Source organism: Lithobates pipiens, unplaced genomic scaffold, assembly GCF_037356315.1.
Source record: "Lithobates pipiens isolate NorthernLeopardFrog02 unplaced genomic scaffold, aLitPip1_a1.2 Scaffold_25, whole genome shotgun sequence".
Classification (NCBI taxonomy): domain Eukaryota; kingdom Metazoa; phylum Chordata; class Amphibia; order Anura; family Ranidae; genus Lithobates; species Lithobates pipiens.
The window spans coordinates 231,926,030-231,989,417 of NW_027507787.1; the positions used below are offsets into that span (position 1 = coordinate 231,926,030).

The 63,388-nt window shown below is 43.6% G+C and overlaps 1 protein-coding gene across 3 annotated transcripts; it reads right to left on the reverse strand.

Moving 5' to 3' along the window:
* Positions 1 to 51,234: 51,234 nt before the first annotated feature.
* On the reverse strand, positions 51,235 to 59,286 carry LOC143930953 (homeobox protein zampogna-like). Of its 3 annotated transcripts, none has more exons than XR_013262858.1 (3): positions 59,067 to 59,286; positions 52,046 to 53,739; positions 51,235 to 51,777 (listed from the first exon to the last, which is right to left on the reverse strand). XR_013262858.1 is itself a non-coding variant. In XM_077455653.1 (2 exons), exons 1-2 carry the CDS (start codon positions 59,245 to 59,247, stop codon positions 53,330 to 53,332), a joined length of 591 nt encoding a protein of 196 aa, XP_077311779.1. In that variant the 5' UTR covers positions 59,248 to 59,286; the 3' UTR covers positions 51,235 to 53,329. The 3 variants fall into 3 exon arrangements, 1 of the variants encoding a protein (XP_077311779.1); XR_013262857.1 differs by having other exon boundaries at positions 51,235 to 51,886; XM_077455653.1 differs by having other exon boundaries at positions 51,235 to 53,739.
* Between the last annotated feature and the right edge of the window lie 4,102 nt (positions 59,287 to 63,388).

Below are 63,388 nucleotides of genomic sequence, written 5' to 3' on the forward strand. Positions count from 1 at the left end.
CTGCACTGCAATGTTCTGCACTGCGAAGTTCTGCACTGCGATGCTCTGCACTGCGATGTTCTGCACTGCGATGTTCTGGGATGGTCTACACTGCGATGTTCTGGGATGTTCTGCACTGCAATGTTCTGCACTGTTCTGCACTGCAATGTTCTGCACTGTTCTGCACTGCAATGTTCTGCACCGCAATGTTCTGCACCGCAATGTTCTGCACCGCAATGTTCTTGGATGTTCTGCACTGCAATGTTCTGCACTGTTCTGCACTGTGATGTTCTGGACTGCGAAGTTCTGCACTGCGATGCTCTGCACTGCGATGCTCTGGGATGTTCTGCACTGCAATGTTCTGCACTGCAATATTCTTCACTGCAATATTCTGCACTGCAATGTTCTGGGATGTTCTGCACTGCAATGTTCTGGGATGTTCTGCAATGTTCTTCACTGCAATGTTCTTCACTGCAATGTTCTGGGATGTTCTGCACTGCAATGTTCTGCACTGCAATGTTCTGCACTGCAATGTTCTGGGATGTTCTGCACTGCAATGTTCTGCACTGCAATGTTCTGGGATGTTCTGCGATGTTCTGCACTGCAATGTTCTGCACTGCAATGTTCTGCACTGCAATGTTCTGGGATGTTCTGCACTGCAATGTTCTGGGTTGTTCTGCACTGCGATGTTCTGCACTGCGATGTTCTGCACTGCAATGTTCTGCACTGCAATGTTCTGCACTGCGATGTTCTGCACTGCAATGTTCTGCATTGCAATGTTCTGTACTGCAATGTTCTGCACTGCAATGTTCTGCGATGTCCTGCACTGCGATGTTCTGCACTGCGATGTTCTGCACTGCGATGTTCTGGGATGTTCTGCACTGCAATGTTCTGCACTGCAATGTTCTGGGATGTTCTGCACTGCGATGTTCTGGGATGTTCTACACTGCAATGTTCTGCACTGCAATGTTCTGCACTGCAATGTTCTGGGATGTTCTGCACTGCAATGTTCTGGGATGTTCTGCACTGCAATGTTCTGGGATGTTCTAAACTGCAATGTTCTGCACTGCAATGTTCTGCGATGTTCTGCACTGCGATGTTCTGCACTGCGATGTTCTGCACTGCGATGTTCTGCACTGCGATGTTCTGGGATGTTCTGCACTGCAATGTTCTGCACTGCAATGTTCTGGGATGTTCTGCACTGCGATGTTCTGCACTGCGATGTTCTGCACTGCGATGTTCTGCACTGCGATGTTCTGGGATGTTCTACACTGCGATGTTCTGCACTGCAATGTTCTGCACTGCAATGTTCTGCACTGCAATGTTCTGCACTGCAATGTTCTGCACTGCAATGTTCTGGGATGTTCTAAACTGCAATGTTCTGCATTGCAATGTTCTGGGATGTTCTGCACTGCTATGTTCTGCACTGCGATGTTCTGCACTGCGATGTTCTGCACTGCGATGTTCTGCACTGCGATGTTCTGGGATGTTCTGCACTGCGATGTTCTGGGATGTTCTGCACTGCAATGTTCTGCACTGCAATGTTCTGGGATGTACAATGTAAGGAATATTCTTCTCACTGATCGCCAATGTAAGGAACATTCTTCCCACTGATCACCAATGTAAGGGACATTCTTCTCACTGATCACCAATGTAAGGAACATTCTTCCCACTGATCACCAATGTAAGGAACATTCTTCCCACTGATCACCAATGTAAGGAACATTCTTCCCACTGATCACCAATGTAAGGAACATTCTTCCCACTGATCACCAATGTAAGGAACATTCTTCTCACTGATCACCAATGTAAGGAACATTCTTCCCACTGATCACCAATGTAAGGAACATTCTTCCCACTGATCACCAATGTAAGGAACATTCTTCTCACTGATCACCAATGTAAGGAACATTCTTCCCACTGATCACCAATGTAAGGAACATTCTTCTCACTGATCACCAATGTAAGGAACATTCTTCTCACTGATCACCAATGTAAGGAACATTCTTCCCACTGATCACCAATGTAAGGAACATTCTTCCCACTGATCACCAATGTAAGGAACATTCTTCCCACTGATCACCAATGTAAGGAACATTCTTCCCACTGATCACCAATGTAAGGAACATTCTTCTCACTGATCACCAATGTAAGGAACATTCTTCCCACTGATCACCAATGTAAGGAACATTCTTCCCACTGATCACCAATGTAAGGAACATTCTTCCCACTGATCACCAATGTAAGGAACATTCTTCTCACTGATCACCAATGTTCTGGGATGGTTTGCACTGCGATGTTCTGGGATGTTCTGCACTGCAATGTTCTGCACTGCAATGTTCTGTGATGTTCTTCACTGCAATGTTCTGCACTGCAATGTTCTGAACTTCAATGTTCTGCACTGCAATGTTCTGGGATGTTCTGCACTGCAATGTTCTGGGATGTTCTGCACTGCAATGTTCTGCACTGCAATGTTCTGGGATGTTCTGCACTGCAATGTTCTGGGATGTTCTGCACTGCAATGTTCTGCACTGCAATGTTCTGCACTGCAATGTTCTGCAATGTTCTGCACTGCGAAGTTCTGCACTGCGATGCTCTGCACTGCGATGTTCTGGGATGGTCTACACTGCGATGTTCTGGGATGTTCTGCACTGCAATGTTCTGCACTGCAATGTTCTGCACTGTTCTGCACTGCAATGTTCTGCACCGCAATGTTCTGCACCGCAATGTTCTGGGATGTTCTGCACTGCAATGTTCTGCACTGTTCTGCACTGTGATGTTCTGGACTGCGAAGTTCTGCACTGCGATGCTCTGCACTGCGATGCTCTGCACTGCGATGCTCTGGGATGTTCTGCACTGCAATGTTCTGCACTGCAATATTCTTCACTGCGATGTTCTGCACTGCAATGTTCTGGGATGTTCTGCACTGCAATGTTCTGGGATGTTCTGCAATGTTCTTCACTGCAATGTTCTTCACTGCAATGTTCTGCACTGCAATGTTCTGCACTGCAATGTTCTGGGATGTTCTGCACTGCAATGTTCTGCACTGCAATGTTCTGGGATGTTCTGCGATGTTCTGCACTGCAATGTTCTGCACTGCAATGTTCTGGGATGTTCTGCACTGCAATGTTCTGGGATGTTCTGCACTGCGATGTTCTGCACTGCAATGTTCTGCACTGCAATGTTCTGCACGGCAATGTTCTGCACTGCAATGTTCTGCAATGTTCTTCACTGCGATGTTCTGCACTGCGATGTTCTGCACTGCGATGTTCTGCACTGCAATGTTCTGCACTGCAATGTTCTGCACTGCAATGTTCTGCACTGCAATGTTCTGCACTGCAATGTTCTGCACGGCAATGTTCTGTACTGCAATGTTCTGCACTGCAATGTTCTGCGATGTTCTGCACTGCGATGTTCTGCACTGCGATGTTCTGCACTGCAATGTTCTGCACTGCAATGTTCTGCACTGCAATGTTCTGCACTGCAATGTTCTGCACGGCAATGTTCTGCACTGCAATGTTCTGCAATGTTCTTCACTGCGATGTTCTGCACTGCGATGTTCTGCACTGCGATGTTCTGCACTGCAATGTTCTGCACTGCAATGTTCTGCACGGCAATGTTCTGTACTGCAATGTTCTGCACTGCAATGTTCTGCGATGTTCTGCACTGCGATGTTCTGCACTGCGATGTTCTGCACTGCGATGTTCTGCACTGCGATGTTCTGCACTGCGATGTTCTGCACTGCGATGTTCTGGGATGTTCTGCACTGCAATGTTCTGCACTGCAATGTTCTGCACTGCAATGTTCTGGGATGTTCTGCACTGCGATGTTCTGGGATGTTCTACACTGCAATGTTCTGCACTGCAATGTTCTGCACTGCAATGTTCTGCACTGCAATGTTCTGGGATGTTCTGCACTGCAATGTTCTGGGATGTTCTAAACTGCAATGTTCTGCACTGCAATGTTCTGGGATGTTCTGCACTGCGATGTTCTGCGATGTTCTGCACTGCGATGTTTTGCACTGCGTAGTTCTGCGATGTTCTGCACTGCAATGTTCTGGGATGTTCTGCACTGCAATGTTCTGGGATGTACAATGTAAGGAATATTCTTCTCACTGATCGCCAATGTAAGGAACATTCTTCCCACTGATCACCAATGTAAGGAACATTCTTCTCACTGATCACCAATGTAAGGAACATTCTTCTCACTGATCACCAATGTAAGGAACATTCTTCTCACTGACCACCAATGTAAGGGACATTCTTCTCACTGATCACCAATGTAAGGAACATTCTTCCCACTGATCACCAATGTAAGGAACATTCTTCTCACTGATCACCAATGTAAGGAACATTCTTCTCACTGATCACCAATGTAAGGAACATTCTTCTCACTGATCACCAATGTAAGGAACATTCTTCTCACTGATCACCAATGTAAGGAACATTCTTCTCACTGATCACCAATGTAAGGAACATTCTTCTCACTGACCACCAATGTAAGGGACATTCTTCTCACTGATCACCAATGTAAGGAACATTCTTCCCACTGATCACCAATGTAAGGAACATTCTTCCCACTGATCACCAATGTAAGGAACATTCTTCTCACTGATCACCAATGTAAGGAACATTCTTCCCACTGATCACCAATGTAAGGGACATTCTTCTCACTGATCACCAATGTAAGGAACATTCTTCCCACTGATCACCAATGTAAGGAACATTCTTCTCACTGATCACCAATGTAAGGAACATTCTTCCCACTGATCACCAATGTAAGGAACATTCTTCTCACTGATCACCAATGTAAGGAACATTCTTCCCACTGATCACCAATGTAAGGAACATTCTTCTCACTGATCACCAATGTAAGGAACATTCTTCCCACTGATCACCAATGTAAGGAACATTCTTCTCACTGATCACCAATGTAAGGAACATTCTTCCCACTGATTCTGCACTGCAATGTTCTGCACCGCAATGTTCTGCACCGCAATGTTCTGCACCGCAATGTTCTGGGATGTTCTGCACTGCAATGTTCTGCACTGTTCTGCACTGTGATGTTCTGGACTGCGAAGTTCTGCACAACGATGCTCTGCACTGCAATGTTCTGGGATGTTCTGCACTGCAATGTTCTGCACTGCAATATTCTTCACTGCGATGTTCTGCACTGCAATGTTCTGGGATGTTCTGCACTGCAATGTTCTGGGATGTTCTGCACTGCAATGTTCTGCACTGCAATGTTCTGGGATGTTCTGCACTGCAATGGTCTGGGATGTTCTGCACTGCAATGGTCTGCGATGTTCTGCACTGCAATGTTCTGGGATGTTCTGTACTGCAATGGTCTGCACTGCAATGGTCTGCACTGCAATGGTCTGCACTGCAATGGTCTGGGATGTTCTGCACCGCAATGTTCTGGGATGTTCTGCACTGCAATGTTCTGGGATGTTCTGCACTGCAATGGTCTGCACTGCAATGGTCTGCACTGCAATGGTCTGCACTGCAATGGTCTGGGATGTTCTGCACCGCAATGTTCTGGGATGTTCTGCACTGCAATGGTCTGCACTGCAATGTTCTGCACTGCAATGTTCTGCACTGCAATGGTCTGCACTGCAATGGTCTGCACTGCAATGGTCTGCACTGCAATGTTCTGGGATGTTCTGCACTGCAATGTTCTGGGATGTTCTGCACTGCGATGTTCTGCACTGGATGTTCTGGGATGTTCTACACTGCGATGTTCTGCACTGCGATGTTCTGCACTGCGATGTTCTGCACGGCGATGTTCTGCATGGCGATGTTTTGCACTGCAATGTTCTGGGATGTTCTGCACTGCGATGTTCTGCACTGGGATGTTCTGCACTGGGATGTTCTTCACTGGGATGTTCTGCACTGTAATGTTCTGGGATGTTCTGCACTGCAATGTTCTGGGATGTTCTGCACTGCAATGTTCTGGGATGTTCTGCACTGGGATGTTCTGCACTGCAATGTTCTACACTGCAATGTTCTGCACTGCAATGCTCTGCACTGGGATGTTCTGCACTGCAATGTTCTGGGATGTTCTGCACTGCAATGTTCTGCACTGCAATGTTCTGCACTGCAATGTTCTGGGATGTTTTGCACTGCAATGTTCTGCACTGCAATGTTCTGGGATGTTCTGCACTGCAATGTTCTGGGATGTTCTGCACTGCAATGTTCTGGGATGTTTTGCACTGCAATGTTCTGCACTGCAATGTTCTGGGATGTTCTGCACTGCGATGTTCTGGGATGTTCTGCACTGGGATGTTCTGCACTGGGATGTTCTGCACTGGGATGTTCTGCACTGGGATGTTCTACACTGCAATGTTCTACACTGCAATGTTCTGCACTGCAATGCTCTGCACTGGGATGTTCTGCACTGCAATGTTCTGGGATGTTCTGCACTGCAATGTTCTGCACTGCAATGTTCTGCGATGTTCTGCACTGCAATGTTCTGCACTGCAATGTTCTGCACTGCAATGTTCTGGGATGTTTTGCACTGCAATGTTCTGCACTGCAATGTTCTGGGATGTTCTGCACTGCAATGTTCTGGGATGTTCTGCACTGCAATGTTCTGGGATGTTTTGCACTGCAATGTTCTGCACTGCAATGTTCTGGGATGTTCTGCACTGCGATGTTCTGCACTGCGATGTTCTGCACTGCGATGTTCTGCACTGCAATGTTCTGCACTGCAATGTTCTGCACTGCAATGTTCTGCACTGCAATGTTCTGGGATGTTCTGCACTGCAATGTTCTGGGATGTTCTGCACTGCAATGTTCTGGGATGTTCTGCACTGCAATGTTCTGGGATGTTCTGCACTGCAATGTTCTGCACTGCAATGTTCTGGGATGTTCTAAACTGCAATGTTCTGCACTGCAATGTTCTGGGATGTTCTGCACTGCAATGTTCTGGGATGTTCTGCACTGCAATGTTCTGGGATGTTCTAAACTGCAATGTTCTGCACTGCAATGTTCTGGGATGTTCTGCACTGCGATGTTCTGGGATGTTCTGCACTGCGATGTTCTGCACTGTTATGTTCTGCACTGCGATGTTCTGGGATGTTCTGCACTGCAATGTTCTACACTGCAATGTTCTGGGATGTTCTGAACTGCAATGTTCTGGGATGTTCTGCACTGCAATGTTCTGGGGATGTTCTGCACTGCAATGTTCTGCACTGCAATGTTCTGGGATGTTCTGCACTGCAATCTTCTGCACTGCAATGTTCTGGGATGTTCTACACTGCAATGTTCTGCACTGCAATGTTCTGGGATGTACAATGTAAGGAATATTCTTCTCACTGATCACCAATGTAAGGAACATTCTTCTCACTGATCACCAATGTAAGGAACATTCTTCCCACTGATCACCAATGTAAGGAACATTCTTCCCACTGATCACCAATGTAAGGAGCATTCTTCCCACTGATCACCCATGTAAGGAGCATTCTTCTCACTGATCACCAATGTAAGGAGCATTCTTCTCACTGATCACCAATGTAAGGAGCATTCTTCTCACTGATCACCAATGTAAGGAACATTCTTCCCACTGATCACCAATGTAAGGAACATTCTTCCCACTGATCACCAATGTAAGGAACATTCTTCTCACTGATCACCAATGTAAGGAACATTCTTCTCACTGATCACCAATGTAAGGAGCATTCTTCTCACTGATCACCAATGTAAGGGACATTCTTCCCACTGATCACCAATGTAAGGAGCATTCTTCTCACTGATCACCAATGTAAGGAGCATTCTTCTCACTGATCACCAATGTAAGGAGCATTCTTCTCACTGATCACCAATGTAAGGAACATTCTTCCCACTGATCACCAATGTAAGGAACATTCTTCCCACTGATCACCAATGTAAGGAACATTCTTCTCACTGATCACCAATGTAAGGGACATTCTTCTCACTGATCACCAATGTAAGGAACATTCTTCCCACTGATCACCAATGTAAGGAACATTCTTCTCACTGATCACCAATGTAAGGGTCATTCTTCTCACTGATCACCAATGTAAGGGACATTCTTCTCACTGATCACCAATGTAAGGAACATTCTTCCCACTGATCATCAATGTAAGGATCATTCTTCTCACTGATCACCAATGTAAAGAACATTCCTCTCACTGATCACCAATGTAAGGAACATTCTTCCCACTGATCACCAATGTAAGGGACATTCTTCTCACTGATCACCAATGTAAGGAACATTCTTCCCACTGATCACCAATGTAAGGAACATTCTTCTCACTGATCACCAATGTAAGGGACATTCTTCTCACTGATCACCAATGTAAGGAACATTCTTCTCACTGATCACCAATGTAAGGAACATTCTTCTCACTGATCACCAATGTAAGGGACATTCTTCTCACTGATCACCAATGTAAGGGACATTCTTCTCACTGATCACCAATGTAAGGAACATTCTTCTCACTGATCACCAATGTAAGGAACATTCTTCTCACTGATCACCAATGTAAGGAACATTCTTCCCACTGATCATCAATGTAAGGATCATTCTTCTCACTGATCACCAATGTAAGGAACATTCTTCTCACTGATCACCAATGTAAGGAACATTCTTCCCACTGATCACCAATGTAAGGGACATTCTTCTCACTGATCACCAATGTAAGGAACATTCTTCCCACTGATCACCAATGTAAGGAACATTCTTCTAACTGATCACCAATGTAAGGGACATTCTTCTCACTGATCACCAATGTAAGGAACATTCTTCCCACTGATCAACAATGTAAGGAACATTCTTCTCACTGATCACCAATGTAAGGAACATTCTTCTCACTGATCACCAATGTAAGGAACATTCTTCCCACTGATCACCAATGTAAGGGACATTCTTCTCACTGATCACCAATGTAAGGAACATTCTTCCCACTGATCACCAATGTAAGGAACATTCTTCTCACTGATCACCAATGTAAGGGTCATTCTTCTCACTGATCACCAATGTAAGGGACATTCTTCTCACTGATCACCAATGTAAGGGACATTCTTCCCACTGATCACCAATGTAAGGGACATTCTTCCCACTGATCACCAATGTAAGGGACATTCTTCTCACTGATCACCAATGTAAGGAACATTCTTCCCACTGATCACCAATGTAAGGAACATTCTTCTCACTGATCACCAATGTAAGGGACATTCTTCTCACTGATCACCAATGTAAGGAACATTCTTCCCACTGATCACCAATGTAAGGAACATTCTTCCCACTAATCACCAATGTAAGGGACATTCTTCTCACTGATCACCAATGTAAGGAACATTCTTCTCACTGATCACCAATGTAAGGAACATTCTTCCCACTAATCACCAATGTAAGGGACATTCTTCTCACTGATCACCAATGTAAGGAACATTCTTCTCACTGATCACCAAAGTAAGGAACATTCGTCCCACTGATCACCAATGTAAGAGACATTCTTCTCACTGATCACCAATGTAAGGAACATTCTTCTCACTGATCACCAATGTAAGGAACATTCTTCCCACTGATCACCAATGTAAGGAACATTCTTCCCACTGATCACCAATGTAAGGAACATTCTTCTCACTGATCACCAATGTAAGGAACATTCTTCTCACTGATCACCAATGTAAGGAACATTCTTCTAACTGATCACCAATGTAAGGAACATTCTTCTCACTGATCACCAATGTAAGGAACATTCTTCCCACTGATCACCAATGTAAGGGACATTCTTCTCACTGATCACCAATGTAAGGGACATTCTTCTCACTGATCACCAATGTAAGGGACATTCTTCTCACTGATCACCAATGTAAGGAACATTCTTCTCACTGATCACCAATGTAAGGAACATTCTTCCCACTGATCACCAATGTAAGGAACATTCTTCCCACTGATCACCAATGTAAGGAACATTCTTCTCACTGATCACCAATGTAAGGGACATTCTTCTCACTGATCACCAATGTAAGGAACATTCTTCTCACTGATCACCAATGTAAGGGACATTCTTCTCACTGATCACCAATGTAAGGGACATTCTTCTCACTGATCACCAATGTAAGGGACATTCTTCTCACTGATCACCAATGTAAGGGACATTCTTCTCACTGATCACCAATGTAAGGAACATTCTTCCCACTGATCACCAATGTAAGGAACATTCTTCTCACTGATCACCAATGTAAGGAACATTCTTCTCACTGATCACCAATGTAAGGGACATTCTTCTCACTGATCACCAATGTAAGGGACATTCTTCTCACTGATCACCAATGTAAGGAACATTCTTCCCACTGATCACCAATGTAAGGAACATTCTTCTCACTGATCACCAATGTAAGGAACATTCTTCTCACTGATCACCAATGTTCTGGGATGGTCTGCACTGCGATGTTCTGGGATGTTCTGCACTGCAATGTTCTGCACTGCAATGTTCTGTGATGTTCTTCACTGCAATGTTCTTCACTGCAATGTTCTGCACTGCAATGTTCTGCACTGCAATGTTCTGGGATGTTCTGCACTGCAATGTTCTGTGATGTTCTTCACTGCAATGTTCTTCACTGCAATGTTCTTCACTGCAATGTTCTGCACTGCAATGTTCTGGGATGTTCTGCACTGCAATGTTCTGGGATGTTCTGCACTGCAATGTTCTGGGATGTTCTGCACTGCAATGTTCTGCACTGCAATGTTCTGGGATGTTCTGCACTGCAATGTTCTGGGATGTTCTGCACTGCAATGTTCTGCAATGTTCTGCACTGCAATGTTCTGCACTGCAATGTTCTGGGATGTTCTGCACTGCAATGTTCTGGGATGTTCTGCACTGCAATGTTCTGGGATGTTCTGCACTGCAATTTTCTGCACTGCAATGTTCTGCAATGTTCTGCACTGCAAAGTTCTGCACTGCAAAGTTCTGCACTGCGATGCTCTGCACTGCGATGTTCTGCACTGCGATGTTCTGGGATGGTCTACACTGCGATGTTCTGGGATGTTCTGCACTGCAATGTTCTGCACTGTTCTGCACTGCAATGTTCTGCACTGTTCTGCACTGCAATGTTCTGCACCGCAATGTTCTGCACCGCAATGTTCTGGGATGTTCTGCACTGCAATGTTCTGCACTGTTCTGCACTGTGATGTTCTGGACTGCGAAGTTCTGCACTGCGATGCTCTGCACTGCGATGTTCTGGGATGTTCTGCACTGCAATGTTCTGCACTGCAATATTCTTCACTGCGATGTTCTGCACTGCAATGTTCTGGGATGTTCTGCACTGCAATGTTCTGGGATGTTCTGCAATGTTCTTCACTGCAATGTTATGCACTGCAATGTTCTGCACTGCAATGTTCTGCGATGTTCTGCACTGCGATGTTCTGCACTGGGATGTTCTGCACTGGGATGTTCTGCACTGCAATGTTCTGCACTGCAATGTTCTGCGATGTTCTGCACTGCGATGTTCTGCACTGCGATGTTCTGGGATGTTCTGCACTGCAATGTTCTGCACTGCAATGTTCTGCGATGTTCTGCACTGCGATGTTCTGCACTGCGATGTTCTGCACTGGGATGTTCTGCACTGGGATGTTCTGCACTGCAATGTTCTGCACTGCAATGTTCTGCGATGTTCTGCACTGCGATGTTCTGGGATGTTCTGCACTGCAATGTTCTGCACTGCAATGTTCTGCACTGCAATGTTCTGGGATGTTCTGCACTGCGATGTTCTGCACTGCGATGTTCTGCACTGCGATGTTCTGGGATGTTCTACACTGCAATGTTCTGCACTGCAATGTTCTGCACTGCAATGTTCTGCACTGCAATGTTCTGGGATGTTCTGCACTGCAATGTTCTGGGATGTTCTAAACTGCAATGTTCTGCACTGCAATGTTCTGGGATGTTCTGCACTGCGATGTTCTGCACTGCGATGTTCTGCGATGTTCTGCACTGCGATGTTCTGCACTGCGATGTTCTGGGATGTTCTGCACTGCAATGTTCTGGGATGTACAATGTAAGGAATATTCTTCCCACTGATCATCAATGTAAGGAACATTCTTCCCACTGATCACCAATGTAAGGAACATTCTTCCCACTGATCACCAATGTAAGGAACATTCTTCCCACTGATCACCAATGTAAGGAACATTCTTCCCACTGATCACCAATGTAAGGAACATTCTTCTCACTGATCACCAATGTAAGGAACATTCTTCCCACTGATCACCAATGTAAGGAACATTCTTCTCACTGATCACCAATGTTCTGGGATGGTCTGCACTGCGATGTTCTGGGATGTTCTGCACTGCAATGTTCTGCACTGCAATGTTCTGTGATGTTCTTCACTGCAATGTTCTGCACTGCAATGTTCTGCACTTCAATGTTCTGCACTGCAATGTTCTGGGATGTTCTGCACTGCAATGTTCTGGGATGTTCTGCACTGCAATGTTCTGCACTGCAACGTTCTGGGATGTTCTGCACTGCAATGTTCTGGGATGTTCTGCACTGCAATGTTCTGCACTGCAATGTTCTGCACTGCAATGTTCTGCACTGCGAAGTTCTGCACTGCGATGCTCTGCACTGCGATGTTCTGCACTGCGATGTTCTGGGATGGTCTACACTGCGATGTTCTGGGATGTTCTGCACTGCAATGTTCTGCACTGTTCTGCACTGCAATGTTCTGCACTGTTCTGCACTGCAATGTTCTGCACCGCAATGTTCTGCACCGCAATGTTCTGCACCGCAATGTTCTTGGATGTTCTGCACTGCAATGTTCTGCACTGTTCTGCACTGTGATGTTCTGGACTGCGAAGTTCTGCACTGCGATGCTCTGGGATGTTCTGCACTGCAATGTTCTGCACTGCAATATTCTTCACTGCAATATTCTGCACTGCAATGTTCTGGGATGTTCTGCACTGCAATGTTCTGGGATGTTCTGCAATGTTCTTCACTGCAATGTTCTTCACTGCAATGTTCTGGGATGTTCTGCACTGCAATGTTCTGCACTGCAATGTTCTGCACTGCAATGTTCTGGGATGTTCTGCACTGCAATGTTCTGCACTGCAATGTTCTGGGATGTTCTGCGATGTCCTGCACTGCAATGTTCTGCACTGCAATGTTCTGGGTTGTTCTGCACTGCGATGTTCTGCACTGCGATGTTCTGCACTGCAATGTTCTGCACTGCGATGTTCTGCACTGCAATGTTCTGCATTGCAATGTTCTGTACTGCAATGTTCTGCACTGCAATGTTCTGCGATGTCCTGCACTGCGATGTTCTGCACTGCAATGTTCTGCACTGCGATGTTCTGGGATGTTCTGCACTGCAATGTTCTGCACTGCAATGTTCTGGGATGTTCTGCACTGCGATGTTCTGGGATGTTCTACACTGCAATGTTCTGCACTGCAATGTTCTGCACTGCAATGTTCTGGGATGTTCTGCACTGCAATGTTCTGGGATGTTCTGCACTGCAATGTTCTGGGATGTTCTAAACTGCAATGTTCTGCACTGCAATGTTCTGCGATGTTCTGCACTGCGATGTTCTGCACTGCGATGTTCTGCACTGCGATGTTCTGGGATGTTCTGCACTGCAATGTTCTGCACTGCAATGTTCTGGGATGTTCTGCACTGCGATGTTCTGCACTGCGATGTTCTGCACTGCGATGTTCTGCACTGCGATGTTCTGGGATGTTCTACACTGCGATGTTCTGCACTGCAATGTTCTGCACTGCAATGTTCTGCACTGCAATGTTCTGCACTGCAATGTTCTGCACTGCAATGTTCTGGGATGTTCTAAACTGCAATGTTCTGCATTGCAATGTTCTGGGATGTTCTGCACTGCGATGTTCTGCACTGCGATGTTCTGCACTGCGATGTTCTGCACTGCGATGTTCTGCACTGCGATGTTCTGGGATGTTCTGCACTGCGATGTTCTGGGATGTTCTGCACTGCAATGTTCTGCACTGCAATGTTCTGGGATGTACAATGTAAGGAATATTCTTCTCACTGATCGCCAATGTAAGGAACATTCTTCCCACTGATCACCAATGTAAGGGACATTCTTCTCACTGATCACCAATGTAAGGAACATTCTTCCCACTGATCACCAATGTAAGGAACATTCTTCCCACTGATCACCAATGTAAGGAACATTCTTCCCACTGATCACCAATGTAAGGAACATTCTTCCCACTGATCACCAATGTAAGGAACATTCTTCTCACTGATCACCAATGTAAGGAACATTCTTCCCACTGATCACCAATGTAAGGAACATTCTTCCCACTGATCACCAATGTAAGGAACATTCTTCTCACTGATCACCAATGTAAGGAACATTCTTCCCACTGATCACCAATGTAAGGAACATTCTTCTCACTGATCACCAATGTAAGGAACATTCTTCTCACTGATCACCAATGTAAGGAACATTCTTCCCACTGATCACCAATGTAAGGAACATTCTTCCCACTGATCACCAATGTAAGGAACATTCTTCCCACTGATCACCAATGTAAGGAACATTCTTCCCACTGATCACCAATGTAAGGAACATTCTTCTCACTGATCACCAATGTTCTGGGATGGTTTGCACTGCGATGTTCTGGGATGTTCTGCACTGCAATGTTCTGCACTGTAATGTTCTGTGATGTTCTTCACTGCAATGTTCTGCACTGCAATGTTCTGAACTTCAATGTTCTGCACTGCAATGTTCTGGGATGTTCTGCACTGCAATGTTCTGGGATGTTCTGCACTGCAATGGTCTGCACTGCAATGTTCTGGGATGTTCTGCACTGCAATGTTCTGGGATGTTCTGCACTGCAATGTTCTGCACTGCAATGTTCTGCACTGCAATGTTCTGCAATGTTCTGCACTGCGAAGTTCTGCACTGCGATGCTCTGCACTGCGATGTTCTGGGATGGTCTACACTGCGATGTTCTGGGATGTTCTGCACTGCAATGTTCTGCACTGCAATGTTCTGCACTGTTCTGCACTGCAATGTTCTGCACCGCAATGTTCTGCACCGCAATGTTCTGGGATGTTCTGCACTGCAATGTTCTGCACTGTTCTGCACTGTGATGTTCTGGACTGCGAAGTTCTGCACTGCGATGCTCTGCACTGCGATGCTCTGCACTGCGATGCTCTGGGATGTTCTGCACTGCAATGTTCTGCACTGCAATATTCTTCACTGCGATGTTCTGCACTGCAATGTTCTGGGATGTTCTGCACTGCAATGTTCTGGGATGTTCTGCAATGTTCTTCACTGCAATGTTCTTCACTGCAATGTTCTGCACTGCAATGTTCTGCACTGCAATGTTCTGGGATGTTCTGCACTGCAATGTTCTGCACTGCAATGTTCTGGGATGTTCTGCGATGTTCTGCACTGCAATGTTCTGCACTGCAATGTTCTGGGATGTTCTGCACTGCAATGTTCTGGGATGTTCTGCACTGCGATGTTCTGCACTGCAATGTTCTGCACTGCAATGTTCTGCACGGCAATGTTCTGCACTGCAATGTTCTGCAATGTTCTTCACTGCGATGTTCTGCACTGCGATGTTCTGCACTGCGATGTTCTGCACTGCAATGTTCTGCACTGCAATGTTCTGCACTGCAATGTTCTGCACGGCAATGTTCTGTACTGCAATGTTCTGCACTGCAATGTTCTGCGATGTTCTGCACTGCGATGTTCTGCACTGCGATGTTCTGCACTGCAATGTTCTGCACTGCAATGTTCTGCACTGCAATGTTCTGCACTGCAATGTTCTGCACGGCAATGTTCTGCACTGCAATGTTCTGCAATGTTCTTCACTGCGATGTTCTGCACTGCGATGTTCTGCACTGCGATGTTCTGCACTGCAATGTTCTGCACTGCAATGTTCTGCACGGCAATGTTCTGTACTGCAATGTTCTGCACTGCAATGTTCTGCGATGTTCTGCACTGCGATGTTCTGCACTGCGATGTTCTGCACTGCGATGTTCTGCACTGCGATGTTCTGCACTGCGATGTTCTGCACTGCGATGTTCTGGGATGTTCTGCACTGCAATGTTCTGCACTGCAATGTTCTGCACTGCAATGTTCTGGGATGTTCTGCACTGCGATGTTCTGGGATGTTCTACACTGCAATGTTCTGCACTGCAATGTTCTGCACTGCAATGTTCTGCACTGCAATGTTCTGGGATGTTCTGCACTGCAATGTTCTGGGATGTTCTAAACTGCAATGTTCTGCACTGCAATGTTCTGGGATGTTCTGCACTGCGATGTTCTGCGATGTTCTGCACTGCGATGTTTTGCACTGCGTAGTTCTGCGATGTTCTGCACTGCAATGTTCTGGGATGTTCTGCACTGCAATGTTCTGGGATGTACAATGTAAGGAATATTCTTCTCACTGATCGCCAATGTAAGGAACATTCTTCCCACTGATCACCAATGTAAGGAACATTCTTCTCACTGATCACCAATGTAAGGAACATTCTTCTCACTGATCACCAATGTAAGGAACATTCTTCTCACTGACCACCAATGTAAGGGACATTCTTCTCACTGATCACCAATGTAAGGAACATTCTTCCCACTGATCACCAATGTAAGGAACATTCTTCTCACTGATCACCAATGTAAGGAACATTCTTCTCACTGATCACCAATGTAAGGAACATTCTTCTCACTGATCACCAATGTAAGGAACATTCTTCTCACTGATCACCAATGTAAGGAACATTCTTCTCACTGATCACCAATGTAAGGAACATTCTTCTCACTGATCACCAATGTAAGGAACATTCTTCTCACTGACCACCAATGTAAGGGACATTCTTCTCACTGATCACCAATGTAAGGAACATTCTTCCCACTGATCACCAATGTAAGGAACATTCTTCCCACTGATCACCAATGTAAGGAACATTCTTCTCACTGATCACCAATGTAAGGAACATTCTTCCCACTGATCACCAATGTAAGGGACATTCTTCTCACTGATCACCAATGTAAGGAACATTCTTCCCACTGATCACCAATGTAAGGAACATTCTTCTCACTGATCACCAATGTAAGGAACATTCTTCCCACTGATCACCAATGTAAGGAACATTCTTCTCACTGATCACCAATGTAAGGAACATTCTTCCCACTGATCACCAATGTAAGGAACATTCTTCTCACTGATCACCAATGTAAGGAACATTCTTCCCACTGATTCTGCACTGCAATGTTCTGCACCGCAATGTTCTGCACCGCAATGTTCTGCACCGCAATGTTCTGCACCGCAATGTTCTGGGATGTTCTGCACTGCAATGTTCTGCACTGTTCTGCACTGTGATGTTCTGGACTGCGAAGTTCTGCACAACGATGCTCTGCACTGCAATGTTCTGGGATGTTCTGCACTGCAATGTTCTGCACTGCAATATTCTTCACTGCGATGTTCTGCACTGCAATGTTCTGGGATGTTCTGCACTGCAATGTTCTGGGATGTTCTGCACTGCAATGTTCTGCACTGCAATGTTCTGGGATGTTCTGCACTGCAATGGTCTGGGATGTTCTGCACTGCAATGGTCTGCGATGTTCTGCACTGCAATGTTCTGGGATGTTCTGTACTGCAATGGTCTGCACTGCAATGGTCTGCACTGCAATGGTCTGGGATGTTCTGCACCGCAATGTTCTGGGATGTTCTGCACTGCAATGTTCTGGGATGTTCTGCACTGCAATGGTCTGCACTGCAATGGTCTGCACTGCAATGGTCTGCACTGCAATGGTCTGGGATGTTCTGCACCGCAATGTTCTGGGATGTTCTGCACTGCAATGGTCTGCACTGCAATGTTCTGCACTGCAATGTTCTGCACTGCAATGGTCTGCACTGCAATGGTCTGCACTGCAATGTTCTGGGATGTTCTGCACTGCAATGTTCTGGGATGTTCTGCACTGCAATGTTCTGCACTGCGATGTTCTGCACTGGATGTTCTGGGATGTTCTACACTGCGATGTTCTGCACTGCGATGTTCTGCACGGCGATGTTCTGCATGGCGATGTTTTGCACTGCAATGTTCTGGGATGTTCTGCACTGCGATGTTCTGCACTGGGATGTTCTGCACTGGGATGTTCTTCACTGGGATGTTCTGCACTGTAATGTTCTGGGATGTTCTGCACTGCAATGTTCTGGGATGTTCTGCACTGCAATGTTCTGGGATGTTCTGCACTGGGATGTTCTGCACTGGGATGTTCTGCACTGGGATGTTCTGCACTGCAATGTTCTACACTGCAATGTTCTGCACTGCAATGCTCTGCACTGGGATGTTCTGCACTGCAATATTCTGGGATGTTCTGCACTGCAATGTTCTGCACTGCAATGTTCTGCACTGCAATGTTCTGGGATGTTTTGCACTGCAATGTTCTGCACTGCAATGTTCTGGGATGTTCTGCACTGCAATGTTCTGGGATGTTCTGCACTGCAATGTTCTGGGATGTTTTGCACTGCAATGTTCTGCACTGCAATGTTCTGGGATGTTCTGCACTGCGATGTTCTGGGATGTTCTGCACTGGGATGTTCTGCACTGGGATGTTCTGCACTGGGATGTTCTACACTGCAATGTTCTACACTGCAATGTTCTGCACTGCAATGCTCTGCACTGGGATGTTCTGCACTGCAATGTTCTGGGATGTTCTGCACTGCAATGTTCTGCACTGCAATGTTCTGCGATGTTCTGCACTGCAATGTTCTGCACTGCAATGTTCTGCACTGCAATGTTCTGGGATGTTTTGCACTGCAATGTTCTGCACTGCAATGTTCTGGGATGTTCTGCACTGCAATGTTCTGGGATGTTCTGCACTGCAATGTTCTGGGATGTTTTGCACTGCAATGTTCTGCACTGCAATGTTCTGGGATGTTCTGCACTGCGATGTTCTGCACTGCGATGTTCTGCACTGCGATGTTCTGCACTGCAATGTTCTGCACTGCAATGTTCTGCACTGCAATGTTCTGCACTGCAATGTTCTGCACTGCAATGTTCTGGGATGTTCTGCACTGCAATGTTCTGGGATGTTCTGCACTGCAATGTTCTGGGATGTTCTGCACTGCAATGTTCTGGGATGTTCTGCACTGCAATGTTCTGCACTGCAATGTTCTGGGATGTTCTAAACTGCAATGTTCTGCACTGCAATGTTCTGGGATGTTCTGCACTGCAATGTTCTGGGATGTTCTGCACTGCAATGTTCTGGGATGTTCTAAACTGCAATGTTCTGCACTGCAATGTTCTGGGATGTTCTGCACTGCGATGTTCTGGGATGTTCTGCACTGCGATGTTCTGCACTGTTATGTTCTGCACTGCGATGTTCTGGGATGTTCTGCACTGCAATGTTCTACACTGCAATGTTCTGGGATGTTCTGAACTGCAATGTTCTGGGATGTTCTGCACTGCAATGTTCTGGGGATGTTCTGCACTGCAATGTTCTGCACTGCAATGTTCTGGGATGTTCTGCACTGCAATCTTCTGCACTGCAATGTTCTGGGATGTTCTACACTGCAATGTTCTGCACTGCAATGTTCTGGGATGTACAATGTAAGGAATATTCTTCTCACTGATCACCAATGTAAGGAACATTCTTCTCACTGATCACCAATGTAAGGAACATTCTTCCCACTGATCACCAATGTAAGGAACATTCTTCCCACTGATCACCAATGTAAGGAGCATTCTTCCCACTGATCACCCATGTAAGGAGCATTCTTCTCACTGATCACCAATGTAAGGAGCATTCTTCTCACTGATCACCAATGTAAGGAGCATTCTTCTCACTGATCACCAATGTAAGGAACATTCTTCCCACTGATCACCAATGTAAGGAACATTCTTCCCACTGATCACCAATGTAAGGAACATTCTTCTCACTGATCACCAATGTAAGGAACATTCTTCTCACTGATCACCAATGTAAGGAGCATTCTTCTCACTGATCACCAATGTAAGGGACATTCTTCCCACTGATCACCAATGTAAGGAGCATTCTTCTCACTGATCACCAATGTAAGGAGCATTCTTCTCACTGATCACCAATGTAAGGAGCATTCTTCTCACTGATCACCAATGTAAGGAGCATTCTTCCCACTGATCACCAATGTAAGGAACATTCTTTCCACTGATCACCAATGTAAGGGACATTCTTCTCACTGATCACCAATGTAAGGGACATTCTTCCCACTGATCATCAATGTAAGGAGCATTCTTCTCACTGATCACCAATGTAAGGAACATTCTTCTCACTGATCACCAATGTAAGGAGCATTCTTCTCACTGATCACCAATGTAAGGAGCATTCTTCTCACTGATCACCAATGTAAGGAACATTCTTCCCACTGATCACCAATGTAAGGAACATTCTTCTCACTGATCACCAATGTAAGGAACATTCTTCCCACTGATCACCAATGTGAGGAACATTCTTCCCACTGATCACCAATGTAAGGAACATTCTTCGTATTGATCACCAATGTAAGGAACATTCTTCTCACTGATCGCCAATGTAAGGAACATTCTTCCCACTGATCGCCAATGTAAGGAACATTCTTCTCACTGACCACCAATGTAAGGGACATTCTTCTCACTGATCACCAATGTAAGGAACATTCTTCCCACTGATCACCAATGTAAGGAACATTCTTCTCACTGATCACCAATGTAAGGAACATTCTTCTCACTGATCACCAATGTAAGGAACATTCTTCCCAATTTTTCTTTATTAAAAGTCTTGCAATCAATAAGCATAAAATCACAATATATAAATATACATAAATATATACATATTTGCATAAATTAAAATAAAAATAGCAAATCTGCTCTCAAAACAAAAAAAAATACTTTACAGCAATAACATAAATCCTATTACAACTCACACCATTACACCAGACATCAAACTTGTGAGGTTAAGAAACAATCCCGCACCTATTATGCATGCAGCCCTTCTTCAAAAAGAAGATACTAACAAACAAAAGCTAAGGGAGTGAAAGAAACAGAAAAAGAAAAGAGCTCCTCACCCAGAGATGGGCAGTTCACCAAAGGCAGGTCTGATATTCCTCCACGCCCTTATCCAGACTGCCCGAGGCTCCCTGCCCTTCTCAAGACCCCGAATTTTCCCAACCTCACCCAGAATATCGTGCACCACCACCTCAACAGAGAGGACTTTCTTCCGCAGGGTAATCTGGCACCGTGCATTCAGGGCTGGACTGGGACAAAAATTTGGCCCTGGACTTCATCCAGACCGGCCCACTTTAATTTTGCAAACTAGCACAAAAACAGTATATAAAACTATACGTAATTGTGCAAAAAAACATAAGTAGCATAACATAAGGAGTCCTCACTAACCTCTTTTATTATTTCACTTATTCTCCTCTGTATTTTTCTCATCTTTCTCACATCACTGCGTGACGTTAAGGGCGAGCCGTGCAGCCATTACTTTGTCACTGAAACTGGCCCACTGAGCCATCGGCCCACCGGGAAACTCCCTGTAGTCCCAATGGCCAGTACATGCCTGCGAGCATTCCATGTGAAGTAACGGACAACTATACTAACTAAAAACAGTGTATCCAAATCAAAATCCCAGTGAGTCGGGAAAGCCCCATACACCCACTCCGCATAACTCATGCGATAGAAAAAGGGGATGCCTAGAGCCCTCCCCACCCTTTTACACACCTCTATGTTAAAGGGACACTGGAGCAAAAAGTGGTCCATAGACTCCACTTTACCAACACACTCCGCTCTAGGACAATCCCGATCATCCACAGGGCGATGCTTCAAGTTCCCTCTCACATAGAGCCTTCCATGGAAAGCGAGCCAGGCTTGATCCCTAAACTTCAAGGGGATTCTTTCTAAATTGATTAAACGCAACCCTTCCCTCATTACAGAGCCTGGGCAATCCCTTAAGGCCAGTGACACACTGAAAGCAGAGCCCAAAATCCTCTTCTCCAGAAGCTTCCTGGGGAGGGACTTGATATCCTCCACTGTCACCTGCCACTGCCGAAGTATTTTCAGACACGGGGCAACATAAGCCGGGAGCTTGCCATGTCGGACTCTCAGACTTTTCACTGGCCCGCCATCTTCCCAGCATCGCAGAAAAGGCCTAAAACAAGATTGAAAAATACCCACCCATCCCGGCGGGTTCTCTGCTAGCATGTTACCAAGATTGTACTTTAAAAACAGCAGAGAAAAGAAAACTATTGGGTTGACCATTCCTAGGCCACCCTCCCGCCTAGACAGGTAAGTTACATTGCGTTTGATCAGGTTCAGCCTACTTCCCCATAACAGTTGGAAAAAGCAGCTGTACACCCTTGCATAGAGAGATACTGGCAAGATACAGACGAAGCTGACATATAAAAAAATTGGGACCAGGTACGTTTTGATCAAGTCAACCCTCTCCCTCAATGAAAGCTTCCATTTCTTCCAACTTGCTACTTTGGCATTGGCACACACCAACCTGCTTTCCCAATTTCGATGACCATAGTCACCAGGACCAAATTTGATGCCCAACACTTTAATTTCCTGCTGGGGCTCTGGGAAGGCATCCGGAAGTTCGAAGCTTTCACCTTCCTCACCCATCCAGAAAACTTCACTCTTTTCATGGTTGACTTTAGAACCAGAAGCCTCCGTGTACTGCTCTATCATAGAGACCACCTCCTGCGCCTCCTCCGTTCCAGAGACAATAACAGACACATCATCAGCATAGGCCACGACCGTCAAAGGTGGCACACCAGCAATGCCCAAAGGCACCCCGCACAAAGATCCACACTCTAGCCTTCTTATGAAGGGGTCGATTGCGAATACATATAACAGGGGGCTCAGAGGACATCCCTGGCGCACACCAGAGCCAACCTCAAAAGGCCGTCCAACCCAACCATTAACCAGTGGGAAGCTCTCAGCCCCTCTATATAATGTCTTCAGCCAATCTATAAACCTCCCCTGCAGGCCGTATCTACCAAGTAGCAAATACAGGTACTCGTGATTGACTCTATCAAAAGCCTTCGCCTGATCCATTGCCAGCAAGTACTTTCTCCATCCAGCAGCCCTGCATCGTTCCAAAGCCTCCCGGACAGCTAAAACCGCTGAAAAGGTACTTCTACCTTGGACCGAGCAGTGCTGATGACTGGACAACAAATCGCCTGCCACTGACGACAAGCGCCAAAAAAGAATCTTCGCCAAGATCTTTCTATCAACAATGAGAAGACTGAGGGGGCGCCAGTTCTCAATCATTGAGGGGTCTTTACCTTTTGACAGAAGAATCACAGCGGATTGCCTCATGGAGGGAGGGAGCGAACCCTCTTCTAGACAGCTGTTATAAACCTCCGCTAAAAAGGGAGCCAGAATGGCCTTAAAACACTTGTAGAATTCAGCTGTCAACCCATCTGGCCCAGGCGATTTTTTGGTAGCCAGCTTCTCTATAGCATGAACTACCTCATCCACTGAAATTGGTTCTGTCAAATCCATCAAAGGCAATGTACCATTTCCCAATCCTGGAGTAGAATCCAGAAAGCTTTCCATCTTGTCCCGACAAAGGTCCTTTCTTCCTAGAAGATCTGCATAATATGATCTGAAGATCTCCAGGATCCCTGATCTGGACTTCACCAGGGAACCCGTACTATCCCTCAGGCCTATGACCGTCTTAACTGCTATGCCTTGCTTACAGTTCTGGTAAGGATCAGGCGAGTGATATTTTCCATAATCCCTCTCCAGAACCAAGGAGGCATGCCAGTCGTATTGACACTTTCTAAGAAGAAACTTCACCTCAGAGATCTCCCCTGGATCTCCTCTATACGAGACAAGACGATCAAGCTTCCTCCGCAAATGCTGGTAGGTAATGTACATACCAAGCTGCTTCTTCTTACTTATGGCCTTGAAAAGTCCAATCGCCCTTTGTTTCACAAGCTCCCACCACTCTGACTTAGTGCTGCAAAAGTCCAGAATAGAAACCTGTGCCTGGAAAAAATCCTCAAAGAATTGTCTTACCTCTACGTCTTCCAGGAGAGCCGAATTCAGTTTCCAGGTACCCCTTCCCCTGGGTGGAGTGTCCGAGGCATTCAGAGTCACAGACAGCATACAGTGGTCAGAGAACTCCACCGCCCTCAACTCAGGAGCCGAGAAAGCAGAGTTCTCCTTTAAAAAAAAACCTATCTATCCTACTCTGACTATTCCCTCTCTGAAATGTGAATCCCGTGCTGCCAGGGCAGTGCTTAATATGCACATCTACCAGGCCTGCTTGTCTCACCATATCTCTAAGAAAAACGCTATCGTACGCCAGCCTGTCTATGGAGCCTCTCCTGTCTTCAGGCCTAATTATGGTGTTAAAATCACCTCCAAAGACAACCTGCTGGGACGTAAAAAGGAAGGGCTTGATCTCTGTGAGGAGGCATTTCCTGCCCCATCTTGACTGCGGTCCATAGATATTGATCAAACGCAGGTCCTGCCCCCTAACAGAGACGTCCAAGACCATGCATCTCCCAATCTCTACCTCAATTACCCGCCGGCACGTTACCATATCGGTTTTAAAAAGGACCGCAACTCCGCTGCAGGGCTCAGCCGCAAGAGACCAAAAGGAGGGACCGCATCTCCACTCCCTTTTTGCTAGATGGACATCGGCCAAAGTATTGAGCCAGGTCTCTTGCAAAAATAAAATCTCGGCATAAAACTCGCTGAGCAAAAATAAGGCAATATCACGAGCTCTTGCCGATTTAATGCTGGCGACATTAATGGTCGCCACCTTTATCGGAGTGGGAACTGCCATCAGGATGATTGGGGTAGTCGTTTCTTAACCTTTGCCACACTCTCATCACCAGAAACAGCTCTCTTCAAACTATGCGACTCCCCCTCATCCATGGATGATAAAGAAAAAGATAAATCAGACATCCCATCACCTGACAAAACTGAGAAGGTGTTGCCAAGAGGAACCCCTCCTGGGTCCGACTCTGAGGAAGAAATAACTACTTTATTTGTCTTCCTCTTCTTCTTTTTCTTCCTCCTAAACATCTCCCACCCCTCATCATCCGAATCCCCCTCAACAGAGGGTGAGACATGGCATATGGACACCCTTCCATCAGCCCCACCCCCATCCAGCACCCCCACATTCCCCTGACCACGTTTGCGCTGCCGAGGGACAGGGACTGGAGGCTGAGTGGGAAGATCCACTAAACCTGCCCCCCCAGCAGCTTCCGCTAGTCTGGAGGACCTACGTACAGCAGGAATAGGGACCACCACATGGGGGACAGACTCAGGGACCACATCACTAGGGGAAACAGAACCTGAAACAGATGGAACAGACACAGGGGGGACAGACTCAGGGACCACATTACCAAGGGAAACAGAATCCAAAACAACAGATGGAACAGACACAGGAGGGACAGACTCAGGGACCACATTACCAGGGGAAACAGAACCTGAAACAGATGGAACAGACACAGGGGGGACAGACTCAGGGACCACATTACCAGGGGAAACAGAATCCAAAACAACAGATGGAACAGACACAGGGGGGGCAACAACAGTTACAGCGGCCTCATCCTCCTTATCCAGCCTCTGCAGCTCAGCCTTCAATCCTGGCAGGTTATGTAAAGCCTCTGGGCACTTACTGTAAGGATGGCCAAGTTTTTGGCACAAATTGCACCGAATTTGGGTACAATCCTTTGCCAAATGGTCCAAATCCTGGCATAGCGAACACTTTTTACGGGTGCAGGTAGAGGCAAAATGACCCTTTTTACCACATTTATTGCAGACTTTGGGCTGTCCCTGGTAGAATATAGTCAGCCGATCTCTTCCCAGGAAAGCTGAGCAGGGCAGATGTTAGACTACATTGCCCAGCACCCCCAATTTTAGCGACACTGTCCAGGCCCCTGTCCATATGCCATGTTCATCCAGGACCTTCCGCAGTGAAGTGAGGACCTCACCATATCGGCGTAGCCATACTATCAAATCAGCCTCTGGTATGGATTCGTTGCGCACCAGGATGGTCACCGATTTTATCAGGGGCTGCCTGGAAATAACCTTTGGCACCAAACCACTCCACTGCGGAAGGCCCTGGCACCTCCTATGTCGCTCCCAAAATAAGTCCAACCCCTCAGGTTTTACAAAAGATAAATCAAATTCATAACTTCCCACTGGGCAAATCAAAGCAAAAATATCCACAGCTTTAAACCCCATTTCCAAAATCAACTCAGCCACCCTCCCCCTCAGTGGTGGGGTCCCCTCCCCCTCCCACTTGAACTGAACCACATTCCTCCTCCTATACCCACCACCAATCCCACCACCAAACCCCCCTATATTGTGACCACCAATATTTACAGCATTCCCCCCACCCTCCTTGGTGCGACTCCCCACAACAGACGCATAACTCCCCATATTCCTCCCAGCAGAAGAGATATTTGTGTGTTTTGAACTGTCTGAGACATCTCTAGCAGATATCGATTGTACAGATTTGGTCTGTACAATCGATGAGTCTTTCCTCTGAGCAGAGAGAGAAATGTCATTTTTGTTTTTCCCAGCAGTATTAACCCCTCCACCATCACCACCACCCACCACATTCATTGTTTTATCATGACTGTCATTGTTAATACTTGCTGGTATATTCACATGTCCTGCAGTCTTCCCAGCAGTGTCAGTTCCCACTGCTGTGCTGGTGGAATCTTCAGCTGGCCTGTTCTCTTCCATCAGGACAGGACTTTCTGCAGAGGACAGTGCAGGCTGGACTGACACATCCATGGCTTCCACTGCACATGGTGCAGTATTCTGATCCCCTCCCCCACCAGAATCAATCAGCTGTGCTGGAACACAGAGAGGCTCAGGTGAGGCAATCACATTGCAGGTGTCAGACACAGTGTGTGAAACACATGCAGCAAATGTGGTAGTGGAACTACAGGTCTCAGCACATGCAGGTGCAGCAACATCCATGTTCAGGGGATTTGGTGCAGGTTCATCCTCATTCCCTGGCTGATTTTTCTGAACATCCTCCGGGACCTCTGATGGATTATCAGACATTACAAGCTTGTCTCCTCTCAGGGGGGATTCCATCCGCTGGATGAAGGTCAGGGTGCCATTCTCACTCTCAACCCCCTGGCTGGTTGCCGCCGGCGACTCCAAGGCCTTACATGGGGGGAGAGGAGCAGAGGCAGATGGACCCGGGTCATCCATATGCTGAGGCTGATCCATGGAACACGCTGAGGACTGGCTGACAAACCTTCTCTCGTTTTCAAACTTTTCTTTAAATGCTCCACTTTTTTCTTTTAGTTTTCCCAACAATAAAGTTTGCTGCTTTACTTTTTCCTCTAATTCCTGTAGCTCAGGCTTCATGGCGGTGCGATTCTTACTCCAGGCCTGGAAGTATTTGGCTTTGAAGTTTTTAAGCTCCACTCTCAAAACTTTAAGTTTCTCCTCCGCTCTCCCAATCGCCCTAAAGCGATTAACAACCTTAAGGCTGAAAACGCTGGCATCCATACCAGGGCCCGGACCCACAGACAGATCCTCCACCTCCTCCTCACTGGGCCCTGTGTCATCAGGGGGATCCATCTCAGGGCCTCCCCCAGGATCAGGCATTATTCCTGGGCCGAGCTAGCAGGCAAGGCCCAGGCTTGAAAAAAAGTGCGGTTCTCAGAGAGCTCCTTGGGTGTGTCCTCCTCCTCCTTCCCACTGATCACCAATGTAAGGAACATTCTTCCCACTGATCACCAATGTAAGGAACATTCTTCTCACTGATCACCAATGTAAGGAACATTCTTCTCACTGATCACCAATGTAAGGAACATTCTTCTCACTGATCACCAATGTAAGGAACATTCTTCCCACTGATCACCAATGTAAGGAACATTCTTCCCACTGATCACCAATGTAAGGGACATTCTTCCCACTGATCACCAATGTAAGGAACATTCTTCTCACTGATCACCAATGTAAGGAACATTCTTCCCACTGATCACCAATGTAAGGAACATTCTTCCCACTGATCACCAATGTAAGGAACATTCTTCTCACTGATCACCAATGTAAGGAACATTCTTCCCTCTGATCACCAATGTAAGGAACATTCTTCTCACTGATCACCAATGTAAGGAACATTCTTCTCACTGATCACCAATGTAAGGAACATTCTTCCCACTGATCACCAATGTAAGGAACATTCTTCTCACTGATCACCAATGTAAGGAACATTCTTCTCACTGATCACCAATGTAAGGGGCACTCTTCCCACTGATCACCAATGTAAGGAACATTCTTCCCACTGATCACCAATGTAAGGAACATTCTTCCCACTGATCACCAATGTAAGGAACATTCTTCCCACTGATCACCAATGTAAGGAACATTCTTCCCACTGATCACCAATGTAAGGAACATTCTTCTCACTGATCACCAATGTAAGGAACATTCTTCTCACTGATCACCAATGTAAGGGGCACTCTTCCCACTGATCACCAATGTAAGGAACATTCTTCCCACTGATCACCAATGTAAGGAACATTCTTCTCACTGATCACCAATGTAAGGAACATTCTTCTCACTGATCACCAATGTAAGGGGCACTCTTCCCACTGATCACCAATGTAAGGAACATTCTTCCCACTGATCACCAATGTAAGGAACATTCTTCCCACTGATCACCAATGTAAGGAACATTCTTCCCACTGATCACCAATGTAAGGAACATTCTTCCCACTGATCACCAATGTAAGGAACATTCTTCTCACTGATCACCAATGTAAGGAACATTCTTCTCACTGATCACCAATGTAAGGGGCACTCTTCCCACTGATCACCAATGTAAGGAACATTCTTCCCACTGATCACCAATGTAAGGAACATTCTTCCCACTGATCACCAATGTAAGGAACATTCTTCCCACTGATCACCAATGTAAAAAACATTCTTCTCACTGACCACCAATGTAAAGGACATTCTTCCCACTGATCACCAATGTAAGGAACATTCTTCCCTCTGATCACCAATGTAAGGAACATTCTTCTCACTGATCACCAATGTAAGGAACATTCTTCCCACTGATCACCAATGTAAGGGGCATTCTTCTCACTGATCACCAATGTAAGGAACATTCTTCTCACTGACCACCAATGTAAGGAACATTCTTCCCACTGATCACCAATGTAAGGAACATTCTTCCCTCTGATCACCAATGTAAGGAACATTCTTCCCACTGATCACCAATGTAAGGAACATTCTTCCCACTGATCACCAATGTAAGGAACATTCTTCCCACTGATCACCAATGTAAGGAACATTCTTCCCACTGATCACCAATGTAAGGAACATTCTTCCCACTGATCACCAATGTAAGGAACATTCTTCCCACTGATCACCAATGTAAGGAACATTCTTCCCACTGATCACCAATGTAAAAAACATTCTTCTCACTGACCACCAATGTAAAGGACATTCTTCCCACTGATCACCAATGTAAGGAACATTCTTCCCTCTGATCACCAATGTAAGGAACATTCTTCTCACTGATCACCAATGTAAGGAACATTCTTCTCAATGATCACCAATGTAAGGAACATTCTTCTCACTGATCACCAATGTAAGGAACATTCTTCTCACTGATCACCAATGTAAGGAACACTCTTCTCAATGATCACCAATGTAAGGAACATTCTTCTCACTGATCACCAATGTAAGGAACATTCTTCTCACTGATCACCAATGTAAGGAACATTCTTCCCACTGATCACCAATGTAAGGAACATTCTTCCCACTGATCACCAATGTAAGGAACATTCTTCCCACTGATCACCAATGTAAGGAACATTCTTCCCACTGATCACCAATGTAAGAAACATTCTTCTCACTGACCACCAATGTAAAGGACATTCTTCTCACTGATCACCAATGTTCTGGGATGGTCTGCACTGCGATGTTCTGGGATGTTCTGCACTGCAATGTTCTGCACTGCAATGTTCTGGGATGTTCTGCACTGCAATGTTCTGCACTGCAATGTTCTGCACTGCAATGTTCTGTGATGTTCTTCACTGCAATGTTCTGCACTGCAATGTTCTGCACCGCAATGTTCTGGGATGTTCTTCACGGCGATGTTCTGCACTGCGATGTTCTGCACTGCGATGTTCTGCACTGCGAAGTTCTGCACTGCGATGTTCTGCACTGCGATGTTCTGGGATGTTCTGCACTGCAATGTTCTGCACTGCAATGTTCTGCACTGCAATGTTCTGGGATGTTCTTCACGGCGATGTTCTGCACTGCGATGTTCTGCACTGCGATGTTCTGCACTGCGAAGTTCTGCACTGCGATGTTCTGCACTGCGATGTTCTGGGATGTTCTGCACTGCAAAGTTCTGCACTGCAATGTTCTGCACTGCAATGTTCTGGGATGTTCTGCATTCTGATGTTCTGCACTGCAAAGTTCTGCACTGCAAAGTTCTGCACTGCAATGTTCTGGGATGTTCTGCACTGCAATGTTCTGCACTGCGATGTTCTGCACTGCAATGTTCTGGGATGTTCTTCACTGTGATGTTATGCACTGTTCTGCACTGCGATGTTCTGGACTGCGAAGTTCTGCACTGTGATATTCTTCACTGCGATGTTCTGCACTGCAATGTTCTATGATGTTCTGCACTGCGATGTTCTGCACTGCGATGTTCTGCACTGTGATGTTCTGCACTGCGATGTTCTGCACTGCGATGTTCTGCACTGTGATGTTCTGCACTGCAATGTTCTGGGATGTTCTGCACTGCAATGTTCTGCACTGCAATGTTCTGGGATGTTCTGCACTGCGATGTTCTGCACTGCGATGTTCTGGGATGTTCTGCACTGCAATGTTCTGGGATGTTCTGCACTGCGATGTTCTGCACTGCGATGTTCTGGGATGTTCTGCACTGCAATGTTCTGCACTGCAATGTTCTGGGATGTTCTGCACTGCGATGTTCTGCACTGCAATGTTCTGGGATGTTCTACACTGCCATGTTCTGCACTGCAATGTTCTGGGATGTTCTGCACTGCAATGTTCTGCACTGCAATGTTCTGGGATGTTCTGCACTGCAATGTTCTGCACTGCAATGTTCTGGGATGTTCTGCACTGCGATGTTCTGCACTGCAATGTTCTGGGATGTTCTGCGATGTACAATGTAAGGAATATTCTTCTCACTGATCACCAATGTAAGGAACATTCTTCCCACTGATCACCAATGTAAGGAACATTCTTCCCACTGATCACCAATGTAAGGAACATTCTTCTCACTGATCACCAATGTAAGGAGCATTCTTCCCACTGATCACCAATGTAAGGAACATTCTTCTCACTGATCACCAATGTAAGGAACATTCTTCCCACTGATCACCAATGTAAGGGACATTCTTCTCACTGATCACCAATGTAAGGGACATTCTTCCCACTGATCACCAATGTAAGGGACATTCTTCTCACTGATCACCAATGTAAGGAACATTCTTCCCACTGATCACCAATGTAAGGGACATTCTTCTCACTGATCACCAATGTAAGGAACATTCTTCTCACTGATCACCAATGTAAGGAACATTCTTCCCACTGATCACCAATGTAAGGAACATTCTTCTCACTGATCACCAATGTAAGGAACATTCTTTTCACTGATCACCAATGTAAGGAACATTCTTCCCACTGATCACCAATGTAAGGAACATTCTTCCCACTGATCACCAATGTAAGGAACATTCTTCCCACTGATCACCAATGTAAGGGACATTCTTCTCACTGATCACCAATGTAAGGAACATTCTTCTCACTTATCACCAATGTAAGGAACATTCTTCTCACTGATCACCAATGTAAGGAACATTCTTCTCACTGATCACCAATGTAAGGAACATTCTTCCCACTGATCACCAATGTAAGGAACATTCTTCCCACTGATCACCAATGTAAGGAACATTCTTCTCACTGATCACCAATGTAAGGAACATTCTTCTCACTGATCACCAATATAAGGAACATTCTTCCCACTGATCATCAATATAAGGAACATTCTTCCCACTGATCACCAATGTAAGGAACATTCTTCCCACTGATCACCAATGTAAGGAACATTCTTCCCACTGATCACCAATGTAAGGAACATTCTTCCCACTGATCACCAATGTAAGTGACATTCTTCTTACTGATCACCAATGTAAGGAACATTCTTCTCACTGATCACCAATGTAAGGAACATTCTTCCCACTGATCATCAATGTAAGGAACATTCTTCTCACTGATCACCAATGTAAGGAACATTCTTCTCACTGATCACCAATATAAGGAACATTCTTCCCACTGATCATCAATATAAGGAACATTTTTCTCACTGATCACCAATGTAAGGGACATTCTTCTCACTGACCACCAATGAACCGTGTTGGTTCTCTGAGAATGATTATAGGAGTTCCTCTGGGGTGAAAAGTTTGAGAAAGCTGATCTAACCTGTCCAGTCCCTATTTTTCTATATGGTCTAACACAGGCAGACTACAATCTGGTATACACAGCGGCCTTCACTTTTTAATATAAACAAATAATGGAATTCTTTAGGTTTGGAATGCAGATCATATGATGTTTTGTCTTTGATGTTGCCACTCGTTGTATGACCAGGAGCTGGTAATCTGTTGTTCCCGGGATAGTAACAAAGGTTTGTAGGACGCTGAGCACTGTGTACTTTCCTTATCAAATCACTCAGCATCAAAGATGCCAATAGAATGAGTGGGACAAGCCTGGCATGACACCTGCAGCAAATAAAAAGTTTTGTGCCCCTGGGAACCATACAGAGCACACGGGTCAGCCTGGATTTTGGTTTCTACATTGTGTTTTTTCCGGTTTAACCTCACAATGGACATCTCTCACTTGTCCTAATGGAAACCTTGTTGGAACCGTCACATGACAAAAGGTCACCACTCTGAGCTATTCACTTCTATGCTTAAGCTTCAGCTACTGAGCTCTGGAAACAGCAGCTTTACAACAGGTGGATGGAGATCGAGGAAAACATGTGAAAATCAGGAAAAGTTCCACCTGCTGGCTAAAAATAGGAATGCAATACATTTTCATTTACCTTATCGGATTTATCACAGTCCCCCATAGTCCAACATAGTCCACCATAGTCCACCATAGTCCATCACAGTCCACCATAGTCCGCCATAGTCCACCTAGTTGACCATAGTTTACCATAGTCCATCATAGTCCCCCATGATCCACCATAGTTCACCATAGTCTAGCATAATCCACCGTAGACCATCATAGTACACCATAATCCATCACAGTCCACCATAGTCCATCACAGTCCACCATAGTCCATCACAGTCCGCCATAGTCCATCACAGTCCGCCATAGTCCATCACAGTACACCATAGTCTATTACAGTCCATTATATTTTATCATAGTCCATAACAGTTCACCATAGTCCCCCATAGTCCATCACAGTCCACCATAGTCCATCTTAGTCCACCATAGTCCACCATAGTTTATCATAGTCCACCATAGTCCGCCTAGTTGATCATAGTTTACCATAGTCCATCATAGTCCAGCATAGTCCACCATGATCCACCATAGTTCACCATAGTCTAGCATAATCCACCATAGACCATCATAATCCACCATGGTATGCAATAGTACACCACAGCCCATCATAATCCACCATAGTCCATACATGGTGCACTATAGTCAGGAGGTTCAAGAGGACAGTTTTTTAACATGAAGCCAAAATCAAGAACATGAAGACATGACCTCACACTAGCTGTAGGAATGTTCAAAATTAATTTGAGAAAGTATTATGTAAGTATTTTACTAAAAGGGTAGTTGATACTTGGAATAAACTTCCAACAGAGGTAGTGAGACAGTCAACAGTAAATTACTTCAAACACACTTGGGATAAACATAGATCTATACCCACACACAAAAAAAAAACTGGCAAACTAATGGACTACTAAATCTTTTTTCTGCCGTCACCTTTCTATGTTCCTAATCCAGAATAAGTCCCCGGTTACAGCGGTGCGACTTTTAATGTGATTTAATAGTTTTAAATTGCATGACAAGTCACACCCTATTGTCTGCAATGGAAACTGTAAAATCAGTGCGTCTCTGACTCCATCGGAGTCGCTCTGATTTTGAACGTAGTTCCTGCCCTACTTTTTGCATGAAGATGCACAGATGTCTTTCAAGTCACACCAGAAGTCGCACTGATATGTGACTTTGAAATCGGGAGGCTTCAAGTGAAGTCGCACAATTTCAAAGTCGGATTCAGTGAAACCGAATACTAATCCTCGTTTAATTCGGAAATACAAGTACAGTCCTCTGATAGACACACTTCTCACGGACAGAACATAAAAAAATGCACCAGCCTGGAGGAGGCTGGACTGGAGAAACTTCATGTCAGGCCCACATATAGGCTGCCATGAGGATGAAATCTGGGAACAGGACTTCCCCTTTAACCGTTTAAGGGCCAGCCACCGTCATTATACTGCGGCAGGTTGGCTCTCCTGGGAGAATCACCATAGGTCTACGTCGGCCGCTTTAAGAGCGATAGGGGACATGGGTGCGCGCCCACGGCGTAACGCGGGTGTCGATGCCCGTGGCCGGCGGCCTCGATGTCCACCGGCCACCTGCGATCGCAACACAGAGAGCCCGAATGGGGATCTGTCAATGTAAACAGAAAGATCCCCGTTCTGACAGGGAAGGAGAGACAGATCTGCTGTTCCTAGTGATTAGGAACAGCGTTATCTCTCCTCCTCCAGTCAGTCCCCTCCCCCTACAGTTAGAAACACCTCCCAGGGAACACATTTAACCCCTTGATCGCCCCCTGGTGTTAACCCCTTTCCTGCCAGTGACATTTACACAGTAATCTGTGCATTTTTTTATAGTACTGATTGCTGTATAAATGTCAATCGTCCAAAAAAATGTGTCAAAGGTGTCTAATCTGTCCGCTACAATGTCGCAGTCCCGTAAAAAAATCGCAGATAACCGGAAATTACTAGTAGAAATTTTTTTATTTAAATGCCATAAATCTATCCCCTATTTTGCAGACGCTATAACTTTTGCGCAAACTAATCAATATACGCTTATTGCGATTTTTTTTTTTTTTTACCAAAATTATGTAGAATACATATCGGCCTAAATTATGAAGAAATTTTTATTAGATTTTTTTATATTTCTTATAGCAAAAAGTAAATATATATATATGCCGGCCGTACTCAATCAGATGACGGGGATGGATACCTGTCATCAGTTACTGGTTACATCTGATTGGCTGTAATAGAGCGGGTGGATGTATTTATATGGGCCATGACGCCTTGCTGTCACGCCCTCTGTTGAAGTCAGATGACGAAACCGGTCAGCACCGATACCGGATGTGACGTTGTGCACTCCATCACAATCTGCCCTCTACCCGTAAGTGAAAAGCGGTGTCTGCAAGGAACAGCACACTTCCAGCGGATGGCTGGAGATGGTGATAGCGCCCTCTATACACTTTTCTATGCTTAGCTTTAGGGATTTAAGGATGATGGCATCATTTTTACCTGGTCATATCTGAGATATCCTCTAACCAGCCACTTTAGTGTTTGTGATATCTCGCAATTCCTTTTTCTTTGTTTTCACTTTTCTATGCTTGTTGATTGCATTTCAAATGTAAGCAGCTAGGATTATGGGGTTTCTGCTGTATGGGGATTTTGCATTATAATAAACAGGATTACGCTATGTACATCTATCCTTGTGTTTTATGATACAATTGGAGTACCTATATCAGTTGACCTTCTGGATAAGTGGTGATCCAGCACAGAGCGATTGGTGCATAATTATTCAAGGCTTTCTTTATAGCTGTGTCTGGTGAGTTTGAACCCCCGTAGGGGAGTGTGCCTCACGAGGTGGATAATTGCATTCTTACTCTGGTGGAAGGTGCACGCTAAGAGAAAAGTGACTGATAATCAGTCACTTTTCTCTTAGCAAAAGGGGCAGCTGCCCTGGGCCCTGTCATTGTTGTGGGGCCCAAAGCAGCTGCCTCATACTTGCCAACTATCCTGGTTTAAATTTCCTCATCCCTTGAGGTTTTAGTCCTGTGCCGTGTCCTGATATCTCAGTGTGAAGTGCTGCTACTAATGCTGCCCAGCTCTGCCCTATTGTTGTGTACAGATGACTCACCTGCAGACCCTGTGTTTACATGTAAATTACTGGCATTCATATGTAAATAGCAGCGGCCAGCAGCATTGATATGTATATCATGCCCCCCTGAGGTCATATTCACAGTAATCTCTAGCAACCAATTAACAAGCAGAAATCATGTGCTGTAACCTCTAAAAACGAATCAGTGAGCCGTAATGTGTGCTGTAACCTCTAGCAACCAGTCAGTGAGTGGTAATTATACACTGTAACCTCTGGCAACCAATTGCAATAGCTGCCCGATCTGATTCAGTAAACTGATTTTGTGTCTAGCTGCTATTTATTGTATGTCTCCAAACAGGTGGAGAGCGAAACTGTATGAGGTGGGGGCCAAAGCAAAGTCTTGCCCAGGGTCCAATTAATATTAAAGACGGCCCTGCTGATAATACTCTGAACTGCCCACATATCCATCTGCAGGGCAGGACTTAGGGTGGTGGGGGCCCCTGGGCTTGAGTCACTTTCGGGCCCTAACTTCTATACATTACCGTATTTATCGGCGTATAACACGTGCTGGCATATAACACGCACCCCAAGTTTAGGAGGGAAGTTTAAGGAAAAAAACTTACATTTGATGCCCATCAATGCAGCCTTATCAGTGTCCATCTGCAGCCTTGCCCATTCATCTGCAGCCTTACTCAGTGTCATTGCAGCCTTGTCATTTGAAGGCTTGTCATTGCAGTCTTGAAGTTTAAAAATGGCGCTGCCGAGATACAGAGTCCTGTGTATCTCAGCGGCTCTCGGACCCTCTCGCAGTCCCGAGCGGAGCCGAGAGTAGTCGAGTGTACTTGGCTCGGCTCACAGTCACGCCCAGTCCCTGTGTTATGTCCATCATAGGGCGGGACTGGGCATAACTGTGAGCGGAGCCGAGCCGGGTACACTCGGCTATGTATCTTGGCGGGGGCCCCTATTGGGTGGGGCCCATGGGCTTGAGCCCAGTCAAGCCCAATGGTAAGTCCTGCCCTGTCCATCTGCTTCACAAAGACTGTTGTATGTGGTGTTTGCCAATTGCCACAGCCCTATGGCACAGCCCTATGGTTTCAATACCATTATTTTCTTCATTTTTATTTTTAGTATTTGTATGATTTAAGGAGTATTTTTGTTTCTAGAGATACTACTCTAATATTGCATATATATATATATTTTTTTTTTTTTTTTGGTTTATAGCACATAAAAAAAAAAAAACGCAGAGGTGATCTTATACCACCAAAAGAAAGCTCTATTTGTGGGGGGGAAAAAAGGAAATCTATTTTATTTGGTTACAGTTTCGCCCGACCACGCAATTGTCAGTTAAGGCGACGCAGTGCCGTATCGCAACAAATTGCCTGGTCATTAAGGGGGTAAATCCTTCTGCTCCTTAAGTGGTAAATAAATGATGTGTATTGTACAGTGTGGGGGTAATATAAAAATAGAAATCTATTATGCAGTAATTCTTATTTTATTTCCATTTCTTTCTATACTTATTATGTCATAATATCTGACCCCCCGGGACTAGAATACATTGCTGGGAGTGCATGCAAATATAAGCAAAGAGCAAACAAATCCATTATGGTGGAAGATCCATCTAAGTCCTCCATTGTTGTTCCAATATAAAGTGAAATCCCAATATGTGGTCCCATTGAGGGCCTCTGTTCTAGTCCAGGTATAAGGACTGTTCATATTACAGATACAGGTATTGTGATGTCTGAACCTCCACCTAAGTCCTCCATTGTTCTCCCAATATAAAGTGAAAGCCCAATATGTAGTCCCATGGAGGACCTCTGTTCTAGTCCCGGTACAGGGACTGTTCATGTTACAGATACAGGTATTATGATGTCCTCCATCGCTCTACAAATCCTCTGCAATCCTGGGATTATGTTATTTGTCAGGCGAGGGATGAAGTTCTCTGGCTTCTTTACTAGGAGTCTCTCTTGGAATACGGCGGTGATTAGCGGCGATCCTCCATGTAAGACTTTGTGGTGAACGTGCATTAGGAGGAACAATAGGGATCATTATGAGCTTAGCCGGTCAGCGGTCCCTGGATCCGTAAAAACCGCCTGAGGCTGCAGGAGAAATGTGACTGAACTTATCCCAATCCGTGAGATCCTCACCCTCGCAGAGCTTGCTTCCATCTACATCTAAACCCAAGACATGGCGGCAGCATTTGTTTTCTTTTTTGTTTTGTTTATTTTCTCCTGGTGATCCTGCCAGTAACACACTTCCTGACACTCACTCACTGTACTGTATCTATGGAGGAGCGGTGTTGTTATCTTAGGAAAAGGACGTGGGTTAGGACTACAGAATTCCTCCCCATCCTTGTCTCCATAACATAGAGGGAGGTGTTCTGCAGTCCACAGAGATAGCTGGGAACAATGTAACTGTTTAGCTTCAGACACAGCAGAACACAGGAAGTTATCTGGCAGGATCAGCACTTGTCAAACAGATGTTTCAAAGGAATATACAGTATCTCACAAAAGTGCGTACACCCCTCACATTTTTGTAAATATTGCATTATGTCTTTTCATGTGGGGAGTGATGAGGACTGATGAGAAGTAATGAGGAGTGATGGGGAGCGATGTGGGGTGATTGGAAATGATGAAGAGTGATGGAGAGTGATGTGAGGTGATGGGGAATGATGAGGAGTAATGATGAGTGATGTTGGGAAATGAGGAGTGATGCAGGGCAATGAGGGGGAGTGGGGTGTGCTGAGGAGTGATAAAGAGTGATGCAGGGCAATGAGGAGTGATGAGGAATGATGTGGGACAATGAAGGACAATGGGGGGTGACAGGTGATGGGGAGTGATGCGGGGCAATGAGGAGTGGTGAGGGGTGATGGGTAGTGATGACGAGTGAGGAGGGGTGATGGGGAGTGAGGAGGAGTAATGAGTGATGAAGGGCGGTGAGGAGTAAAGAGGGATGATGGGGAGTAATGAGGGGTGATGAGGACTGATGAGGAGTAATGAGAGGTGATGAGGAGTAATGAGGGGTGATGAGGAGTGATGAGGGGTGATGAGGAGTGTAGAGGGGTGATGAGGAGTGATGAGGGGTGATGGGAAGTATCAGGGGTCAAGTCCTGAAAAGAAAAGTGTGGGAACTCACCCAAGATCCGCCGACCTAAAAAAATATTTTCTTCTGCCTTTTCATGTGACAACACTGAAGAAATGACACTTGTCTACAATGTAAAGTAGTGAGTGTACAGCTTGTATAACAGTGTCAATTTGCCGTCCCCTCAAAATAACTCAACACACATCCATTAATGTCTAAACCGCTGGCAACAAAAGTCAGTACACCCCTAAGTGAAAATGTCCAAATTGGGCACAAAAGTGTCAATATTTTGTGTGGCCACCAATTTCCTGCACTGCCTTAACCCTCTTGGGCATGGAGGCCACCAGAGCTTCACAGATTTCCACTGGAGTCCTCTTCCCCTCCTCCATGATGACATCACGGAGCTGGTGGATGTTGGAGACCTTGTGCTCCTCCACCTTCCTTTTGAGGATGCCCCACAGATGATCAATAGGGTTTAGGTCTGGAGACATGCTTGGCCAGTCCATCACCTTTACCCTCAGCTTCTTTAGCCAGGCAGTGGTCATCTTGGAGGTGTGTTTGGGGTTGTTATCATGTTGGAATACTGCCCTGCGCCCCAGTCTATGAAGGGAGGGGATCATGCTCTGCTTCAGTATGTCACAGTACATGTTGGCATTCATGGTTCCCCCAATGATCTGTAGCTCCCCAGTGACGGCAGCACTCATGCAGCCCCAGACCATGACACTCCCACCACCATGCTTGACTGTAGACAAGACACACTTGTCTTTGTCCTCCTCACCTGGTTGCCCCCACACACGCTTGTCACCATCTGACACCAAATACATTTATCTTGGTCTCATCAGACCACAGGACATGATTCCAGTAATCCATATCCTTAGTCTGCTTGTCTTCAGCAAACTGTTTGCAGGCTTTCTTGTGCATCATCTTTAGAAGAGGCTTCCTTCTGGGATGACAGCTTGGCAGATCAATTTGATGCAGTGTGTGGCGTATGGTCTGAGCACTGACAGGCTGACCCTCCACCCCTTCAACCTCTGCAGTAATGCTGGCAGCACTCATACCTCTATTTCCCAAAGACAACCTCTGGATATGACGCTGAGCACGTGACCTCAACTTCTTTGGTCCACCATGGCGAGGCCTGTTCTGGGTGGAACCTGTCCTGTTATACCGCTGTATGGTCTTGGCCACGGTGCTGCAGCTCAATTTCAGGGTCTTGGCAATCTTCTTATAGCCTAGGCCATCTTTATGTAGAGTAACAATTCTTTTTTTCAGATCCTCAGAGAGTTTTTTGCCATGAGGTGCCATGTTGAACTTCTAGTGACCAGTATGAGAGAGTGAGAGCGATAACACCAAATTTAACACACCTGCTCCCCATTCACACCTGAGACCTTGTAACACTAATGAGTCATGTGACATCGGGGAGGGAAAATGGCTAATTGGGCCCAATTTGGACATTTTCACTTAGGGGTGTACTCACTTTTGTTGCCAGCGGTTTAGACATTAATGGCTGTGTGTTGAGTTATTTTGAGGGGACGGCAAATTTACACTGTTATACAAGCTGTACACACACTACTTTACATTGTAGACAAGTGTCATTTCTTCAGTGTTGTCACATGAAAAGGTAGAATAAAATATTTACATAAATGTGAGGGGTGTACTCACTTTTGTGAGATACTGTATATAACAGACTGCAAGGGAGCGAATAAAAGAAGATCATTGTCAGAGTGCACTTACCTATAAACAAATGTTAGGGTGTACATACCTATAAATGAATGTTGGGGTGTACATACCTATAAATGAATGTTGGGGTGTACATACCTATAAATGAATGTTGGGGTGTACATAACTATAAATGAATGTTGGGGTGTACATACCTATAAATCAATGTTGGGGTGTACATACCTATTAAAAAAAGTAGGGGTGTACATACCTATAAATGAATGTTGGGGTGTACATACCTATAAATGAATGTTGGGGTGTACATACCTATAAAAAAGTAGGGGTGTACATACCTATAAATGAATGTTGGGGTGTACCTACCTATAAATGAATGTTGGGGTGTACATACCTATAAATGAATGTTGGGGTGTACATACCTATAAATGAATGTTGGGATGTACCTACCTATAAATGAATGATGGGGTGTACATACCTATAAAAAAGTAGGGGTGTACATACCTATAAATGAATGTTGGGGTGTACATGGGGTGTACATATCTATAAATGAATGTTGGGGTGTACCTACCTATAAATAAATGTTGGGATGTACATACCTATAAATGAATGTTGGGGTGTACATAACTATAAATGAATGTTGGGGTGTACATAACTATAAATGAATGTTGGGGTGTACATACCTATAAATCAATGTTGGGGTGTACATACCTATTAAAAAAAGTAGGGGTGTACATACCTATAAATGAATGTTGGGGTGTACATACCTATAAATGAATGTTGGGGTGTACATACCTATAAAAAAGTAGGGGTGTACATACCTATAAATGAATGTTGGGGTGTACCTACCTATAAATGAATGTTGGGGTGTACATACCTATAAATGAATGTTGGGGTGTACATACCTATAAATGAATGTTGGGATGTACCTACCTATAAATGAATGATGGGGTGTACATACCTATAAAAAAGTAGGGGTGTACATACCTATAAATGAATGTTGGGGTGTACATGGGGTGTACATATCTATAAATGAATGTTGGGGTGTACCTACCTATAAATAAATGTTGGGATGTACATACCTATAAATGAATGTTGGGGTGTACCTACCTATAAATGAATGTTGGGGTGTACATACCTATACATGAATGTTGGGGTGTACCTACCTATTAATGAATGTTGGGGTGTACATACCTATAAATCAATGTTGGGGTGTACATACCTATAAATCAATGTTGGGTTGTACATACCTATAAATGAATGTTGGGGTGTACATGGGGTGTACATACCTATAAATGAATGTTGGGGTGTATCTACCTATAAATGAATGTTGGGATATACATACCTATAAATGAATGTTGGGGTGTACCTACCTATAAATGAATGTTGGGGTGTACCTACCTATGAATGAATGTTGGGGTGTACATACTTATAAATGAATGTTGGGGTGTACATACCTATAAATGAATGTTGGGGTGTACCTACCTATAAATGAATGTTGGGGTGTACATACTTATAAATGAATGTTGGAGTGTACATACCTATAAATGAATGTTGGGATGTACCCAGGGCTGGACTTACCATTGGGCTTGACTGGGCTCAAGCCCATGGGCCCGGTCAAATAGGGGGCCCCGCCGAGATACATAGCCGAGTGTACTCGGCTCAGCTCCGCTCACAGTCCCGCCCTATGATGGACATAACACGGGAGTACACTCGGCTACTCTCGGCTCCGCTCGGGACTGCGAGAGGACCCGAGAGCCACCAAGAGCTGCCGAGAGGACCAGAGAGCCACTGAGAGGACCCGAGAGGATCCAAGAGCTGCCAAGATACAGAGGACTCAGTAACTCGGCGGCGCCATTTTTAAACTTTAAGACTGCAATGACAAGGCTGCAAATGACAAGGCTGCAAGTGACACTGGACAAGGCTGCAGATTGACACTGATAAGGCTGCATTGATGGGCATTTAAATGTAAGTTTTTTCCTTAAACTTCCCTCCTAAAAGTTTTTTTCCTTAAAATTCCCTCCTAAACTTGGGGTGTGCGTTATAAGCCGGCGCGTGTTTTACGCCGCTAAATACGGTAATGTATAGAAGGTAGGGCCTGAAAGTGACTCAAGCCCAGGGGCCCCCACCACTCTTAGTCCTGCCCTGGATGTACCTACCTATAAATGAATGTTGGGGTGTACATAGCTATATATCAATGTTGGGGTGTACATACCTATAAATGAATGTTGGGGTGTACCTACCTATAAATGAATGTTGGGGTGTACATAGCTATATATCAATGTTGGGGTGTACATACCTATAAATGAATGTTGGGGTGTACATACCTATAAATGAATGTTGGGGTGTACCTATCTATAAATGAATGTTGGGGTGTACCTACCTATAAATGAATGTTGGGGTGTACCTATCTATAAATGAATGTTGGGGTGTACATACCTATAAATGAATGTTGGGGTGTACATACCTATAAATGAATGTTGGGGTGTACATATCTATATATCAATGTTGGGGTGTACCTACCTATAAATGAATGTTGGGGTGTACATAGCTATATATCAATGTTGGGGTGTACATACCTATAAATGAATGTTGGGGTGTACATACCTATAAATGAATGTTGGGGTGTACATATCTATATATCAATGTTGGGGTGTACATACCTATAAATGAATGTTGGGGTGTACATACCTATATATCAATGTTGGGGTGTACCTACCTATAAATCAATGTTGGGGTGTACATACCTATAAATCAATGTTGGGATGTACCTACCTATAAATGAATGTTGGGGTGTACATAGCTATATATCAATGTTGGGGTGTACATAGCTATATATCAATGTTGGGGTGTACCTACCTATAAAGCCACATACTAAAAAGAAAGAAAACTGCGCTAAGTGCTCCGGCTGCACTCAGAAAACAAAAATACAATTGTTGCCAATACTGTGTTAACAATCTGTGCTCTGAAAAGAAAAACAAATACAAAAGACATCCTGTATGAATTATGGAAAAGACTAAATATTATGTTATCAATCAATTAAGAAACAAATGTGATACATGCAGTCAGAGGTGATGCTTCTATCATTAACCCCTTATGACGGTTAGCTAATAGTGTCTATTAGAAGCAATATTGGGCTCCATTCGCAAAAGCAGATCCCATCCCATGCAGAATTTGGATGTTTGGACACATTTTCCCTGAATATGGCACGTGATCCTGAAGAGGGCTGCATACAGAGAGCTGCATATAGAGGGCTGCATGTAGAGGGCTGCATACAGAGAGCAGCATACAGAAATCTGCATACAGGGGGCCGCATACAGATATGATATTATCATATGCCTGAGTGTCTCTTCTATTATAGATGCACTTTTCTTGGTTTGTGTGAGTTGCATATACATTGCTTAGTGTAAAGGGGAGAGACACAAATAAAGCAGAAGGGGGGAGGGAGGTGTGGGAAATGTTCTGTTTAATTTATTAGACTTGTGCATCCCATAGTAACTGGATCTGGGGGTTGTATAGACCGTCATACAGGAGACTTCAGTTGCACTTTCACTTCTATAAGCTTTTTATTGACTTTTTATCCTCCAAATGACTGCATTGTCAAGGAGAAAAAAATATTTCTTGTGTGGATGTCATAATCCTCCTACCTGGGGGTGTTATGGGGGGTGTGTCAGGGGGTTATCCAATCATTTCTTGTGTATGAATATGTCATGGTCCTCCTACCTGGGGTGTGGTGGTGGGGGTGTAGTGGAGTGTTAAAGCCCAACTCCGGGCAAATAAAAAAAAATATATAATCCCTTGTAGTGTAGCTGTGCCTGCACTGTAAGGGTTAATAGCTCATTCTTTTTCCAGAGTAGAAACCATTATATTTACCAGATCCTCCTCTCCCCCAGAGGGGGGCGCTCCAACACAATCCAGCAGTGGACTGTCCCTTGGCAATGCATAGTAGCCCATTATGCTTTACCTTTGCAGGGAAACAAAGAGGAAGTAAACTCATCAGGGTTTACTTCCTCTTTAATATAGAAATGTTGGCTTAGTGAAAAGTCTGTCCCTGTACAGTATAGTTTGCACTCAGTTCTTGGCTGGGGCTCCTTTTGCATAAGTTACTGCATCAGATGACATGGCTTCCCAAATCATCACTGACTGTGGAAACTTCACACTGGACCTCATGCAACTAGGATTTTGTGCTTCTCCTCTCTTCCTCCAGACTCTGGGAAATGTATTTCCAAATGAAATGCAAACATTTTCCACAGTCAGTGATGATTTGGGGAGCCATGTCATCTGCTGGTGTTGGTCAGCTCAGCCCTCTGCCAGGAAAGATTTAGAGCACTTCATGCTTCCTTCTGCTGACCAGCTTTATGGAGATGCTGATTTCATTTTCCAGCAGAACTTGGCACCTGTCCACACTGCCAAAAGTACCAATACCTGGTTTAATAATCATGGGATCACTGTGCTTGATTGGCCAGCATACTCGCCTGACCTAAACCCCATAGAGAATCTGTGGGGTATTGTCAAGAGGAAGATGAGAGACACCAGACCCAACAATGCAGATGAGCTGAAGACTATCAAAGCAACCTGGGCTTCCATAACACCTCAGCAGTGCCACAGGCTGATCCCCTCCATGCCACGAAGCATTGATGCCATAATTCATGCAAAAGGAGCCCCGACCAAGTATTGCATGCTTACTATACTGTACATGGGCATACTTTTCACTGCGCCAACATTTCTGTATTAAAAATCCTTTTTTTTTGTATTGGTCTTATGTAATATTCTAGTTTTCTCAGATACTGAATTTTGCGTTTTGACTGGCTGTAAGCCATAATCATCAAATTAAAAGAAAGAAATGCTTTAAATATATCACTCTGTGTGTAACATATCTATATAAAATATATGAGTTTCACTTTTTGAATTGAATTACTGAAATTAACTTTTTGATGATTTTTCTAATTTTATGCGATGCACCTGTATATATCATGAAAGTAAGAAAAGGAAACGTTTATTTCTGAGTCGTTCACAAAAGCACGTTTCTAAAATTGTTACATTATATTCTACAAATGTTTTTAAATTGTTTGCATTTTAGTTTTTAAAGATTTGTGGAAGAAATAACTGAAAATAAACAATTTACATTCCATTAGCGCCATGTTTCAAGAGCATGTTTTTTGTTGTTGTTTTGTTTATATGACACAGATCAAAAACAAATAGAAATCAATTATTTTAAATGTTATTCATTTATATCTAGCATGAAAACTAGTTGAATTCAATATGATCATACCTATAATAAAATGAATATGATATGATAAATTGCAAAATTCGTTTTTGTATTTAAGAGATTTCTAAACATGTGAAAAAAAAATTGTCTTCTTCTCTTCTCTTTCTTCTTCTCTTCTTCCTTTCTATTCTACTTCTTCTCTTTTCTTTTCTTCTCTTCTCTTCTCTTGTTCTTGTTTTCTTCTTCTTCTTCTTCTTCTTCTTCTTCTATTCTTTGCTTCTATTCTTCTTCTCTTCTCTTGTTCTTGTCTTTTCCTCTTCTTCTTCTTCTATTGTTCCCTTCTTCTCTTCTCTTCTTCTTCTATTCTTCCCTTCTATTCTTCTTTTCTCTTCTCTTCTCTTCTCTTCTCTTCTCTTCTCTTCTCTTCTCTTCCCTTCTCTTCTTCTCTTCTATTGTTCCCTTCTTCTCTTCTCTTCTTCTACTATTCTTCCCTTCTATTCTTCTTCTTTTCTCTTCTCTTCTCTTCCCTTCTCTTCTTCTTCTATTGTTCCCTCCTTCTCTTCTCTTCTTCTATTCTTCCCTTCTATTCTTCTTCTTTTCTCTTCTCTTCTCTTCCCTTCTCTTCTTCTCTTCTTCTTCTATTGTTCCCTTCTTCTCTTCTTCTTCTATTCTACTTCTTCTCTTTTCTTTTCTTCTCTTCTCTTCTTCTTGTCTTCTTCTCTTCTCTTCTTCTTGTCTTCTTTTCTTCTTCTTCTATTGTTCCCGTCTTCTCTTCTTGTGTTTATCTATTCTCTTCTTCTTCTCTTTCTCTTCTCTTCCAATTCCCTTTCTCTTCTCTCTCCTTTCCTTTATCTGCTTATAGTTTGCATGTTCTCCCTTTGCATACTTTCCTCCTAGTACTCCCTATTCCTCCTACATCCCACAGGCATGCTGACAGGTTAATTGTCTCCTGTTTAGATTAACCCTAGATTGAGAGTTGTGGCCCTTAGATTGTAAGCTCTTTGAGGACAGGGACTGATGTGAATGTGCAATCTGTGACTTGTTGTGAAACCTGACAACATTATATAAATATCTGGAATAAATAAAGTTTAAAAAAGGGACAAAAAAGCAAATGTTCAAATGAACCAATCATATTCTGTGCTGATGAACTCTCGCGTCTGATTGGTTCCTGTGGACAGCTCCTATGACTTGTACTACCCAATCTCTATTGTTACTGTAGAAGAATGATTTGTGATATAATTGTGTGTCCCCCAATCAGATTATCTGACAAGTAAAACCACAAATCATCTGCTGCTACAGAATTCCAGTAATTGTAGAGGATCCTGAGTGTCCCATGTGATCTCCCAGCACCCTGTATACAGCTATATACTCTGACCACCCAGAGAGGTGGGGGAGGGGTTAGTAGATGTAATAAAACAGCATTCTTCCTGATTCTGGAGGGTGAAAGGGGGGGGGGGGGCATTGGAGGTGCTGGAAATACCTCCCACCCCCTCCTCAGATCAGGTCCTCATCATTGCTCTCAGCCAGACTGGCCTCCCCATATCAGGTCTCATCAGTGTCCACTTCACACAACACTCTCTCTGCTTTGCATTGGTTTTACTTTTAAATCTCATAACAGCAGAATTGAGGTAAAAATATTCCCATTTGCATCAATTTACCTAAAAGTCTGGAAATCCCCCCCCCCCATATGCAGCTTTCCTGTATGATGTGATTACAGATCCTGCAAAGGTGATGGTGTGAGACTGCCTGCTGAGATATACACTGCTGAGATATAAACTGCTGAGATATACACTGCTGAGATATAAACTGCTGAGATATAAACTGCTGAGATATAAACTGCTGAGATATAAACTGCTGAGATATACACTGCTGAGATATAAACTGCTGAGATATAAACTGCTGAGATATACACTGCTGAGATATACACTGCTGAGATATAAACTGCTGAGATATACACTGCTGAGATATACACTGCTGAGATATAAACTGCTGAGATATAAACTGCTGAGATATAACTGCTGAGATATAAACTGCTGAGATATACACTGCTGAGATATAAACTGCTGAGATATAAACTGCTGAGATATAAACGCTGAGATATGAGATATACACCGCTGAGATACAGGCATACCCCACTTTTAAGTACACAATGGGGTTTATTTACTAAAGCTAGAAAGTGCAAAATCAGGCTCACTTCTGCATAGAAACCAATGAGCTTCTAACCTCGGCTTGCTCAATTAAGCTTTGGTAATAAACCCTGGAAGCTCATTGGATTCTATGCAGAAGTGAGCCTGATTTTGCACTTTCTAGCTTTAGTAAATAAACCCCATTGTGTACTTAAAAGTGGGGTATACCTTTATAAACTGCTGAGATTATTAACTGCTAAGATTATAAACTGCTGAGATAAAACCCTCCAGCCTCCATATTTCCTGTCACAGTAGAGAGATTGCTAATAGTCTGTTGTAAAAAGCAAGTAACAGAGGAGGATGGGAGTTGTAGTTCTACAGCTAAATAATGTCACTTGGCATTGTTGTACTTTGTATGTGGGGAGAAGAGCCGAATCCAAATCAGAATGTAGAGCCAGTGAACACAGAAAGGACACAAAGATCATTTCAACGTCCAATCATGGAGAAGATCGATAAGATCGATATCCAATCATAGAGAGGAATCTACATGATCGGACGATGGAAGCCGATCTTCACTTTATTCTGGGGGAACAATTCCGAAATCAGCTTCAGATATGGAAAACCAGCGATAATCGTATATCCCAGCATCGGCTGGATCCTCTTATAAACCTGGCTGGGTATATTATATATATTTTTTATTATATATTCGATAATATTATATTATATTCAATTTCATTATTTTATTTTATATTAGATTACATTATACTATAATACTTGTGCTATATTATAACATCTTATCTCATTACATTATATTATATTTCTTTACATTACATGTTACTCAATTACATTATAAAATATAATATTATATTACATCACAGTATACTTTAATATGTTTCAGTAACTTACATTATATGTTTTTAGATTATATTGTTATTATTATGGTATATTATATCACATTGTATTATTTATAAAAAATATTACATTATATTATATTATTATTTTATATTGCGTTATATATTATATTACATTATATTATATCACATTATATTATTTATAAAAAATATATATATTACATCATATTATATTATATTCATAGGTTAAATTTAATTTACATTATACTATCTTAGATTAGATTATTAATTTATATTATATTATTTTATATCACATTATATTATATTTATAGGTAAAACTTAATTTATTTATATTATCTTAGATTATATTATTATTTTATATTAGATTATTTTATATTACGTTATATATTATACTATATTATATTATATTATATTTATAGGTAGAACTTACATTATATCATCTTGGATTATTATTATTATTGTATATTAGATTATTTTATATCACATTATATTATTCATATACAATTATATTACATTATATTTTACTATTATTTTCTTTTACATTATATAACCTTATATTATATTAAACTTATAGGTAAAACTTAACTTATATTATATTACCTTAGATTATATTATTATTTTATATTATATTATTTTATATTACATTATATATTATATTATACTATATTATATTATATTTATAGGTAGAACTTAACGTACATTATATTATCTTAGATTATATTATTATTGCATATTATATTATTTTATATCACATATTATTCATATACAATTATATTACATTATATTTTACTGTTATTTTATATTACATTATATAACCTTATATTATATTGAACATATAGGTAAAACTTAACGTATATTATCTTAGATTATATTATTATTTTATATAATATTATTTTATATTACGTTATATATTATATTATATTATATTTATAGGTAGAACCTAACGTACATTATATTATCTTAGATTATATTATAATTGTATATTATATTATTTTATATTACGTTATATAACCTTATATTATATTAAACTTATAGGTAGAACTTAACTTATATTATATTAGCTTAGATTATACATTTTTTTAATATTATAATATTTTATATCACATTATATTATTTTTATAAAATCCCATTACATTATATTATATTATTATATTATAGTACCATATATGTTATTATGTTTTAATAACTTACATTATCTTAGATGATATTATAATTTCATATTATATTATTTTATATTACATCACATTATTTGTATAAAACGATATTACCTTATATTATATTATTATTTTGTATTACATTATATATTATGTCATTTTTTTTATTATGTTTCGTTAACTTATATTATATTATATAACATTATATTCTATATTGTCATATTATGATATATTATCCCTCCGTGGATAGGTGTTATAATTGTGTTTTTGTAGATTGTCGCCCGATGGATAAAAATAATCTTTGATTTTGTCGCACAGTCCTGGTGGAATCCGTGGCCGATCATGGCAGCTCCGCACCGATTAATATCGTTAGGAAGAGATCTCTGACAGATCGCACCAGGAGGAGGGCGATGTCACCCCACACTGGAAGGAATGATTTGCCGGTATATGGCCTCCTTCATACATCGCCCGATATCGGGAGTACAGGAATGCCATAATTGCAATTATATAATAGAAAAGGTGATCGGGTGTATGGAGGAATCGGTCACTGACAACACAATCCGGATTGAACGATACTTTCTGGGGGGGACTGTTCGATGCGGACCGATAAATTACTTTCTATCTGGATTGTCTGCATTATTATTTGTGAATTACAAACATTTAGTACAGAAGTCATTCCGATTATTGTATTTAATAAAACATAATAATTGTAATCGCCTCCTTTACTACCCCCCCCCCCCCCCCCCCCCAAAAAAATCGATCGAAACCGAAAAAAGGGAATAAAGGAAATCTGTCTATGCATACATCTATCTATAGAATATCGGGGGGAGATATATTATCTATAAATACAGATCGATGAATTCCCCATAATCCCTGTTCGGTTGTATTTAGTGAACGACCAATCAGCGATCTCCTCCGATCTGTTAGGTAACATATCAACAATACGGAAATAATAATAAAAGTCAGTGAAAGTCGAGGAGCCGCTATACAAAGGTACGATCCGGGGGATCGGGAATATCGGATTGTTAATCGATCAACAATGAAGGAAACAGATCGTAAATTGAAGAATATTTTTTTTACTTCGGACTACAAAGCCAGAAATCAGTCATCTGTCTAATAAATTACAATGTATGGGGCAATCGGTCCGATATTTACAATAAGTGCACCGATATCTGCAGGGGAAATCCAGCAGATTGTTCACAGTCACAACACTCAGCACGATGCTGATACTACAAGGTAGGCACTGGGACCAGTATAGCCCAGTTTGTACTCCATCCTGCCCAATACAAGGCAAACACTGGGTCCCAGTATAGACCAGTCTGTACTTCATCCTGCCCAGTACAAGGTGGGCACTGCCAGTATAGATCAGTCTGTACTTCATCCTGCCCAGTACTAGGCAGGCTCTGGGACCAGTATAGACCAGTCTGTACTTCATCCTGCCCAGTACAAGGCTGGCACTTGGACCAGTATAGATCAGTCTATACTTCATCCTGCCCGGTACAAGGCTGGCACTGGGACCAGTATAGCCCAGTTTGTACTTCATTCCGCCCAATACAAGGCAGGCACTGGGTCCCAGTATAGACCAGTCTGTACTCCATCCTGCCCAGTACAAGGCTGGCACTGGGACCAGTATAGATCAGTCTATACTTCATCCTGCCCAATACAAGGCAGGCACTGGGTCCCTGTATAGACCAGTCTGTACTCCATCCTGCCCAGTACAAGATGGGCACTGCCAGTATAGATCAGTCTGTACTTCATCCTGCCCAGTACTAGGCAGGCTCTGGGGCCAGTATAGACCAGCCTGTACTTCATCCTGCCCAGTACAAGGCTGGCACTGGGACCAGTATAGACCAGTCTGTACTTCCACCTGTCCAGTACAAGGCAGGCACTGGGACCAGTATAGACCAGTTTGTACTTCATCCTGCCCAGTACTAGGCAGGCTCTGTACTCCAGACTGCTCAATACAAGGTAGGCACTGGAACCCAGTATAGATCAGTCTGTACTCCATCCTACCAATAATAGGCAGAAACTAGGACCCAGTATAGACCAGTCTGTACTCCATCCTACCAATAATAAGCAGAAACTAGGGCCCAGTATAGACCAGTCTGTACTCCATCCTGCCCAGTACAAGACAGGCACTGGGTCTTATTATGGACCAGTCTGTACTCTATCCTGCCCAGTATAAGGCAAGCACTGGGATCCAATATAGATCAGTCTGTACTCCATCATTTTAGACCAGTCTGTACTCCATCTTGCCCAGTAGGAAGCAGGCACTGGGTTCCAGTATAGATCAGTCTTTACTCCACCATTATAGACCAGTCTGTACTCCATCTTACCCAGTAGGAGGCAGGCACTGGGACCCAGCATAGATCAGTCTTTACGCCTCAATTATAGACCAGTCTGTACTCCATCCTTCCCAGTACATGGCAGGCACTGGGAACAATTATAGATCAGTCTGTACTCCATCCAGCCGGTACAAGGCAGGTACTGGGACCCAGTATAGATTAGTCTGTACTCCTCCTGCCCAGTACAAAGCAGGCACTGTGACCCAGTATAGATCAGTCCGTATTCCTCCATTATAGACCAGTCTGTAGTCCATCCTGCCTAGTATAAGGCAGGCACTGATACCCAGTATAGATTAGTCTGTACATCATGCCCAGTACAGGGACCCAGTATAGATCAGTCTGTACTACTCCATTATAGGCCAGTCTGCACTTCAACCTGCCCAGTACAATGCAGGCACTGGGACCCAGTATAGACCAGTCTGTTCAAGGCAAGCACTGGGACTTAGGCTATATCAGGTCCATCCACTCTACACATAAAGAGATACCTAAGTCAGAAGCATAGAGATTTGTTTCACTGGTTTGTGGTGTTCCCAGCACATGGATGGGCACAGGGTTCTTGTCTTTGGTCTCAGCTCTATTGAGGATGACCCCCCCCCCTTCCTCAGGGGAATATTTTAGGGTAGCACACAGGAGTCACCCCCACATATACTGGGGGGACAGGAGGACTGAGCAGGAACTATTTGCTGCCACTTCTAACTGAGGCCAGCAGGTAGGTGCTCAGTATGGAGGGAGGAAGAGGAATGATGGCCAGAGTTCTTCTCACCTCCTTCAGCTTGAGTCAGAGGCAATGGGTTCCATGCTGAGGGCTAGATGTGGGGGGACCAGGCGGGTATCCTGTATAGGAGTGGGTAATACTGGTAGGCCTGGTATAGTGACAGCAGAGAGGGGCACAGGAACTCCTCTGGGCAGTATTGTTTCTGGTTATCCTTCACCAGGACCCTCACTGCCACCTGCCTGGCCGGGGCCTCCTGGGCTTTGTTTGCCTGCTGCTTGGCCATCATCTTCCTCTTGGTCTTGTATCGCCGGTTCTGGAACCAGATCTTAATCTGGGTCTCTGTGAGCTTTAAGGCCGCAGCCAGATCGGCCCTTTCTGGTCCCGAGAGATATCTTTGCAGACTGAACCTTCTCTCCAATTCATAGACCTGAGCATGGGAGAAGGCGGCCCTGGTCCTCTTCTTCCCAGACTTCTCCTCAGCCTTGGGCTCCATGGAATCACCTGGATAGAGAGAACAGATCATCAGTTCCAGGTCATTGTCCAGTACCACCCATACATTATACAATCCCAGCAAGATCACCAACCATACATTGTACAATCCCAACAAGATCACCAACCATGCATTGTACAATACCAAGCATACATTGTACAATACCAACCATTCATTGTACAATAATAACCAGATCACCAACCATACATTGTAAAATCCCATCCAGATCACCAACCATAATGGCCGCCATCAGGGAGGGACAGCCCATACACATGTAGGGGGCCTGGGCCCCAACCAATGAGTTGTTGCTGCTGTTTAATAGCAAGTACCACGCCTTGGTATGGGCCTGGGCCCCTAAACCAATGACTTGTTGACTTACTTTATAGTAACAGCCAGGGCTTATTTATGACAGAATGTTCCGGCACGGTGTTCCAGTACCTTCACCAGAGACAAGACCAGAGAAACACTCTCTGCATACTAATGCTTTAGCAGGGCGGCTGCGGAGTCAGCCAATGCAGCCTGAGAGAGGGGAGGACGGAGTGATATCATCTGCACTCCCTGCAGACCGAATGCTGGTTTGGGTGCCAGTTGCAGCTCAGTTTGGCCAAGAGCTGCACTGTGTGTAGCCCGACTGACTGCTCACTGTGGATTGGAGACAAGTTGTTAGACATTACATTTTTGGTAAATTGACAATGTTTCTGGATGTGGGCCTGTGTGGTGACTGTCTCTTTGTTGGATTGGGCTGTCTCTTTGCTTGATGGTGGTGTCTCTTTGCTGGTTTGGGTCACCTCTTTGCTAGATTAGGCTGTCCCTTTGCTGAATACATGGGGATGTCTCTTTGCTGGGTATATGGGGATGTCTCTTTGCTGAATACATGGGGATGTCTCTTTGCTGGATATATGGGGATGTCCCTTTGCTGAATATATGGGGATGTCTCTTTGCTGGATAGGGATGTCCCTTTGCTGAATATATGGGGATGTCTCTTTGCTGGATAGGGATGTCCCTTTACTGAATATATGGGGATGTCTCTTTGCTGGATAGGGATGTCCCTTTGCTGAATATATGGGGATGTCTCTTTGCTGGATCAGGCTTTCTTTCTGCTGGACTGGGATGTCTTTTTTCTGAATATATAGGGATGTCTGCTGGAATGAACCATCTCTTTTCTGAATATGTGGGGGTGTTTTTTTGCTGAATATATGGAGCTGTTGGATTTTGTGGGATGGCCAGTGGGCGGGCCCTGACGAATGTTGGTGGTGGTGGTGTGTGGGGGGGGGGGGGGGGGGTAGGTCTAAAGCTGTGTAAGGGGCCGCACATTTTCTGATGGCTGCCCTGGCATTGTACAATCCCAACCAGAGCACCAACCATACATTGTACAATCACAGCCAGATCCCCAACCACACATTGCACAATCCCACAGAGATCACCAACCATACATTGTACAATCCCTACCATTTCAACTACCATACATTGTACAGTCACAACAGGATCACCAACCATACATTGTACAATCACGGCCAAATCACCAACCACACATTGCACAATCCCACAGAGATCACCAACCATACATTGTACAATCCCTACCATTTCAACTACCATACATTGTACAGTCACAACAGGATCACCAACCATACATTGTACAATAATAACCAGATCAGCAACTATATACATTGTACAATAATACCAGACCACCAACCATACAGTAAATTGTACAATCACAGCCAGATCACCAACCATACATTGTACAATTACAGCTAGATCATGGTCCAATGTCAGCTATACATTATATACCATCATCCTCCACATAATAAGATGTAGATGTAGGTCCAATGGTACAATATATGGTACAGAACTTGTATGTCCCACAATTATCCTTCATCTCACTGATCCCCAAACCACCCCCACATCTCACATCTCACAAGGGATTCAAGATCCGTATTCTCCATATGTCCAGATATGTATACTATGGGAGGAGATTTACTAAAACTGGAGCACACCAACCTGGTGCAGATGTGCATGGGAGCCAATCAGCTTCTCACTCCAGCTTGTTCAATTAATCTTTGACCTGGAAGCTGATTGGCCACCATGCACAGCAGCACCAGATTCTGCACTCTCCAGATTTAGTAAATCAACTCCACAGTGTCTGTGTAATGACTATATATATATATATATATATATATATATATATATATATTCTAGATTGTAAGCTCTAACGAGCAGGGCCCTCTGATCCCTCCTGTATCGATTCGTATTGTAAGTGTACTGTCTGCCCTCATATTGTAAAGCGCTGCGCAAACTGTTGGCGCTATATAAATCCTGAATAATAATAATAATAATAATATATATTCCACACATCATCTCATATCTCCCCATCCTGATCCTCAGATATCATCTCAAATATATATTATATTTATTTCATCTCTGGAGATTATCAGATTTTCCCTAAAAATAAAAATAATCATATGATCTATAATATATTGCTTTCTATTATCTAGTTTAGAATATATATATATAATAGATAGATACAGAGAACGACTAATGGCAGATATACAGGTAGGTTGGATATTTAGAGATATACAGGTAGGTTGGATATATAGATAGGTTGGATTGGATATATAAGGATATACAGGTAGGTTGGATATATAGAGATAAACAGGTAGGCTGGATATATACAGCTAGGTCGGATATATACAGCTATACAGATAGGCTGGATGTATGCAGAATTACAGGTAGTTTGAATATATAGAGGTAGGTTGGATAGAGATATACAGGTAGGTTGGATATATAGAGATATACAGGTAGGTTGGATATATACAGGTAGGTTGGATATATAAAGATATACAGGTAGGATGGATATATAGAGATATACAGGTAGGTTGGGTATATACAGGTAGGTTGGATATATAGAGATATACAGGTAGGTTGGAGATATACAGGTAGGTTGGATATATAGAGATATACAGGTAGGTTGGATATATAGAGATATACAGGTAGGTTGGATATATACAGCTAGGTTGGATATATAGAGATATACTGATAGGATGGATATATAGAGATATACAGCTAGGTTGGATATATAGAGATATACAGGTAGGTTGGATATATAGAGATATACAGGTAGGTTGGATATATAGAGATATACAGGTAGGTTGGATATATACAGGTAGGTTGGATATATAAAGATATACAGGTAGGATGGATATATAGAGATATACAGGTAGGTTGGATATATACAGCTAGGTTGGATATATAGAGATATACTGATAGGATGGATATATAGAGATATACAGCTAGGTTGGATATATAGAGATATACAGGTAGGTTGGGTATATACAGGTAGGTTGAATATATAAACATATACAGGTAGGATGGATATATAGAGATATACAGGTAGGTTGGATATATACAGGTAGGTTGAATATATAAACATACACAGGTAGGTTGGATATATAGAGATATACAGGTAGGTTGGGTATATACAGGTAGGTTGAATATATAAACATATACAGGTAGGATGGATATATAGAGATATACAGGTAGGTTGGATATATACAGGTAGGTTGAATATATAAACATATACAGGTAGGATGGATATATAGAGATATACAGGTAGGTTGGAGATATGCAGGTAGGTTGGATAGAGATATACAGATAGGATGGATATATAAAGATATACAGGTAGGTTAGATATATACAGATTGGTTGGATATATAGAGATATACGGGTTGGGTATTTATCTAGCTAATATACAGATATGAATTCAAATTGATATTTCGTTGTATACAGAAGATATAAACTACAGGGAGACGTTATACAGACCGATAATTATATAAATACTGAGAGGTTTCAATACAGTAAAAGTACCACAATTTAACATCAATAAAAATTTGCAAACAAAAAAATAAATAAATAGATAGTGAATATCGGAGAGAATATACAATCTATTCGTGATAAATCTTTCTATACAATGACGATGTGAAATATAATAAATATACGATGTATGGATTGTGTGATATCGCCATCGATTCCATTATATCAGAGAAATAATACAAATAGAAATGAGAGGAGATTAGCGATAGTCAGAGATGACAGAACGATCGTTATAGGTCTATTTAATGTGGACTATTTCTAAGATCGATATCAATCAGCCCGCATTTATCACCGTCTATAGAGATGAATATAAATGTGGATGGAGGAGAATATTCCACTGACATCGATCTATAGATCCCGAGGATGATCGGCTGGAGGAGATTACAACGTGTATAGAGGAAGATTTGTATTTTGTACGATCTATTGTATGTAAGGTAAAGATTCATATTTACTGGAAGATCTTATAGCAAAGCTTCACCTCGGCCAATGATCGATTATTGAGGGGAATATTCACAGAATTTGATGTGCGAAGATTTTCAATTATTTTAGAAAATCGGCCTCAATGTGATAATTTGTATCAAAGATAATAAAATATGAACTGCATGTGATAGATATTCGGTAGACGGAGATATCGATTATTATTGGAGGAATATTACAAAGAGATGAAGAGATCACTTATAATAATATTCATCCATGAAACATGTGTGTGTCATATTCATGATAAGGAGTACAGAAAGATATATATAGAGGGGTGTGCTGAGGTGTGTATATATATATATATATATCTCTATACACCTCACTATACCCTTTTATATATATATATATATACACCTCACTATACCCTTTTATATATATATATATATATACACCTCACTATACACCTCTGTATATATCTATATACATCTCACCCCTCTATATATATATCTCTATACACCTCACTATACACCTCTATATATATATATATATATATATATATATACACACCTCACTATACCCTTTTATATATATATATATATATATATATATATATATATATATGGGTATAGTGAGGTGTATATAGATATATATAGAGGTGTATAGTGAGGTGTATAGAGATATATATATAGAGGGGTGAGATGTATATAGATATATACAGAGGTGTATAGTGAGGTGTATATATATATATGAGTATAGTGAGGTGTATATAGAGGAGTACAGATATATAGATATACATACGATCTATAACAGATGATATCGATGAAGAACAAACCATTTCTATAAAATCGATGTGGAATAAATATAATGGATACTGATCGGTAGTAAATGATAGAACCACATAGAAATGAACGGTGTTCTCTCCTCTTAGTGAATAGGGCGATGTCGTGTACCAATCGTTATGCGGGAATCAGATTGTCTTCCATGTCATTGGACGTTTTGCTCCATGTTAGTAAATTGGCCCCTATGAGAGGTGTATTGGGGCCCCTGGACTCACCCTCGGAGTGTGGCTCCTGGTCAGTGTACCAGTGGGGCCCCTCTGTGTCCTCCTGGGGCCCCCTGTCTGGACTCTGCGGGTCGTTCTTGGATGTGTGGCAGTCCTCCTCGCAGTCCGCACAGTCCATGTTCAGGATGTCCCGGATGGTGAATGAAGCGCGAGATCCGCTCCTCTCCGACATTTCACCGCTCGGAGCTCCGATGTACTAAGATGACAGCGAGCGGAGAGTGCGGGAGACCACCGCCCCGCCCCCTGCTCTACACTCAGCCAATAAGAGGCTGCAGAAGGCACGGGGCGGGGCCATCCCCTGCACACCTTTCCAAACGTCACCCCGATAATCACGTGACACCTGATTCACAAATCTGTATTCCGGAGAATTCATAGAATTCTGAGCTTTTCATTACATATCCCCTCCCCCCCTACTATCCTCATCATCATCCCTTCTCATCCTCATTACATATCCCCTCCCCCCCTTCTATCCTCATCATCATCCCTTCTCATCCTCATTACATATCCCCTCCCCCCCTACTATCCTCATCATCATCCCTTCCTCATCCTCATTACATATCCCCATCCCCCCCTACTATCCTCATCATCATCCCTTCTCATCCTCATTACATATCCCCTCCCCCCCTACTATCCTCATCATCATCCCTTCTCATCCTCATTACATATCCCCTCCCCCCTTCTATCCTCATCATCATTCCCTTCTCATCCTCATTACATATCCCCTCCCCCCCCTACTATCCTCATCATCATCCCTTCTCATCCTCATTACATATTCCCTCCCCCCTTCTATCCTCATCATCATCCCTTCTCATCCTCATTACATATCCCCTCCCCCCCCTACTATCCTCATCATCATCCCTTCTCATCCTCATTACATATCCCCTCCCCCCCTACTATCCTCACTCTTACTCCTCATCATCATCCCTTCTCATCCTCATTACATATCCCCCTCCCCCCCTACTATCCTCATCGTCATCCCTTCTCATCCTCATTACATATCCCCTCCCCCCCTTCTATCCTCATCATCATCCCTTCTCATCCTCATTACATATTCCCTCCCCCCCTTCTATCCTCATCATCATCCCTTTCTCATCCTCATTACATATCCCCTCCCCCCTTCTATCCTCATCATCATCCCTTCTCATCCTCATTACATATTCCCTCCCCCCCTTCTATCCTCCTCATCATCCCTTCTCATCCTCATTACATATCCCCTCCCCCCTTCTATCCTCATCATCATCCCTTCTCATCCTCATTACATATCCCCTCCCCCCCTACTATCCTCATCATCATCCCTTCTCATCCTCATTACATATCCCCTCCCCCCCTTCTATCCTCATCATCATCCCTTCTCATCCTCATTACATATTCCCTCCCCCCCTTCTATCCTCCTCATCATCCTTCTCATCCTCATTACATATTCCTCCCCCCCTTCTATCCTCATCATCATCCTTCTCATCCTCATTACATATCCCCTCCCCCCCTTCTATCCTCATCATCATCCCTTCCATCCTCATTACATATCCCCTCCCCCCCCTACTATCCTCATCATCATCCCTTCTCATTCCTCATTACATATCCCCTCCCCCCCTTCTATCCTCATCATCATCCCTTCTCATCCTCATTACATATTCCCTCCCCCCCTTCTATCCTCCATCATCATCCCTTCTCATCCTCATTACATATCCCCTCCCCCCTTCTATCCTCATCATCATCCCTTCTCATCCTCATTACATATCCCCTCCCCCCTACTATCTTCCATCATCATCCCTTCTCATCCTCATTACATATCCCCTCCCCCCCTTCTATCCTCATCATCATCCCTTCTCATCCTCATTACATATTCCCTCCCCCCTTCTATCCTCATCATCATCCCTTCTCATCCTCATTACATATTCCCTCCCCCCCTTCTATCCTCATCCATCATCCCTCCTCATCCTCATTACATATCCCTCCCCCCCTTCTATCCTCATCATCATCCCTTCTCATCCTCATTACATATCCCCTCCCCCCCTTCTATCCTCATCATCATCCTTCTCATCCTCATTACATATCCCCTCCCCCCCTACTATCCTCATCATCATCCCTTCTCATCCTCATTACATATTCCCTCCCCCCCTTCTATCCTCATCATCATCCTTCTCATCCTCATTACATATTCCCTCCCCCCCTTCATCCTCCATCATCATCCCTTCTCATCCCATACATTTCTTCTTCCTCATCATCATCCCTTCTCATCCTCATTTATCTTCTCATCCTCATTACATATCCCATCCCCCTTCTTTCCTCATCATCATCCCTTCTCATCCTCATTACATTTCTATCCTCATCATCATCCCTTCTCATCCTCATTACATATTCCCTCCTTATCACATCATCATTAATTCTTCTATCCTCACATCTTCTATCTTTATCCTCATTACATATATCCCTTCTATCATCATCATCCTTCTCATCCTCATTACATACTCATCATCATCCTTCTCATCCTCATTAACATCCCTCCCCCCTTCTATCCTCATCATCATCCCCTTCTCATCCTCATTACATATCCCCTCCCCACCTTCTATCCTCATCATCATCCCTTCTCATCCTCATTACCATATCCCTCCCCATTCTATCCTCATCATCATCCCTTCCTCATCCTCATTACATATCCCCTCCCCCCTTCTATCCTCATCATCATCCCCTTCTCATCCTCATTACTATATCCCCCTCCCTCCCCCCTTCTATCCTCATCATCATCCCTTCTCATCCTCATTACATATTCCCTCCCCCCTTCTATCCTCATCATCATCCCTTCTCATCCTCATTACTTATTCCCTCCCCCCCTTCTATCCTCATCATCATCCCTTCTCATCCTCATTACATATTCCCTCCCCCCCTTCTATCCTCATCATCATCCCTTCTCATCCTCATTACATATCCCCTCCCCCCTTCTATCCTCTTCTCATCCTCATTACATATCCCCTCCCCCCCTTCTATCCTCATCATCATCCCTTCTCATCCTCATTACATATCCCCTCCCCCCTTCTATCCTCATCTCATCCCTTCTCATCCTCATTACATATTCCCTCCCCCCTTCTATCCTCATCATCATCCCTTCTCATCCTCATTACATATCCCCTCCCCCCTTCTATCCTCATCATCATCCCTTCTCATCCCATTACTCCTCATCATCATCCCTTCTCATCCTCATTACATATCCCCTCCCCCCCTTCTATCCTCATCATCATCCCTCTCCTCCTCATTACATATTCCCTCCCCCTTCTATCCTCATCATCATCCCTTCTCATCCTCATTACATATTCCTCCCCCCCTTCTATCCTCATCATCTCCTTCTCATCTCATTACATATCCCCTCCCCCTCTATCCTCATCATCATCCCTTCTCATCCTCATTACATATCCCCTCCCCCCCTTCTATCCTCATCATCATCCCTTCTCATCCTCATTACATATCCCCTCCCCCCCTCTATCCTCATCATCATCCCTGCTCATCCTCATTACATATCCCCCTCCCCCCCTTCTATCCTCATCATCAATCCCTTCTCATCCTCATTACATATCCCTCCCCCCTCTATCTCATCATCATCCTTCTCATCTCCATTACATATCCCCTCCCTCCTTCTATCCTCATCAATCTTCCTCTTACTATTCCCTCCCCCCCATTCTATCCTCATCATCATCCCTTCTCATCCTCATTACATATTCCCTCCCCCTCCCCCCCTTCTATCCTCATCATCATCCCTTCTCATCCTCATTACATTATCCCTCCCCCCCTTCTATCCTCATCATCATCCCTTTCTCATCCTCATTACATATCCCCTCCCCCCCTTCTATCCTCATCATCATCCCTTCTCATCCTCATTACATATCCCCTCCCCCCTTCTATCCTCATCATCATCCCTTCTCATCCTCATTACATATCCCCTCCCCCCTTCTATCCTCATCATCATCCCTTCTCATCCTCATTACATATCCCCTCCCCCCTCTATCTTCCTCATCATCCCTTCTCATCCTCATTACATATCCCCTCCCCCCCTTCTATCCTCATCATCATCCCTTCTCATCCTCATTACATATCCCCCTCCCCCCCTTCTATCCTCATCATCATCCTTCTCATCCTCATTACATATTCCCTCCCCCCATCTATCCTCCTCATCATCCCTTCTCATCCTCATTACATATTCCCCTCCCCCCTTCTATCCTCATCATCATCCCTTCTCATCCTCATTACATATCCCCTCCCCCCTTCTATCCTCATCATCATCCCTTCTCATCCTCATTACATATCCCCTCCCCCTCATTACA

Bases quoted from the DNA above. Each gene is read 5' to 3' on its own strand.
- LOC143930953 (XM_077455653.1), bottom strand. From the start codon at position 59,247: ATGTCGGAGAGGAGCGGATCTCGCGCTTCATTCACCATCCGGGACATC. The intron at 53,740-59,066 runs GTGAGTCCAGGG...CTCTCTATCCAG, and splicing joins CCAGGAGCCACACTCCGAGG to GTGATTCCATGGAGCCCAAG.